This window comes from Sphaeramia orbicularis, chromosome 3 (genome assembly GCF_902148855.1).
Source record: "Sphaeramia orbicularis chromosome 3, fSphaOr1.1, whole genome shotgun sequence".
In the NCBI taxonomy this organism is placed as follows: domain Eukaryota; kingdom Metazoa; phylum Chordata; class Actinopteri; order Kurtiformes; family Apogonidae; genus Sphaeramia; species Sphaeramia orbicularis.
In genome coordinates, this window is record NC_043959.1 from 4,666,318 (window position 1) to 4,727,265 (window position 60,948).

Below are 60,948 nucleotides of genomic sequence, written 5' to 3' on the forward strand. Positions count from 1 at the left end.
AGGATATCCATGCCAGCCTTCTCTGCTAACCCCTGACCCTGAGCTGGGACTCCAAAAGTGTGTTAATGTGGTCCACTGCAGGACTATGGTCATTTGTTCAGATGACCATAGGTTCAAATCCTGGTTCCACTGACTGTGTAACCTCAGAGTGACCCCAGAGAGGGCAGGTGACATCACTATGGCATGTGTTCTCCATAATATTGCTACTATTAGAGGAGAGCAACACACTACAGATGACTGACCCTGAGGATGACCATTCTATTGACCCTGCAGATGTCCAGGATGGAAGTGTGTGAGATTTAATTAGCAGTAATTACTTTCAGATTAAGCCACTGCCACAATCATCACCAGTCAAATAAAAACAAAGAATTCACATTTTGTTCTTCTTCTTTACTCCCTAACAGTACAATTACAACAATTAGGGTCTGTAATATCGTTCCAACAATCCACAACTATTACCTGTGACAATGCACCCACCCAACTGCGTTCCACTAATTGAATTCCTGGATCGACCTTCTTAATCTGTCCATCCAAATACAACATGTCTTTTGCCCATTTTTTGCATCTTTTTAAGGAAATGCTTCCTTTGCAGCTCTTAAACTGATAACTAGGAACACATATAGCATGTAACATATAGCATTTAAAATCCACAGTTGTACATGAAGGCTTAACCTGACATTTATTTAAAATCTCCCTTTGACCTGCTGTGCTGTGGAAGTCTTGCTGTTTTCTAGCTGTGCTCTGGTTAAAAGGATATGAATGCACAAGCTGTTTATCCAATCATTTATTCCCATCACTTGTCACACTCTCATGTCAAGATCAAAATTCCATAAAAGAATGCAATGTAAATGAGTAGAGATTTAGTCTTAAAAAAAACCAAAAAACTCTCTGACCTCTGTCAGCCTCTGGATCTCTCTGAGGCAACAGACAGTGTCTCCTCACAATCGTCATCTTCCTGCGATAAAGGAGAACAATCTGCTTCAGTATATTTTAAACTACCATATGTGGTAAATCTGAGTATTGGGTACGTTACTGACAACAGTAGGGTTTTCTATGGCCTCTGCCTTCTTCCTGTTGACTGAGTGGAACTGAAATATTAATCTACTAGACAGGACATGAGGTGAGAGGATATACGTATATGTGTTGAAACAGCATTTGTTGGGGGTTTAAATAGTCACTGAATATTTACTTTGTATATTAGCCAGTGTCAAATGGGAATAAATGACGTACAAACAAAGGCCTAGAATTATATGTCATTACCTTTCTGAATGTTTTTATATTTCATATTCAGTTTCCTCCATGTGTGTTTTTCTCCAGTGGGATTGGACCTAAAAACAACTCAGATTTTATTCTATCCACCACTTTTGTTCAGTCCAGTAATGTTTTAACCTACATGCAATAGTTTTAATTAAGTCAAATAGGCTGGTAAGTCAATGGAGTGGTGCATTCCAACTAATACATTGACTCGGGCTTCAGTTTTCTCCCATGATGCTTCTCTCTCCTTAGCAGCAGCAGTACCAGTGTTGCCTTTTCTACTGATACCACTTCGTATTCCCTGTACACTTGAATTAAGACCTCTTGTTCGAGTGGAGTGAAATAACTGGCAAGCTTGTTGTCAGCGGTTGCCATGGTGAATCCAGGTATCGGGGCTCCATTGATGATGGCTTTTTATTGTGGTTTGTGTTGAGTTCGCCTAACTCTGGGTAAACGAACTCAAAGTTGATTGAACTAATTCAAAGCAGCTGTTCTGGAACCGGATACTCAGAGTTTCTAAACTCAGAGTAAGTAGACTCAGAGTTTAGAATTAGACTCAGAATATGTTGAACCCGCTTTCTGAAACAGGCCCCCAGTCTGCAAGAATACCCTGGAAAACTGGCACAAAAAACAAGAAGATTGACCAATACTCATATGCTTTAAGGAACATCCAGTGAGAAGAGACAGAAAAGGGGAATCTAATTTTTTAAAAAAATGTTGGTCTAATTTCTCTCATTTTTGGGTCTGTTACCTGAAAAAAAAAGGCATGGACATGTCCTCTCTCTCCTGTCTTAACTGTCTGTTCACACTTCCAAACTGTCCGTTGAATTGAACAGCATTGAGTACTTACACTTTAGCAGGCAAATCACACATTCACATAATGGTATAGGCTTTATATATGAAAGGTTCTTGAGCTCCTGCAAACCAGACAGATATTCACACATTGGTTCAAGGAATGTCAACATTGATGGCTTTGAGTCTCTAAACCAAAGACCTGCAAATATTATGTTTTCTCATTTTGTGTGTTCAGCAGTTCAACTCAACCTTAACAGAATAAAAGGTCAAATTGAAAACTTGCAGAAAATGTTCCTGGGATCACTGAGAAACCCAATGCAAGTTGTGCATTTATGATAGACTTTTCCATCATATATTTCATCAATACTATCATGACTTTTTTCATACACCTATTAAACCTAAAGTTATTTTTTTCCTCAAAACCCTCCTTAGTAAACAGTCTTTGAAGTTGTGTCGTTGTGCAGTTGTGCAACTTCCACTGAAAATGGAAGTCGAGCCCTTCACTAACGATGTTACCCATGACTAATGTCATGAAAAAAAGGAAGATAGAGGAGGAGAAGAATTAAAAGTGAGGCAAGTGAACAACACAACAAGGCCAGTCTATAAGCAGAGGCAGGCTGCAGAGATAATGATGTCAGGATGTCACTCCCAGAATTGCTGTGTGAAAAGAAGACCAAGCAGACCAAATGTAGATGATGTATCGAAAACAGGATCCTTGGTTTCACTCTTGGTTCAAACTGTAGCCCCTTTCCCACAGCACTTCTGTTACAAGAATATTTCACCTTTATTCTGGAACTATGTCTGTGTAAACAAAATGGTGGGATCATTTGGTCCCATCTTTAATGCAGCTTTGTAACGCTTCTGGAGATAGTAACAGAGCCATGATAAAGGTGGAATCATTATTCCAGAACACTACGTAAAAGGAACATCTCTCATTCCGCAAACAAGGTGTAATGTTTTGATGACAGCGACCCCTTTGTCTGAGAGACAGGCACACAGCTACATGACATTTTCACCCATGGCACGAAGCCGTGGGACCGGCACCCAACGCGGCTGCCACAGAATCCATGCCAGTGTCTCCATATGCGCACTACACGCTGCACTGCGTCACCGCCCCTTTGATTCTGTTCTGGAATGCAGATCCACTGTGGAAATTTTTCAATGGTAGAACAAAGGCAGGATCACCATCTCGCCTTTATTCCAGGATTTCTGTGTAAAAGTGGCTCGTGACACGTACAAACAGCCTGACTGTCCATCCAGGAGACTGAAGGTTACAGTGAAAGGTCATGAATTAACAAAACAAACTCTGAGACATTGATACATTTAGTGTCTGGACACTGACATAAATATGGAAAGTTAGAGTATAGACCATGCTGAAACTACATCATGTGAGCTTTTTAACTATCGTGAAACATATAAAGTATGATGTGCAAGTGCATGTTTGGATACACAATAAATTTAACTTCATATGCATCTACTAATTTTTACTTACTTTTCCTTGCCTTTAAAGATCCAAAGGAAAAGCATTTACTCATCTAAAATGTTTAATAGCTGTTGATATGCTAATTCTATTAATACATGTAAATAATTGACGTAAAATACAGTTTGTAATCTTTCCATGGTCATCAGATATGACCCATTTGGATGTTAAAAAAAAGTCACTTTTTCAACATTTTTCTCTGTTTTTATATAATAACCTTTGAAATTACTCTGAGTTTTCATGAACATCTACATGATCTATGAATTAAATATAGGAAACTACATGATTTACACTGAAAAATGGTAAATATAGAGGATGAAATTTTAATAAATGCTGATAAATCACTTAAGAAAGGCTAAATAGAGAGAAAAATTTATTTGAGAACTTCCACAAAAGTAACACTGTGTCTTTATGGGTTAATTTAACTTCTTCCAGTTTAACAATTAAATCTTCTACAGTTTGATATAAATGACGAATGATTTGTGTTGCTGCCTTTAACAGGCAGCCTTCAATTTCCCTTTGCTTCCAGTAGGAACTGATGACAATGGAAGCAGAGACTGAAAACTAGACAAAATGAGATGAAAGATGAAAGAGTGTGTATAGAGTATAGAGTGAAGCAGAGGAGTTAGAAGACAATTATATATGTTGCCACCTTCCATATTAGACATTGTCATTTCATCCATTGGTCATATAAAATACAGATTTTTGCTTTAATCAAATTAAATAGATTCTTCTTTGTCCAAACCATTCAAGCGGTTTTTTTCTCTTGTTGTTCAACAGGCAACACTTTGCTTAAAACTCTTTAACACTATAGCATGGATCAAATCAAATAACTGAATACAGGAATGAATGTTCCGTATCCTATCACAGCATTTAATCTGCATTAAGTGATGACACGATGCTGGACTATATAAGAACTCAGGGAGCTGTATCTATGAGAGGTTTCATTACTTCCCAAGGACACTGCAAGTAGGTCAGAGTTTATACAGTGGATAACAAGATCCATCTAATCTCTGAATACTGCTCCACAGGCTGCTGAAGGTTTGCAAGATTTCTAGCATCCTCTAACCCAGTGGTTCCCAACCCTTGGTCCCCGGACTGGTACCGGTCCATGGATCATTTGGTACTGGGCCGTAAAGAAAAAAAAAAAAAAGGTGGTTAATATTAAAGCAATTTTTTCCATTAGTCTTGCGGAGATTTAATTTTGAAAAACAACTGTTTATGCCCTCACCTTACAACATCTCATGAATCAGTAGTAACACAAGCTAAAGAAATGAGCCAAAAACAAAATTCACTGGAGAACTTTTTCGCGAAGAAACAAGGAAACGATGAGGCTGCAGAAGGGTCACAGACTGCCTGCAAAGCTGCATTTAGAAGGAAATATCAGGATTCCTGCCTAAGTTACAGGTTCATCACAACAAGTGACACAAGCACCTCCAAACTGCTCCGACACATCAATCCATGTTTGAGACAAATTCAAACCTCTGTTCATTCTGGATTAAAGTCAAAGCAGAATATGCAGATATCGCCACAAAAGCCCTGAAAGTCCTTCTTCTGTTTACAACGGAATCCTGAATAGACTGGATCTACAGAACACAGTTGGACTGTGTGTCCCCATTAGCCCCAGATGAGACCGTCTAGTTGCAGGGAAACAAGTCCAGGGTTCCGACTGATTCTGCATTAGAGTGAGTTGATATTCTACTGTAGAATCAGTGGAATTGCCTGATATACAGTGTAAGTGTTTCAGATCACATGCTCTGAGCTGACAAAGGTTTTTGTTATTGGAACCCCCGTACCCCTACCCAGTCCACGGAAAATTTTTATGCATGAAACCGGTCCGTAGTACAAAAAAGGTTGGGGACCACTGCTCTAACCCAAAAGGTTTACACTTGGTAGTCAAATGTATTTATTAGGACTAAATAGAGAGAACATAATGACAGTATTATTCTCCCTGTTAGGGTTTCTTGCATTTGTTGATTGGAAACTCCAATGGCGAGTTCAGGATGTGTCTTGGTCTCAGTTCACAAATCTTATTCTGGTCACATGTGGGTCCAGTTCACAATCATCTTCTTGGGTGACTCCACCCCAGCCAATAGGTTGGACTTCGCAATGTCATCCAACTCTATCTTCTGATTGGACCTCACCTATTGATGTGACTTGCCAACTGTAAGTCCATGCCTTGCTACTGGGATGTGCTACACAGTGTGTCATGACTGTTGTCCTAGACGTGTATCTATTGGAATGCGAGGTCAGCTCCCTGTAGCCACAACATCTCCTGCAAGCAGAACTTACCATGAATTTATCAGTAGTGACATCCATGTACATGAGTTTACTGTGAGGCGAAAGCCAGAATACAATACTAGTAACTGATGGATGGTATTCAATATAACACTATAATTATTCTTCATCCTGTTTTAAATCCAAATACAGGAGCGAACTCTTATTACTGTCATATCTCTATCTGTTTCTCTGCTCTTTTCCTCTCTCTGGCCCTTTAACTCAGACACACCTCCTCATCAGCTTCATTCCCCTCACCTGTGAGCGCAAGCTGCAGCTCGTTAGGTGAGGGGGTATATATTCACTATTCTGATCTGTGTTTCTCTGCCAGATTGTCTTCTACCCTGTGAGAAACATTCCAGTGTTGTTCCCGCCTGATTCTCTGTGTCTGATCCTGTTCGTCCCTGACCCGCTCTGCTAACCCATCGCCTGATCCCCTGCCTGACCTGTCTGCCTAGTTCTGCCTCTTCGTCCGTTCCCTGGTGCTCGACCTCCCCTTCGTCCCAGACCACGTCTCTGTCTGCCGCCTGGTATCGACCTGTTTCTGCCTCAGACCCTGTCTTCTGTCACTGCCCCTCTGGATTCTACGGTCTCTTCGGTTACTGGATTATCTGCCTGTCCCCAACGTCCCCCTTTGCCTTACCCCTGTCGGCTTTCTGAGACTGTGTTTGAGACTGTGTTTGAGACTGTGTTTGAGACTGTGAGCTGTAACACTGAACACCTGTTGCTTCTGCTAAGCTTCAGGAAAGGCTTTTCAAACTCATACCTCTGTGTCGGTCTGCATCTGGGTTCTGGTTGTACCCGTTACAGTACAATCTGGCCAGAAATGGACCCAGCAGACTGAACCTCATAGGGGGCTCGCTTGGACCGTGTGGAGCAGGGAGTAGCTGCTATCGCTGCACAGGTCCAGCACCTGGCGGCCCTCATCACTCAGCAGGCTTCTCCTGCACCCGATCCGGCTCCTCCGGCTCCATTTCCGGGTTCGTCATCTGATTCCACGCCAGAGCTCTGGGAAGGGGAGCCAGAACGTTACGCCGGGGATCCGGAGGGCTGTAATCCGTTCATCACGAACTGCTTCATCCTGTTTGCACAACAGCCATGCACGTTTGCGATGGAGGCAGCCAGGGTCGCTGTCACCATAAATCATCGCACCGGCAGAGCTCGGCCAGGGGGACAGCTGAGTGGGAAAAGAGTACCCCCGCCTGCTCTTCATTCCAGGCTTTCGCTGAGGAGCTGCGGAAGGTTTTCGGACCGGTGACTATGGGACCTGATGCTACAGGCGGACTAATGAGCATCAATCAAGGTAATTGATCTGTTTCTGATTACGCCATAGACTTCCGCACTCGTGCTAGACTCAGCACATGGAACTCTGGTGCACACTGTGACGCTTATCTGAGCGGACTAGCTCCTTATATAAAACACCAGCTGATTTCCTTTGACCTTCCCCCTTCCCTGGATGGACTAATTGAATTAACGACCTGGTTGGATCGACACATTCAGCTGTGGAGGCAGGAGTCACGTTGGAAGAGGGGAGGGCGTCGAGCCTCAGTCCGGGCTCCGGGGTTACCGCCCCCTTCCGACCCACAGACAGAGACTTTTTCTGAGGGTGGGGCGGAGCCGATGCAGGTGGGACGGACCAGTTTATCAGCAGAGGAGAGAGAATGATGGCACCGTGATAACCTGTGCCTTTGCTGTGGACAAGCTGGACACTTTGTTTCTAAGTGTCCAGTAAAAGGACACTCAGCGGACATGAGGCTCCTGCTGAGCCAATATAAGACATCTGCCCTTAATTCCAGACCGGTGTTCCATGTTCTGCTCCAGATGGCTTCAGGACCGCTCACTCTCACTGCTTTCATTGATTCAGGGGCAGATACCAATCTGATGGATGAAGGTCTCGTCAAACAGCTGGATTTGGAGCTGGAACCTCTTTCCCGTCCAGTACCAGCCAGCACATTAGATGGACATTTATTGGGAACCGTGACTCACCAGACTAAGCCCATCCACATGCTTTTGTCTGGGGATCACCATGAGACTATTCAGTTTCACATTCTGAAATCACCAGATCTCCCGCTAATCCTTGGTTATCCCTGGCTTCATCGACACAACCCCCATGTTAACTGGACTAATGGAACCATCCTGGGTTGGAGTACTTCATGTCGCCAGGTCTGTCCAGCCATAGACCTGTCTAAACTTCCGCCTGTATACCACGACTATCATGAGGTTTTCAGCAAGTCCAGAGCAACCTCTTTACCCCCACATCAACCATACGACTGCGCCATAGATCTCCTGCTTGGAACCACACCCCCCAAGGGACGTCTCTACTCTCTTTCAGCTCCAGAGAGGGAGGCCATGGAGACCTACATTAACAACGCGCTGGCTGCAGGAATCATCCGCCCGTCCTCGACACCTCCTGGAGCGGGGTTCTTCTTTATAGATAAGAAGGATGGCACATTAAGACCCTGTATCGACTACCGAGGTCTTAATGACATCACTGTGAAGAATCGGTATCCTCTTTCCCTCATCGCGTCGGCGTTTGAGCTGCTCCAAGGGGCCACCATCTTCGCTAAATTGGACCTACGCAACACCCATAATCTGGTTCAGATCTGTGAGGGCGACGAGTAGAAGACAGCCTTCAACACTCCAACGGGTCACTATGAGTACTTAGTGATGCCCTTCGGGCTGACCAACGCACTGGCCGTGTTCCAAGCCCTCATAAATGATGTCCTCCAGGACATGCTCAATAAGTACGTGTTTGTATACCTGGATGACATTCTGATTTTTTCTCACTCTGAACAGGAACATGTGCATCACGTCCAGACAGTGTTGCAGCGGCTCCTGGAAAACTCACTCTTCGTGAAGGCCGAGAAGTGTGAGTTCCACGCATCTTCTGTCTCTTTCCTGGGGTACATCGTGGGGCAGAATCACATGGAGATGGATCCTGCCAAGATCTCCGCCATCTCCTCCTGGCCTGTTCCCGACACCCGTAAGCAGCTGCAAAGGTTCCTGGGCTTTGCTAACTTCTACCGGAGGTTTATCCGGGCTACAGCACGGTGGCTGCCCCCCTCACTGCCCTCACCTCCTCTAAGGTCCCGTTTCGCGGGACACAGGAAGCAGATGAGGCCTTCCAGTTCCTGAAGGACCGCTTCAGTTCAGCCCCCATCCTTCTGGTCCCAGACCCAGAGAGACAGTTTATCGTTGAAGTTGATGCTTCTGATGTGGGGGTGGAGGCTGTTTTTTCCCAACGCTCGGCGGAGGACCAGAAAATGCATCCCTGTGCATTCTTCTCAAGACGGCTATCGCTAGCTGAGAGGAATTATGACACTGGTAACAGAGAGTTGCTAGCGGTTAAGTTAGCACTGGAGGAATGGCGGCACTGGCTTGAAGGAACCAAGGTTCCTTTCCTGGTTTGGATAGATCATAAAAACTTAGAATACATCCGTTCTGCTAAGAGACTCAATTCTTGCCAGGCCCGTTGATCGTTGTTTTTTACTCGTTTCAATTTCTCTCTCTCTCTCTTACCGGCCAGGTTCCTGGGAACATCAAGCCTGACGCCCTGTCTCGTCAGTTCCTGGCCGGGGAGGAGAGCATGACTCTGGAGGAAACCATCCTCCCAGCAGCTCATCGCATAGCTGTGCTCACCTGCGAGGTGGAGGAGCGAGTCAAAGCTGCTTTGGAGGATCAGCCGGGCCCCAGCGCTTGTCCCCCTAACCGTCTGTTTGTTCCCCAGGACCTGAGATCAGACGTGCTGCAGTGGGTCCATGGCTCCCAGCTGACCTGCCATCCGGGGATCCAATGCACCACAGAGGTGTTACAGCGGCGGTTCTGGTGGCCCTCGTTAGCAGAGGACACGGTGGGGTTCGTCAATGCCTGTCCTGTCTGTAATCAGCATAAAGCTCCTCGCCGACCGCCGGCTGGTCATCTTCACCCGCTGCCTGTGCTTCATCGACCCTGGTCACACATTTCCATGGACTTCATCACTGGGTTACCACCGTCTAAAGGCAATACCGTCATCCTGACAGTGGTAGATGGATTCAGTAAGATGGTGCACTTCATCCCTCTGCCCAAGTTACCATCTGCTAAAGAAACGGCTGAGGTGATTCTACTCCACATCTTTCACCTTCATGGGTTCCCAGTGGATGCGGTGTCGGATCGAGGCCCCCACTTCACTTCTGTTTTCTGGCAGGAATTCTGCTGCCTGATCGGAGCGTCATCCAGCCTGTCTTCTGGTTTCCATCCACAGTCTAACGGTCAGTCTGAAAGACTGAATCAGGGGATGGAGACCACGCCCCGTTGCATGGCCTCAAAACACCCTTCAACTTGGGCGAAACAGCTGATGTGGGTGGAATACGCACACAATACCCTCTCCAGTTCAGCCACTGGACTCTCTCCCTTTCAGTGTGCTTATGGGTTTCAACCACCACTGTTTCTGGAGTTGGAGGGAGAAGCTGCCTGTCCTTCCATTGAGGTTTTGATTTTGGGAGGAGACTAACACTGGGCTTAAGCCTTCACTTGATTGTTCCAAAACTCTATCAGGTCGCCCCTCTAAATTGGCAACTACCATAAATACCTTCTGTCAGTCTTGTGGGGTAATAGATCCATGGAGATTTGAATATCCCACTTCAAGGGGGTTTTCTTTTTTCTTTTCTTTACAGTCCATCTGACACATTCAAGAATATATTACTTTTTGTTAGATCAAAAATGCTTTCACTAATTAAGTCATGTAGCTATGAAAGTATAGTTATTTCAGACCATTCTCCCATGATTCTGGAGCTCTGGTTCCAAAATAAAGTGCCGTTTCAGAGTAATTGGCATTTTAACTCTTCTATCTGTCATCTGATGATTCATTTCTAGAATTTGTTTCTAACCAGGTAGACTTTTTTTCTTGAAACTAACCAATTGCCAGACACTAATATTAAAAACACTGTGGAAAACTCTCAAGGTATACAGTATATCAGGGGTCAAATAACTGAGTATACCACCCATCTTAATAGAAACAGACCGAGACGCTTTGGGGAATTAATCAAATCAGCACAAGAAGTTAATCAACAACATTCTGCTGCCCCTATAGCTGATCTCCACAAAAAAAGAATAGCATTAAAAACTGAATTTGACCGTCTTTTCACTAAGGCAGCAGGAGAGAAATTTCTAAAATCTAGACAAAATTGCTATGAACACGGAGAGCAGGCAAGCAGGTTGCTTTCTTACCAGCTGCACCAATATTCCACTGCAAACTTTATTACAGAAATAGAAAACGCAGACGGGAGGTTAAATCTGACCCCAAACACATAAATGAACAATTTAAGTTGTTTTACTCATCCGATAGCTGTGATGACCAAGATATCCTTGAAAATATTACTTCACCAACTGAACAACCTACTGAACAACCAATATCAGAGGCCAAAATTGGCCAGGCAATCAAAACAATGAAAGACAGTAAAGCCCCAGGTCCAAATGGGTACCCAGTTGAGTTTTATAAAGCATTTTCTACCAAACTGTTACCCCTATTGTCATTAGTTTACTCTGAGCCGTTTAAACAAAAGAAACTCCCCATGTCGATATCTCACATTACTCTCTCCGTGATTCACAAAAAAGGCAAAGATCCTAGAAAATGTGAGTCCTACCGGCCTATTAGTTTGCTAACGTAACAATAAAATACTTACAAAAATCCTTCATTGCGATTGGAGTCAATTGTGCCAAAATTGTACACTCAGATCTGACAAGCTGCATAAAGGGTAGGCAGTCATTCATAATATTCAGCACTTTTTTTAAAAATAATTTACTTAAATCATCCATCTCACTTGCCTGAAAATAGTAATTTCACTGGATGCGCATAAAGTCTTTGATTAAATTGAATACAGACACCTCTAAGACTTTGAACACATTTGGCTTTGGTCCAGTCTTTGTTTCATGGATTGTGACTTTGTATGCCTCACCTCAAACTAGAGCTAGGACCAATAATTTTAATTCTCAATATTTTACCCTTCAAAGAGGCATGAAACAGGGCTGTCTACTGTCACCTCTCCTCTTCAATTTAGCCATTGAACCACTCACCACTGCTCTGTGATCCAACGGGGACATACGTGGTATCACTAGAGGCGGCCTTGTCCATAAAGTTTCATGTATGTGGATGACTTCTGCTGTTATATGGGATCCAGATAGTTCAATCCCAAATGTCTGGATATCATTTCTCAATTTGGTGAATCATCTGGTTATAAGATCATCTTACTAAGAGTGTATTATGTCCAATAAATGCCTGGCTGGAAAACTCTTTTCAACTGTTTCCGATACTAAACTACAATGGGCCCTATGAAATACTTAAGAGTAAATGTCACATCTAACTATAAAGATCTTTTCCAAAATAACTTTACAACTGTCTTAGGGCAAATTAAGGAGGATCTTAGTCGTGGTGTACTCTACCTTTGTCTCTGGCTGGACATATTACTTGAGTAAGATGGTTATTCTGCCAAAAATTTTATAGTTATGCGAAACAGTTCCAATTTTCCTTCCCAAGTCATTCTTCATGGAACGAGATAGACATATTAGTATATTTATGTGGAATAAAACTGTTCCTCAGGCGCAGAAGCAGGTTCTTGAAAAGTGTAAAGAGAATGGTGGGCTAACTTCCTAACTTCCTACTGTCACATCTCTACTTGCTCTGCTCTCTCTCTCTCTCTCTCCCTCTCTCTCTTTCTTAGTCACACCTCTCATCTCTCTCTCTGACTTTTCCCCTAATTACTTCAACTCTTTTTCACCTGTGGGTCCCGGGCTGCTGCTCATTAGGCCTGGGCCTATTTAACCTCTGCCTGTACATGTGTATTTCGCCAGATCGCTCAACCCTGTCACAACTATCCAGCGTTACCTGTCTGAACCTCCGATCCAGAACCTGTTTTGTCCCGACCTGACCCACCTGCCCGGATTCCCTGAACCCCCGCTCGTCTGACTATGCCAGCCTGTCCCCTGCCCCTGGTATCGACCCGCCTTCGCCCGACCAAGCCTGTCTGTCTCTGCCCTGGATATCGACTCACCTTCTGTCTTCTGACCACAGCTCAGCCTGCTCCTCTGGTTCTGTCTGATTCCCTGGTCACGACCCCCGCCTGCCCTGATCAACCCGCCGTCTGTCCTTGTCTGTTACTAGTTCGTTTGATAATAAATCTGTTAAAAGACTGAATCAGTGGTGCTGCTTTTGGGTTCTTCATGTGCGTGTGTCACCTACACTCCTATTGGGTGGCAAACATATACAAATTGGTTATGTGGTACAGAACCTCTTTGAATGGAAGTGGCCCGAAGTGGGCTCTTATGGAACAATATTCTTGCCTTTCAACTTCTCTGTCTTCAATGCTGTGTGCTTCTCTACCATATTAGCAGTAGCTTCAGTGGGGCAAAAAAGTATTTAGTCAGCCACTGATTTTGCAAGTTCTCCTACTTAGAAACATGAGAGAGGTCTGTAATTTTCATCAGAGGTACACTTCAACTATGAGAGACAAAATGAGAAAAAAAAAATCCCGGAAATCACATTGTAGGATTTTTAAAGAATTTATTTGTCAATTATGGTGGAAAATAAGTATTTGGTCAATAACAAAAGTTCAACTCAATACTTTGTAACATAACCTTTGTTGGCAGTGACAGAGTTCAAACGTTTCCTGTAAGTCTGCACCAGGTTTGCACACACTGTAGCTGGTATTTTGGCCCATTCCTCCATATGTCATATCTGTAGCTTGAAAAGATTTGAAGCTCAGTCCATAACTCGTTAAACGTTAAACAGCCTAATCTCTGCTCTATTCTGGGTGATGGATGATGTTTGTTGACTGCTGAATATGTTTAAAGTAATTTAAAAAATATTAAGAAATTTCTTATATAATATAATATATATATATATAAATATATATATATAAATTTTTCTAAATTTTTTAAATATATTTTTATCTATCTATCTATGTATTTGATAGTGTGTGTGTGTGTATATATATATATATATATATATATATATATATATATATATATATATATATCTGCTATACGATTTTATAGCAGTTTTTTGTGCGTACACTTTTCCCACAAATGTGTCCAGAGGGTTCAAAATACATCAACATAGTATAAAAGACATGTAACAGTAAAAGATACTTGATTTCCAAAACGTAACCTACAAAGAAAAGTTTCTGTCAAATTCATGCCACAAGTTGCAACACAGCCAAATGATCACCAAAAAAAAAATGTTGAGGAAAAATATACAAAAATGTCCAAGGAGGACATAAGGGTTAAGACAGCCTGCATGGGACTAATTAAGAAATAAAGTAGTGTGTGTGTGTGGACAGTAATGAGAGATCATGTCATCTCATGCTGCTGTGTGTTAATAATTTGTGGATACAAATGAGTTAAAAGGCTACTGAGGCAATATGTGTTATTGGATAAATTCACCGTTAATAGTTTTTGTATCAGATTTATTGTCAACAGGAAAAATATAGTATGATCAGACATCTATATGAAAAAATGACCTCCTTTCTGGGCCTTTATATGTTTTATTTATCAAGAGACAAAATCTCTTGTAAAACATCAACTCACCCTGGATTAGATATCAGGTGTTTTTTTCATCTGAAGCAGCACATTGCTTGCTTGGTGTGGTAAAATATCTTCAGGTATGAAAACCACATATGAACACCCATGGTGAGCTGAACTCATTCTGCATACATATTTTGGTATGAAGCACTTAAAATTTTAATGATGCAGAGATTACTTTGCAAAACAAGTTTAATCTCTACAGAATACAGTATCCTGACATGTTAGAAGGTCACATAAAAATACTGAAGGTGGGAGGAGGAATGTGGGGTTATATTAAAAGTTCAGTGTGTCAGATCTGAACAGGCTAATATGCCTTTGGGAAGTTTGTGTTGGAGTCGATGGAAGTCAGATGTCTGTTGACATTAGCTCAGCACAGTTGTATGCACTTCCGACTATTGCATACTGTTACAACTGCAGAAGCACCAGTACGAGGAGTTTTGCAGAATATCCCATCTGAGACTTCAACAATGAAATCAGTGTAGTGCAGCAACCGAGATAGTTGAAACATGACCTGACTATCTACTAGGCACAATTTTATGTCTGTATTCAAATGTTGTGAGGTATGCTGGGTGATTTCAGCCTCTCTCTACTTTGAATTCTTCATCCCTGCCGCCATACTCAATTTTCTGAAGTGGTTATGCTGCCGTTCATGAAATTTCTACTGCTTGCAGACGATGCTAAACTGTGAAAGCTGCAGTTCACTACTGCTGTATGAATTTAACTCTTTCGGTGCCAGACAGTTAAGGGGCTAATAAGCCTTAAAAGTGCCACAGATTTTGGCCGTTTTTCAGTATTTCGCGTCGTTTTTATAATATTTGAAGAATCCTGCAGGAAACCGCTCGGTAACATCCGACCGATTGCTAATTAGATTCAAAACGCACCGGACGCAGCCGATTCATTATTGATCGTAATTTGCATAATTCATAATAATAATAATGATAATAATAATAATAATAATCTTTATTTATATAGCACTTTTCATACATTAAAAACTGTAGCACAAAGTGCTTTACATATCAGTTTGAAAATCAGTACCGCCCCCCACCCTCACCCACCCACTCACCCGCACACACACACACACACACACACACACACACATATACATGCAAACCCACAAGCTCACACATACTTAAGAAGACTGACTGAGCACGGGTAGACCAGAACAAAAATGTACAAGTAAAAGTAAAACATCAGTTTAGGAGGCGCTGTCTCAGGGAGCCATCCGCACCAGGAGGCAGCCGCCGACCCCGGCGACCATGGCACCAGCAACACAGCCCCGCATCCAACTAGTGGGAGAGGGCCAACTGGGACCCCACCCACCAGAAAGGAGCGGACCCCAGTGAGAGAAGGCGCCACAGCCCCCAGAGTCCACAGCCGCCCCCCGGCATGGAGGGCTCCCTCTGATGAAACACCGGTGAATAAGAAACATTAAAAGATTATAAAATATATTCGGTCGCCGTGACCTCAAATTCCCGTCTGCTTGGTCTCAAAAGGGGGACACAGAAAGAACGTCATCGAAATGTGAGAAAGAAATGGGGGTGGATGGTTTGTTTGTACACAAATGTGGCGTGTTCTCCAAAGCCGATCTGATCGGCCCGTGGCGCTGAAAGAGTTAATCATGCTTGACAGGCCAAACAAATACATGCTCTTCCCTTCATGCCTCATATCTTGGCTCAAATTATTACCTGCACAATGCATGATTAAATGGCAGTCTACAAATGGATAGTGGTGGCAGACAAGTTCTACTTATCATGCTATCGTACAATGGCACCACAGGTACAAGGCCGCTAGTTATATCAAAACAGAAAAAACTGAAGAAACAGGTACTTTTCAGCAAAGAGATAAAGAGATGCTTGTACATAAAAACAAGCATCTCCATCCACTGTAACTGATCAAACTCCATGGGTTTTAATGTTTAATGTTTGTTTATGCATTTGGCAGACGCTTTTTTCCAAAGTGACTTACAGGGGAAAACTCAATTAAATCACTCAATCAATCAAATTTTATTTATATAGCGCCAGATCGCAACAAAAAAGTTATCTCATGACACTTTATTTATAGAGTTGGTCAAAACCAGACTCTAAGCCAATTACAGAAACCCAACAGAATCCTCCAGGAGCAAACACTTGTGACTGGTGACAGTGGAAGGAAAAACTTCCCTTTAACAGCAGAGACCTGGAGCAGACCCAGACTCCTGGAGGATGGCCGTCTGCCTGGACCAGTTGGGGTTAAAGAGAGAGAGTAGAGAAGGGGAAAAAGAGAGAGCGATAGAGATAGAGACTGGGGGAGAGGGGGAGAAGGGGGGAGTAGGGGGAGACACATGGAGGCAGCTGAGAATAGGTGAGTGATGATGATGAGGGCAGGAGAGAGGCAGGACCACCGCAGCAGGTCCAGAGATAATCCTGGGAAATCTGTGATAAGCCTGGGAAGAACTTTATTAAAAAATTTAAAATGGAATGTCTGACAGGAGGTGCTCTCGGAAGAGCTGGGTCTTCAGGAGCTTCTGCCTCTGTTCTCATAGTACTTGGTAGAGCGTTCCGCCAACATGGAACAACCTATGAAAAGAGCCTGGATTGTCTTGTACAAGGTCTGGGGAACGCTGTCTGGCGGTCCCCAGACCGAGCGGAGTGGTCGTGGGGCAACATAGGCTTTTATCAGTGCACCTAGATAGGTAGGAGCAGACCCACTGAGAATTTTGTAGGCTAGGGTTAAGGATTTGAATTTGATGCGGGCAGCTATGGGTAGCCAGTGTAACTCAATAAGTAACGGGGGGTGACATGTGCCCCTTTTAGGCTGATTGAAGACCAGACACGCTGCTGCATTCTGGACCATCTGTAGTGGTTTGACAACACAAGCTGGGAGTCCTGTTAGAAGAGCATTGCAGTAGTCAAGGCGGGAGATAACCATAGTCTGCACCAGGAGCTGGGTGGCCTGTTGGGTTAGGTATGGCCTGATCTTTCTTCGGTTGAAAATAGTGAAACGACACTTTTACTGATGAATCAATGTTGTAGAAGATGTTGGTGTTTCCATGTTCACTATGGAACCTCTGAATGTCCCAGTGGGTCATATCTGATGACCATGAAAAGATGAGAAATTGTATGTATTGATAGAATTAGTGCATCAGCAGTTATTAAAATTATACATCAGTAGATGCTTTTGGGTCTTTATGAGTTAACTACTTTAATTATTTTAAAGTTCTATCTAAAATCCAGAATTTTTCTATTTTTAATCTTTATTCATATGTATTAATAACTTTTCTTTGTGTATAACACTTGAAGTTACTTTGTGTACGATTCATGCTATACATATAAACTTGCCTTGCCTGAATTAAGACTTCTGATATGAAATTTTCCAAAACTATGAGTTAGTTGTATAGAGATATAAAATTTTTTATCATTGTCTAAACATAAATTAAAACTGGAGTTAACTTCATAAATAACAATTCTGTCTTGCACTTGCACAGCCTTTTGGAATATAAAAGTCCCTGTTAATCAGAACAAATCATCTTTTCTTATTTAAATCCATGGACTCAGCTTCATATAAATATATTAAAATTTGACTACATTTTAAATAAGGAGGGTCCAAGTCATTTCTGTTAAACTCCTCAGAATGACATGAATACGTCTATGGATAAATAATTATCCATCAAAGTCTGGTCTAGATGCTAGATAGCATCACTTACAGGGTATCTTAAAGCACCTTTTTTTTTCTCTCTTCTTTGACCCCTGCTTCATCATCTGACTGTATTTACCTTCTACACAGCCACATATTTAGGATGAATCAACAGTAGAACAGCACACAGCTGCACTGACTCTAATTTGCCACAGTTAGAACTAATGCAGTGAAGACAGAACAGACTGGTTCTGTGTAACAGGAGACATGAGGAAACACAGGAAAGAGGGGGATGAGAGGTGTGGAGAGGCCAACACTGATCTTGATACTTGAGATCTTATGATTATCTGGGGAGCTGTTTAAGTAGGCCAGACGGAGGGCAGAGACTGCATGAGGAGCTGCTACAGGCAGATATACAGGAGTTATATAATTGCACTACTTACATACTCAGGTTATAGAACTACATGGAGAGAACATGGGGTGAAGGTGAACAGTACAGCTTCAGAGAATCCTGGTAGAAAGAAACCTCAAATATCAAACTGCAGCACCACTTTACATGAAACAAGGCTATTACGGATGAAAAAATGAAGAGCACTTTCACACCTACCTTCTTTGGTCTGGATTTTCAGACGTTTCAGTTTGATCTAAACCAGAACTATTGGTTTGAAACCTCATTTCATGAACTGTGCAGTGTAGAAATACTTTTTGGACATTTCTGTCTTTCAAGACCAGTTTTAGCAAGGTTACATTTACCAAACACCAAAGAAGAAAAACAAAGAACGGCTGAGGATATTTTAAAAATTAGCTGTTACATGTTACAGGTAAACATTTTAACATCAGACACACATTCGTCTGTAAAAAGATATTTGCAAAAATAAAGGAGCCAAATAGATACAAAAGTTTACAAAAACACAAACCTTGGTGTTGAACTTCAGTGTTGAAAGATCAGAGAGATCCTAAAACTAACAATGCAAAATAACCTCCTCTCCGATTAATTATTAAGATTCCTGTGTAATTGCATGTAAAGGATACTTAAGTCTGAGTTCCAGTCTGTGTTGAGCTGGTTGCATATTGATGTTAGCATTTCTAAATTAACGGAAGCTGGTGGACAAACTGCTGCTGCTGTTATAGAACAGCATTGAGGAACTGAAATGAGAAAAACAGATCTGAGTACTTACAAATAAATGTACACCCTTTTATCATGGATGTAGCCCGTGAGCTTTGCAGCATGAGTCTCCTGATTCCAACATAGACTTCATCCAAGAACATGACTGCATGATTTCATATGAAATCTGGAGTTTGTAGACATTTGTGAAGGGAGCATTAGTTTCTTACAGCCGTCTTATGAAGTTGGTACGGCTGCTGTTCAAATCACAAGAGCAACTTGAGGTCTGCGTGAGAAAATGATGTGATTTTGTTGCGTATGAAGACCATACAGTTGTCACGTTCTTCGTAACCTTGGGTCCTTCCTACGTCATACCTACAGCCACTTCATAAATTTCTCTGTTGTAAGGTGGCTGTACAGTACCCCTATGTGCAACTCACGGCCCTCTCAAGTTGTTGGTAAGAAGATCTTATGCTTTTTCAGAATATTTAGATCGATATATAAACAATGCCCTGTACTCTCTTAAGAGTCCCATGTCGTGATCATCGCATTCAAGATGGCAACAATGCCCACAATACTGAAACTTCTACAGCTACAGCTGCAAGACAAAGAGGAGGAAGATCAAATGGTTGTTACTGCGGTTTTGGTCCAGCAGCAGCAGAAGTGGGACATTCTAAAATGCTTAATGTAAAAAAAACAAAACAATACAAAACAAAAAAAAACTTAACGTAGCTTAATGCCTGAGAACAGTGACCAATCATCACCAAAGTTTGTGTGGACATCTCTAGTCATGCCCACTTTCACCTCTGCAAAAATCACAATGGCAACCCAATTTTATGGATGTTGTGCACGTTAAGCCTTTACCTCTCCATAGGTGCACATTATAAAGAAAAGGGTTAATGTAGCTTAATGTCCGAAAACAGCAGTCAAACATCACCAAACTGTGCATGGACATCTCTAATCATGTCCACTTTCATCTCTCCAAAAATCCAAACGAAAACCCACGAATTATGGATGCTGTCCATGTTAAGCCTTTCCCCTCCAAAGGAAAAAAAAAAAAAAAACTTAACATAGTTTAATCTTAGAGTTTTTTTCTAGCATTATAGAAGTCCATGCATAATTTGGTGATGACTGTTCACTGTTTCAGAGATTAAGCTACATTAGCTTGGTTTGCATTAAGCATTTTAGGACGTTTTCACACTGGGTATCTGAGTCCGTATCCGAGTACGTTGGACCCCAAAGTCCACTTAATTTCATCAATGTGAATGCAAACGTTCCGTGTGCAAGTACCGTACTTGAGTACCGTACTCGAGTCCAGCTGAGGAGGTGGTCCTGATCCACTGCATGGATTCCAGTACGGTATGTTGCCATGTGAAAGCAATCCCTACCCGAGACCAGCAGTGGACCCTAATCACACACTCCGACAACAGAAATGGCCTAACCACCACAAGACCATAGATGGCGCTCCTGTTGTCCCCTGAAAAAGCCTCAGATCTGCGCTGTAGTGGAGTGGCTGGCCTTATCAACTGAACTGCTCGGTGATATGTCAGAGACAATGAAGGTTGCTCTTCTTCACTTTGCCTAAAACAGGCTAACAGATACACAAGTATTCGTCTGTCTTGCCGCCACTGTAGACAAATGAACAGAACAGTTGCTTGGTTGATGACGTAAGGGTCTGTCACTTCCATGTTTGTTGGATATCGACAGAATTCCTTCAACACCGCCACCTACTGTTTCAGCCTTGTAACACCCACTCGAAGTCAGGCATGGGTCGCAGTATGTGCTTTTGAACGCAAAATCTGCAGGAAAGTTATGAGCGTATCCAGGTACAGTACAGATCTGGATACCCAGTGTGAAAACACCCTTAGAATGTCCTGAAGAAGATGCAGAGAAGACAAAGACATTGGCGGATACAGAGGCAGCACCTCTACCAACAGTACAACACTCTGTGAGCCTAAGACCTGACTCATTACTACCATCTTGTTTTTTTTTCCATACGTAACAGAATAAAGTAATAAGGTGACGTTAAAAGAATATTGATATATCATATATCATATGATATATGTCATGTCAAGTCAAATGATTAAAATATGGCCAGCATGTGTTTTATGTGTTTGGAATCATATACTATCCATGGTGCTGAATTACACACTCCTGTAGAGAATATGTGGGGGAAAAACTGACCTGCACTGTTAACCATAATAAAAATTAGGAGTTATAATAAGACATCAGATGAAGAAACTTGAAGTAGAAGGTATAAGAATAAAACAAAGATACACAAGAATAATAGAGAGAACTGAACATTAAAAATGCTAACCATTTGTCACCAAGTGCCTAACCCTAACTGTCCATCACACACATTCTCTCCGTGATCCTCAACACCCTGTGGACTCTGCATTATCTCCCTCCAGTTTTTGTGTTGTTTCTTCATTTTTATTTTTCTGTTAATAAAGCATTATTCCTTCAGCACTGTGCATGTGAGTCCAGTCATTCACTCCGTCTTTACAATTTGTATACACCCTCCTCTAAGAACGCCATGAATGCCGCACGAATGATGTACTTCTGCCTATTAAGAATATCTTACATCTACCTTAAGAACACTGTGTGAATCTCTGCTTGTACGTCCATTCATGTGAACACTGTAAAGGGCCCCTAAAGAGAACGTAATGTATTCTTGTGATCTATTTGCGATCTACTTGCAGCCACCATAGGAAAATGGAGTTCTGGAATGGCCTCCTGATCCACGAACGTCATACGTTGTTCTTAGGTTGTTCCCAAGGCATTCATTAGGGTGCCCTACGAAGCGGATTCGTAGGCCATTCATAGAAAATCTTGCACAAGATCATCCACCTGGCTACAAACTTAGGAACAGTCTACGAGCTCTCCATTCTTAGTTTGTATGAAATGGTCCATAAATTGTTTGCACGGTGTATGTAGTCATTTGTAACAGCATTTGTGACTGAGGCATGAAGACCAAATACAAATAACTAAAGAGTGTTTTGTAACCATACTGACTGATTTAATTGGACACACATACACCGCATGCAGCTATGTTCATAAGTAGTAACCTTGACCTTTGACCTTCGGCCACCAACATATTTTTAAAACTTTAATCACAAAACATTTAAAACATTAATTATTATTAATGATTGAGGTTGAAGTGATGTGCGAAATTCGAGGCATTCTGTCAAACATTCCTGAGAGATTGTATAATAAATGGGAACCAACAGATGAATGGACACAGACGTCTAAAAATAATACAAATGGAACCATTAAGGTTCTTTTAAAAGCAACATCTGATAACAGTGTTAAACGCTTCTAATGGCACTGGATTTTCCAGTGGAGGAAATATCAATACCTTTACATCCTGGAATACTAATATACGTTCAGATCATCAGTCTTGCTGTCCAGCAGTAAAGTATCCACTAATAATCAGCATGTCTCAATTGTTGTTGTTGTTTTTTTGATGACTGCTCTAATGGAACTGCTGGATTACACAACATGCACAGCCTCAGTGGTCATGAATCTATCTCTGCTTCCTTTCCAGTCTGAGTTTTTATTCATTTATGGGGGAGAATATCATATACATAAGCTACTATTATCACCACAAGACTGTTTATTAGGTCCAGACAACCTGTCCACCTGCGTTCATCTTGACAAGTAGTCAGTCAGTAATGGCAACAGGAAACTTAATGTAGAAACACCAGAAATAATAGTGAAACATCCAAAGCAGAAAGAAAGAAACTTTACATACAAATGTAAATGAAAGAATCAGCATTAAGCACAATGTGTTTATTATATAGATCTATTATTATAACTTTATGATCTCACAAAAGAAATATGTTTTACAGTTTATAAAACCTGGATCCTACAACTTAATGATGAAAAATAACCCAGCTTACTATTTCCCCTGGCAAGAACTTTAAATGAAGTTCCATCAGCACTGAGATGCTTCCACAGGCAATTTGAATTGTAGAAAGATGAGAAAATGGAAAACCAATCTTCCGCAGCGGCACCTGGAAATAACTGCAGCAGAATAACTCAGAGGCTACCAGCTGACTGGTAAAAGTTAAGACCAGAGGCGATTCAGACACACACAGTTTAACAAGGACCTTACAGTCTCTTGGTGATAATAGTGGCACGTGTATATGATATTCTCCACCATAAATGAATAAAAACATAGATTGGAAATGAGGCAGAGATAAATTCATGACCAGTGGGGGTGTGCATGTTGTGTTATCCAACAGTTCCGTTATAGCATTCATCAGGAAACAAGCAAATGACAGTGATTTAACTGATTATTACTTTACTGTTGGACAACTACAAGACTTTTTTTTTTTTTTTACTATAACCTTTATTTAACCAGGAAAAACTTGAGGTTTAAATTTTCTCGATGATGTTGAAACAAGGCTATTAGTATTCCAAAATGTAACTGTACTGATAATTTCTCCATTGGAGAATACAGTGCCATTAGAAGCTGCTAATCACTTTTATCAGGTGTTGCTTTTAAAACAATCTTAAATGGGCTGTTTGTATTATTACCTCCGCCAAGGAGGTAATGTTTTTGTCAGCGTTGGTTTATCTGTTTGAATGAACAGACCTTTTAAAAACTAGAAGCACTCAGAGAGTGCAGACCTCCACCAAGGCAGATCAATGCCTCAGATATGTATGAAAATTTCAGGAAATGTTGATACTGGCACAAGGAACAAATGATTAAATTTTGGTGGTGATTGGGGGTGGGCCAAAGGGGCCCACTGATCCATCTTGGCGGAGGTTTGCGCTCTGCGAGTGCTTTTCTAGAAAGGACAGCGCAGACCTCCGCCAAGGCAGATCAGTGGGCCCCCGTGCCCCTCCCCCCACCCCCAATCACCACCAAAATTTAATCATTTGTTCCTTGTGCCAGTATCAACATTTCCTGAAATTTTCATACAAATTCGGGGCACTGATCTGCCTTGGTGGAGGTCTGCGCTCTCCAAGTGCTTCCAGTTTTTAAAAGGTCTGTTCATTCATCTGCTGGTTCCTGTTATGTTATTCAGTATCTCAGACAGAACGTTGCAAAATTTTGCACTTTTACTTCAACTCAGTGATGAAATAAAAAGATGATGGTGGCCAAAGGTCAAGGTTACGACTTATGAACATAATTTCCCATTCAAATACAGGAAAGAGACGCATGATGGAGCAGCCTTGGATTAGGTAATCCCTCACAAACTGTGCTGGCATCCTATGTAATTACAGTGTGTTGTTGTCTCTCTGTATATCGCCAATAAAATGATTTCAAACACTCTGATTATGTGCTCTGACTTTCCATTGTCTGGATGATGTATAAAATGTGTGTAACTTGTTAAGTCAAGCAGATCAATCATTAAACCGCATAAAGGCACTCAGTGAGGCAGCCAGCACTCCTGCCTCATGTCAGAGGGCGTTCGTGAGCCCACAGGTTCTTCTTGCCACTGTGTGAGCTACAAGTCAAGAGCAGGAATTTGTTTATTTTTCCTTCTTGCCTTAATCTCAAAGTGGAAGATTACATATCCAACATAATTTGACCAAAAATTAAATTTTGACCTTAAATGAAATATGCGTCACATATGTATGTGTAAAGAATGCAGATATGAGATGTGAAACAGAACCTGTTAACAGTTGCCAATCAAATGGTGAATAAGATACTGTTACATCCAGCTTTATTTTGACAGCTTTCTGTTTGGTTCCTGCCAGTCCACCTGTGGCAGCTTGATGCAGGAACTATAAAAGCAGGCCCTTTGTTTCACTCTCTCTCTGTTCTAGGTTTACAGGCCACCAGCTTCAATAGCACAGTTAGGTGCTGGGATTGAGACATTTTATCTTCATTTTAGTTTGATTCAGTTTTCTATTCCTTCAATAAACCTTCGTTTACCAGTTAATTGTGGTGGTGTGTCCATCATTATGTTTGGCTCATGAGCCAACCGTAACAATACTCTTTTAGGCTCATATATTTGTAGATCTGACTCTGAAAGAGTCAGTATCTCACCTGCCATGAACCTCACTGCACGTCACAGCTGTGAACCATTGAGTAGAACAGTAGTCATGTGATGGTGAATATGGACAGTGATCTGTAATTATAGGGGTTAAATACATTATCATGTATTCATGCACATATTATTATACATTTATGCATGTGTGAATGTTACAAGATAGCATTTCTACTGCCTGAAAATAGAGAAGGGGAATTAGAATTCTTGTTTCTTGTCAGACCATTTTAGTTATAATACATTGAAAAGTTATAATGGAATTTTGCTATGAAACTGTGTGCACTGCAGCTTTAACTAAATTTATCACTGTGAGAAAATAACGGTTTCCATAATATGCCAAAGTTGTCCATAGACTGTGCTGCAGAGATATCTAATTGGGGCAGTTAACCAACTAGCTTCATCTCATTCCCTCTTTTAAAATTACTTAGGACCTCAAGTGGATAGTTGGTGATAATTGTTGAATTTTAACTACAGAAATAGCAAGGCAAGTGATCATATCACAACTACCTGAATCTGAAAAAAGGTAAACAACACTTGTCATTTCAGTATCTCTTTTAATATTAAATACATTCTTCTAAATAAACATGTATCCACATATAAAAGCATTTATTACTATTTACAATCTGCAATACCCTCAGAAAACATCAATTTCTGTACCTTATCAGTGATTGTCATAGCATTACTTTACATTTATTTATATATTTGCAAGGATGCCAAAAAGCTGAATAGTTGACACCTCATCAAGAAATGTCAATACAACTTTATTGCTCAGCCCATCCAAATATCACTATTTCTTACAATACAGCTGCCCATATTACTATTTTTTCAAAAGAATCACTCTTAAATGGCAACATCTATTGGATCTGGTTTAGACATGTGCACTTAACCTGCCACATCTACGAAAGTTCACAAGACACTGTTTTGGTATAAGATGATAAGTGATGTATTGACATTTGATATTCCTGAAAAACATGGTATGACCAAAGTGCACAGGCAGGTAAAAACATGACCCTGCCCTTTTCAGTCTGAAGTAAATTATTAAGTAGGATATAAAACAGCTGTGTACCATGTACCTAAACCAAAAGCCTATAACTCAGGGCTTCATGTCTAACTACAATGAGCCATTAAACCACAAATAGCGTGGTTGGTGTTCAAGAATCTTAATTTGACTCCATGACAAGAAGTGATCTATTACAAAATGGTGGGGTGTGGGGGTAACCTCACTGCTAATTTGCTTCCTCCACCTTTGATTTTCTCTTTGAGGTTTTGGCTTTGGGGTTTTCTGAATCCACAGGTTCAGGGGAGCCTGGAGGATCAGTGGGTGGGCAGGGGGCTTTCTCCACATCTGGTTCTGGCTCCAGGGGCATCGAGGGGCTTTTGGAAACTCCTAGAAATAACACAAGTTTCAAAGTTGTCGTTATTTACCCAAGTTTTTGATCCACCAACCTCCCAGGAAAGGTTGTTTTGTTATAGCATTAACATTAGTAACTGTATATAAACCAACAGTCACATTTACCCACAGTATTACTGATTCTACCCACTCTAATTCCACTTACATTGGGTGAGTTTACTTGAGTATCCCAGTCATAATCAGGTTTTTGTTTTTGCACAATAAAACATATCTTAATTTTAGAAACCTGCATTGACCCTCATTGCGAAACCCGAAAATGCTAGCTCAAGTACTCCAAAACAAACTGTGATGCTGTTTTGCATATCTGTCAAGCAAAAAAAAAGTATGCTGATGATGCTCCACCTGCTATAAACCTGTGTCCTCATCTTCAGAAACTATAATTTAAATTAAATTAATGTTTGGCTAACAGTAACAGCAATTTCAAATTAAAATGTAAATGGTTTGTGCTCCATAAATGCTATACAGTACTATACTAGCAATAGTAGCTATAATAGCTAGATTGGGATAGAAATACTAAACATATACAGGGACACCAATGATTTCAAGTAAATGCCATATCACTCACTTGAAATAGATACATGATAAAAAATGGGATGTGGGTGGACATGCAAACACAAACACAAAAGTATACCTCAGATTGGCTTTGTGAAATGACTGATTTCATTCAAATGATTTCATAGTGTAAACACTTGGTAGGTTAAATAACGTACAGTAATGTGCAAAACTCTTAGGCCACCTCTGGGTTTGTTGTTTGTGCGGGGTTGAAATGAGCTACATATTTATTTCTTACTCTGTTTTCTTCAGACACCACAAGAAAATTCACAAAATATGTGACCAACATTAAAAGACACACAAACTGAAATAAATAAGTTATAAAAGTTAAGGTCAGCATTTAGTGTGACCTCTGACCCCATGACAAGAAGCAGCACAAACAGTCCAGCGCAAACACAAACGTGTTGAATAAAACATGGTATAAAACATCAGAAAATGAATGCAGTAAATCTCATATTGTCTGAACAAAAGGTTAAAGACATGTTAAGTGCAAAAGCAGGTCACACTAAATATGACCAATTTGGTTTATAGAACCTGTTTTTTCCCTGAAACACATATATCCAGATTGGATCTTACTACAGACTGACAAATGCATATGTGTGGACATTAGAATTCTACTAAACCAACAAAAATAATGCTGGCTGAGGACTTTAATACAGTACTGTTTGTTCATCATGTACTCTATTTGTGTTTCAGATTTCTGTTAAAACTTTAACCAAGTTTGTTCGGTATTCAATTTAATATTTCATAATTACTATAATGTACATAAAACCTGCATTCATATTTGACAGTAGCAGTAAAGTGATGCAAGGGCTTATTGTATAATTACAGGCCACATTCTCTTATTCATAAACAGGTGGTTTCTGAGGGTTAGAAAGCAGACAGGTTGCCAGATCTGTGAAAATATGTGCTGTTCTAAAGTCAGTGTTATTTATTATGAGCTAAACCACCCACTGGCTCTTGTAGAGAAAAGCACCCTTGGCCATTTACATTCGAGAGTAGTAAACGTCTACGATCACTTCAGAGCAGCTTTAAATTTATTAGCTTACCTGTGTGTCATTTTTCCACACTACTGAGTTTCCTTTGTTGCCAAAAATTTATACTGGCTAGAGGTTAGCTTCTTTTTTCATACATTCCATTTTGCTTGAGCCCATATATTCAATCTGCTGCAGCAGAAGAACCCAGAGGCTCAGACTACACAGGGAAGATATATTTTAAGTTCCCATTTTAAATGAGAAACTTGGCTTTGGTTTAATGGAGATGCAATGGGTGTGAAATTTATCATACAGTGTCAAACTACATTTGTAGAGAAAAAAATATTTTGCGTTGGCTCACTTCATTTTGAGTTTGTGCTTAGAACAAAGAGAGTGATTTGGCCTCAGGCTGTACAACACTTTACAGTTAAGTTTAATTGCAGTGTAAAGGTAGCTCAGACAGTCACTAATCAAAACTGACTGTTTTTATTAATCATGTTTGGAGGGGGGGGGGCATACCTGCTGGCAGCTGGATGTTCTTGTTATAGCTTGCAGCAGAAGACATGGCCTGACCCAAAGCTTGGTTTGTGCCAAGAGGAGCACCCGGGGTTTTGGTGGCTGATGCTGAGTTGGATTTGGATTTGGAGTCCTTGGCTGGTTTAGTCCACACCACATTTTCTGTCACCTGCAGGGCAGCTCCCATCTTCTGAGCCATGTCCATCAGCTGTTGGTGACCGATAAGCAAAGCACATAATCTCTATTAGTATTATATAATCAGTCATTGGGCAGAATTTTCAAAATGGGCAACTAAAATAATAATAGAAAAATCAGTCTGATATCTGTAGTATGTAAAATAATGGAAAAATTGAAGCAGTCCACATATAGTTGTGATCTGACGTCAGTGCGGGATTATATATTGAACATTGACTACACTTCAACAACTCAGGTTCATGATAAATGTTCATCTGCTTTATAAACCAGTAACATCTGGAATACCTCAGGGATCCATGATGGACCCTGTTCTCTTTGTTGTATATATAAAGTATTTGCCAAGTGTAACATAATTGGATGTAAACCATTTTGCAAATGACACAAAAATATTTAGAACAATATCTATGGCACTGACTCAAGTGATTCGTCTGATACCAAAGCACTGAGAAATTAAGTGATCAGCTGATGGGAGATTCAAAGAGGACAATGGCCTAGGTTGCTTGGATTCCACACTCTTTTCAGAATAAATTAAAAAGACAAATGCTATGCTGGAAGTAATTATCTACCTTGTCTATTATATCTTTTCAAGATGTAAGAGGGAAACATTTCTCTTGCTGTTTAAATCCTTTGTGAGATGTTGTCTGATATTTAAAGTTTAGTGTCTTTATAAGTACAATAAATATAAAAAAAATATATGTACAGATGAGCCAAAGAGGGTCTAAAGGGGATGACATATAAGGAGAGGTGAAGAAAATTACAATTATATTACTTTCTAACCTATATATAATTTAACAGGGAACTCCTCTAAACTGTGTTCACAATATTTCTTTACACTTTGCACTATCTGTACTGTTAAAGCCTGAAACATGTTTACAGAAGATTAAGTGCAGTTTTCTTCAGTTCATTCCAAATTCTGGTCAAAAAAAGTTATTTGTGGAAGTACAAATCTGACTTGTGCTACTGTTTTGTTTATCTCTTGTTTGTTTTTGGAGCGTCTGGTGTGGAGGATTTATATCCTGTGCACGACAATATCAACATATTTCAGTAAAATGAGAGTCATGCCTATAGGACACTTATGGGCATCAATAACAAAAGAACCAATGGTACCTCTGGATCAAACTCAAAGCTGCTGCTGCTGTCTCTGAGCAGGTTGACTTTCCTCTCCATCTCCTGGTACTGCTCCAGAGCTCCCTTCTTGTCACCGTGATTATAGAGGAAGATTGCGAAGTTCAAGTTTACCAGAGGATTGGATCTATGAGAAATTTGACCAAGCAAAATAGAAATAAATCATTGAAATGGTCAATACGGCCTCAGTCTAAGGTTTGTGTCACATAACAAACTTACTGGTCGAGAGTCACAGCTTGTTCATATGATCTGGTGGCATTCTCCACATCCTCTAAGTTGGTCAAAGCCACTGTTTACAGCAAGAAAATGGCAGGTGTGAAATACTACTACTCTTTAGTATAAAAAGAGTGCATATTTGAAATGTCTAAAATTATAGAATGGCAACAGCTGGTACAAATCATAGGCTTTCTCTTAAATCTTCTGTAATTCCTTTTCTGTCTTGTTGCCTCAGTACCTGCCAACAGCATATAGAGCTCCCCCATACGTGGGTTGAGGTTGATGGCGGCACTGAGGAAGTGGAAGGCTGAAGCATACTGCTGCATAGTCAGATGTACCAGACCGAGGTTGTACAAGACCTTCCAGTCAAAAGGAGACAAGTAATGGGCCCGCTTCAGGCAGCTGATGGCCTGTGGGAAATTAAGTTACAGGACGAGCAAAAGGCGGAACGGACTGTTAGAGAAGCCCTGACTAATGTATGATATGACGAGGAACAGCTGAAAAACAACACATTCTGTAGAATGGTGGTGAATGGTGCTACTCGAAGTCATTAAATATCAGTGTGCTTAATACCATATGACTGAATCTCTCGCTGCTCAACTGATTACATTTCTTTAGTAGTGAACATAGGGGGTTATGAATTGTCTTCAGAATTTTTTTATGACTCATAAAATGTCACTTTGAATATTTAGCCTTAGTTTATTCACTGATCATTTCTTTATTTAACAATTTATTCATTCATTCATTATCTGAACCTGCTTTATCTTCATTAGGGTCAAGGGGGTAGCTCGGAGGCCTCTCCCAGCTACCGTACGGGCGAAGGCGGGGTACACCTGGACATTTCACCAGTTCATTGTAGAGCTAACATATAGAGACAAACAATCGCTCTCACATTCACAACTATGGGCAATTTAGATTAACCAATTAACCTATCAGCACATGTCTTTGGATTGTGGGAGAAAGCCGGAGTACTCGGAGAGAACCCACGCAGACACGGGGAGAACATGCAAACTCCACACAGAAAGGTCCCACCCCCTGTCAACTGGTGTTGGAATCGAACCTAGGACCTTCTTGCTGTGAGGCACGAGTGCTATCCACTGCACCACCGTGTTGCCCTACAATTTATTCAGTTTACACTTAAATCATTTATTATTCTCTGCTGGGCTACCACAAGTCCTAATCAGATTTTTTTTTTTTTTTAAATCCACAAAGAAGACAATGTTTTGCTTTTCTAGAAGATGCTATTCTTCCTCTCCTCAGAAAGTACAAACTCAACTTCTAATGTGAACAAAAAGGACTTGTATTCATTTATAAATATCTTCACCTAACCCATGACCTGCCTAGTGCTTTACACATTTTTTTAATTGAACTTCCTCTTTTTCCATAAGATACTACTGTGTCTTGTCCAAAATAATCTTTTTATTTCACCAGCCATGTCTGACTTATAAAATGTAGAAATAAAGGGGCCAGTAGCATTTACCATTATTATCAAAAACACTGGAATAATTAACAATAAACGATATCTTCGCTGTAAGCCTATGTATTAAGTACAGATTTGAAAACGCTTCTAAATGCATCATAGATTTATGAGACGAACTAAATTAAGAAGAATTAAAAAGGCTTCAACTGTTAGGAATAAACGTCCCTACAGAGTATGTATAACAGAAACTGACATTAAGGATGTTTCATTTGACCATTTAAGGACTTTCAACATTACCAATATTTTTTTACCTTTGTTGACTCCTACATTGATGAAAACCAAATACACAGAATTACTCACAGCAACATATTTCTTCTTGCAAAAAAGCACATGCCAATATTGTTCCAGAGAGGGGGGCTCTCGGCACAGCGCATGCAGCCCTCGGTACTTGTTCATGGCCACATCAAAGTCAACCGTGAGTCTGCATCATACTGCCTGCAGCCAGGATGGCCTGGAAATAAAACAATGATTAGAGACATATTAGAGGGAGATGTACACTTTGAAACAGAAACATGATGAAAGACAGGCCATACCATCTGACAGTGAATGGCCTTAAATTCTCAATGAAGTGTTTTAAAAGCGTCCAGAGGTGCTTCTTTCAGTAATCTGATAGCAAACAGTACCCATTGTACCTTATAATTGTTGGGTCAACGTCCAGTGCATTTCCAAGGGTGTTCAAATGCTTTTTGGTATTGTTCCAGCTGGCAAAAAACAACATAAATAATTATAACATTTATACTCATTTTAGATCTGTAAGTTGTATGCACATATTGTAAATGATAAGGCTGAGGCATAATATTATTAAAATTGTGCTTATTTTCTTAAGAAAATTTCAGGTTGTTCATGTATATGATGTTATTCCACATTTTTGTCCATGATTAGTTGTAAATGTAAACATTTTCATACTGTAATTTCCCTGCTTGTTCTAAAAAAAAGAGAAACATTTGGAGTTGTCATTATTTATATGTCATTATGCTATTGTTTCAGGCAAGGCAAGGCAAGGCAGATTTATTTGTACAGCACAATTCATACACAGGTCAATTTACAGGGCTTTACAAAAATGAAAAAGAGACAAGTTAAAAACACACAATTACAACTAAAACATAATCAATAAAACATAAATAATAGTCAATTAATATAAAGTAAAAGAGAAGAGTGCAGATAGAAGACTCAGCTGTTCTATGCACAGTTGAACAGAGCTGTTTTCAGCCTGGACTTAAACATAGTCAGAGTAGAGGTCTGTCTCACATCATCAGGAAGACTGTTCCAGAGTTTAGCTGCATGGAACTGAAATGCAGCCTCACCCTGTTTAGTCCTGAGTCTGGGCACCAGCAAAAGACCAGTCCCTGAGGTTCTCAGGGTCCGAGATGGTTCAAATGGGACCAACATGTTCTAGACGTACTTCGGTGCTAGACCATGGACAGACGTACAGACCAGCAGAGCTGTTTTAAAGTCTATTCTCTGTGCCACAGGAAGCCAGTGTAGCAATCTGAGCACAGGAACTATATGGTCGTACTTCCTGTTTCTTTGTCGCACGCGCACAGTACGGTCAGGGGATGCGTGCATGTTGGTTGTAACCGTAACACGTGCATCACTTTCTGTCCTACCTCTAATACTATGGGGGTACGGTGCAGTGTGTGCCCCCCGCAGAAGTGAAATGTGAAACTTTTCGCTCATTTCTCTTTTCCCTACCTCCTGAAGCTTCGCAAATGCATTACATACATGTGGCCCGAATCAGGAACCTGGAGGATGTCTTCAACTTCTGTCTCACTGACCGTGGACTAGACCAACCTCCAGGGATAATGCTCCAATACTGACCCTGCATTTGTGCGTGCATTTATTCGGGGGTGCATTGCTCCCCACAAACAGACTGGCCGGTCTGTGTTTTGATCCACCATGTCCATAAAGACATTCTAACTCATCAACGCCATGATCCGGTTCAATGACTGGCTATCCCAGCCGCTGCAGACAAACTGGCAGCCTTCAGACAGGTGTGGACAGGGCGGAAAAGGGCAATTAACTGACTATTAATAATTTAATCGAGCAAATTCTTATCGACAATTAATCGTTAGTCAATTAATTGTTTACATCCCTAGTTTAGACAGTAAACGTTTGATTCTGGCAATGTTTTTGAGATGGTAAAAGGCTGATGATGTTATTGATTTACTGTTCCAACCTGTTTGAGATCACATTCATTTGTATGTGGCTCATGAAATAAAATGAGTTTGACACCCTTGCCCTAAGAGTACATCATTCTAAGGATAAAGGTAATTAAAACCCCAAGCTGTGTTAAGGCCCTCGCCCCCCCGCGTGACCGCCGAGGCCACAGACAGTGAGAGTATCTTGGGCTTGATCCGACATTCTGCGAGATGCGCACAGTTTTATACTTCTGAAAATGAACGATTCACCGTGAGCTCCTCACAGCCACGCCCAACATTTGATCAAAAATGTAGGTGATAACTTTTGATCACACATGTGTGTAGATGATTTTTACCAAGTTTGGTCCAAATTGGACGTAAACCCTAGGAGGAAATGACGAAAGTATGAGGGGTGGGATTCTGACAAAAACCCATTCATTTCTATGGCACAGTGTTGGTGTTGTCATGGCAACACGATTTTAAATAGGGGTGTGTCCTCACTGGCGTTTTTGTTCAGTTTGGAATGAGGAATGTGTGTGTCAAATTTCTTGTCCCTGTCAAAAAATTTTTTTCACTCCCAATCAAAAACTATATGGGGCATTAGAGAGACATTTTATGATCCAACTAGGGCTGCACGATTTTGGCAAAAAAAAATCCCGATTTTTTCCTCTAAAAACTCGATTTTCGATTTCGATTTTTGGGTAAAACTACAAAAGACAACAGAAGTCAGCATGTCGTTTTCGTGAGCAGCCCACAATGCAAGGCACTGCTCTGACCTCAATTCTGTGATGGTATCACGTGATGAACCCACAGAAGTTTATTTATTCCTAATTAAATCTTTATTGAATGAAGTAGAGTATACAAACGATGTATACAAGAAAATAACATAAGTTTGCCGGGGGGAATACACTACAACACAATGTCCAAATCAGAGCAAATACTTATGTTTTTTACAGCCTTTTTGTTTCCAGATTTATCTAACCGCTTTAAATAAAGTTCAACATCTTTCAATAAATAAATATTTGGTTTTGTGTTACAGAGCTTACATTTGTGAAAGAAAAATTTAGCAAGTAAGAGGACTGAATTAATTATTAATTTTCTTTTCTTTTTTTTTTTTTGGGGGGGGGGGGGGGGGGGGGGGTATCTGGCCCACAGATGTGATATCAATGTAAGTCAGTGACAGGCATCAGTCATGCGCGCGTGGAACATGTCATATGAGTGATCCCCATGCAGTTCTATTTAAACTGGGGGATCCGTGCGTGGAACAGACCGACCCAGGACACGCTGGAGGGATTCTATCCCCAGATTTGGTGGATGTGTGTGGGCAGAGGGCTGTCTGGCCTCCTCTGCTGAGGCTGATGACCCCGAGAGCCGGACCCCTGGAGGCTATTAGCCCGTATAAATCTATACTCGAGCTGCATCGTTGTATAAGCCGCAGGGTTCAAAACGAGAAAAAAGTAGCAGCTTATAGTCTGGAAAGTACGGTACATGTCCGAGGAATAATTTAGTTCAGAATTAAAGGGGGATTAAACCAGTGACTTTATTCAGGTTTTTTTTTTTTAACTCTTTATTCTAATGTTTTAAATCACTTTTACAGTGCAGTAGCAACACAAAATAAAAAAAAGGAAACGCAATACAACAAGGGGGATGTTGTTCCTTATACATTCGACGGCTTTTCCGTACTTAATCTGATTTCAAGAATTCGTGTCCTTGAATATGATCCATTTCTCCCATCTTCGCTTAAAAGTTCCCATCTTAATCTTAAGTTGAAATGTTAATTTTTCCATGGTATATATTTCCTCTATAATGTCCAGCCATTGTTGTGGTCGAAGAGGGTCATTTTTTAACCAGTTCCTTGTGACTACCTTTTCGCAGGCAAGAATTAAAATTTAAAATAAATGTCTTCTCTTTTAATTATGCCATCAGGTATTAGACCCAGGTAGATAGTCTGGGGGTCCATTGGAATTTTATCATTTAAAATGTTCTCCATTGTCTGAACAACATGATTCCAAAACATTTGCATTTTTACACATGTCCAAAAGATATGCGAGTGGTTGGCATTCATGTGACCATATCCTCTCCAGCATTGCTGCTGTTTTCCCAATTATTTGCTTTTAATATTTGGTGTAATAAAGAACCGAATGAGGTTTTTCCAGCCAAATTCTCGCCAACCTTTAGAGCTGGTGGATGTTAGCTGCGTTTTGCACATAGAATGCCACTCACTTTCAGATAGAGTAATATTCAATTCAGATTCCTATTTCGATTTAATGTAAAATGAATTCACAGTTACATTTTTGTAGACCCTGATATAATTTAGACACAATCTTAGCGGGTGTGTGTTTTTAAGCTCCTGTGAAGACCTTAATCAGTTCGCTGCCCTCTGATAAGTTACTTTTAATCTCCCTATCAAAAAAATGTTTTACCTGTAAATATCCATACTGATCCTTATCCTCCAAATTATATTGTTTTTTTTATTTTATCAAATGATTTAAGGTTTTCCCCTCAATGAGTGTACTGTTGTTCCCTTTTCTCTCCACCTCAGAAATCTATTATCAGATTTAGCAGGGGCGAATTTATCTCACTGGGAAGGCCATACCAGGAGCTTACTATCATTTTCCAAATTATTTTTCTTAATAATCACGTTCCATATTTTCAATTGTTCTTTTATGATGACATTATCTCCCTTATATTTTGTGTGTTCTTTACCCCCTAAACAAGCCTGAGGTTGTGAAATGTCTAAATTTAAATCAATATATTTCCATTTGGCTTGATACTTGGGGGAACACCAATTTACAATATACCTCATTTGGGCTGCATAGTAATACTGTTTCAAATTAGGTAAAGCTAGACCTCCTTCTATTTTTTCCAACTGAAGTGTTTTAAGTTTTACCCTTGGTTTTGTCCCAGCCCAAATAAATCTAGATACTAATTTATCCCACGTCACAAACTGAGAGTCAGGGATTCGGACCGGAAGTGATAAAAAAGATAGAATAGTCTAGGCAATAGATTCATCTTCACCACCTCTATCCTTGAACTCAAATCTAGTGTTAATGTTGACCATTTTATTATATCTTTCTGTATTCTATTTTTTAGTACCTTGTAATTTATCTCATACAGTCTGTACAAGTCTTGAGTGATTAGTATCCCCAAGTATTTTATTATTTTTGTATCCCACTTTAATTTATATTTATGCCTGATAGTTTTGCTTGGAGTATAATTTATATCCAGTATCTGCGTTTTTAAAATGTTCAGTTTGTAACCTGACATTTTCCCAAAATTTTCCAAAACTGTCATAAGTTTAGGAAGTGTTGAGTTCGGGTTCTGGAGGAAGGCGATAACACTGTCCACAAATAATCCAATTATATGATCCTCTTTAGCCAAATTAATTCCTTTCAGTTCTTTATGTTGTCTGATTTCTTGAGCTAATGGCTCAATAAACACTGCAAAGAGTGAAGGACTCAGGCAGCACCTGTCTTGTGCCTCTATCAAGTTTAAAACTGTCTGTAAGTTGTCCATTAATCTTTATCCTAGCAGATGGGTCGCTATAGAGGGCCTGTATACACCTAATGAACTGGTCATTAAAGCCCAGTCTTTCCAATACTTTAAAAAGAAAAGGCCAGATAACCCTGTTGAAGGCCTTTTCTGCATCCAGGCTGACCAATGCTGCATGCAATGATTTTGTTTGTTGGCGTGTTTAATAATATGAAGGGTTTGCCTGATATTGTCCTATGTTTGTCTGCCTTTAATAAATCCTGTCTGGCCCTCATTAATTAGGTCACGTAAGTGAGACTGAAGTCGTTCAGCAATTATAGAAGTGAATATTTTATAATCTACATTCAGTATAGAGATCGGCCGATAAGATTCACATTGTTCTTTATTTTTTCCTTCTTTTGGGATCACTGAAATTACTGCTTCTTTCCATGAAGGTGGTAACTTAGCCTCTCTTAGTGTCCAGTTTAGGGATTCCAGCAACACTGGGGCAAGGTCCTCATTAAAGATCTTATACCACTCATTAGGGAAGCCACCACAACCTGGACTTTTATTTTTTAGTTTACTAATAGCTTTATCTAGTTCTTGTCTTGTGATTGGAGCCGTTAATTTAGCATTTTGTATATTGCCTATGGAGGGTAGATCTAGCTTTGATAGATATTGTTTGATATTATCTTCATCCACAATTTCAGATTGGGAATATAAGGACTTGTAGTAATCTCTGAATATGGTTTCAATTTCTTCTGGATCATAGACTTTTATTACTTATTGGGTCTCTAATCTTGTGTATTGAATTTTTAATTTGTTGTGACCTAACTCGTTTTGCGAAAATCTTTGTTGCTCTGGGACCTGATTCATAAAAAGTTTGTTTTGCAAATCTCAGTTTCTTTTCTAATTCACCTAAAAGAATTACATCTATTTGGCTTCTAATTTCTTTCATCTGGTCTGTGATCTGCTTATCCTCCTCCTTTTGATGAAGTTTTTCTAGGTTCCTCAAATCTTCTTGTAATTTATCATATTTTAATCTCCTCATTTTATTTAGATGTGCTGTTCTTGAGATCAGTTTCCCTCTCATTATTGCTTTGATTGTGTCCCATAGTATTGTTGGTTCTATTTGGTCATCTTTATTGTCTTTTATACATTCACTAATTTCTTTTTTAATTTCCTTTCTTCTAGTGTCATTGTTCAGTATACCAATATTCAGTCTCTATAATGTGTTTTTGGCTGTGTTGTTCAGATGTATAGTTACTTCTATTGCTTTATGGTCTGATATGTCTGCAGTGTCTATTGAGCACCCCCTCACCCTATGTCTATCTGTATTATTCATTAGGAAATAATCTATTCTAGAGTGCACCCTATGGGTAGCTGAATAGTGTGTGAAATCTTTCTCTGACGTGTGGAGGTTTCTCCAGACATCAAACATACCAAATTCTTTGATTAATCTATTTAAGTCTTTTGGCATATACGATTTATGTTTTCTCTTGCTTGTTGTATCTACAGAATAATTCAGAATTGTATTCCAGTCACCACCGCAAATTAAGATTCCCTCACTTACAGAAATCATCTTGTCAAAGAAAGATTTTAAGAACTTCCTATCACTCTCAGGAGGCACATAAACATTGACCAAAGTAACCAAAACATTATCTATTTTGCCTTTTACCATAACATATCTTCCTTCTTTATCTCCTTCTTCTTTTAAGAGTTCAAAATTAAGAGCTTTACATATCAAAATAACCACTCCTCTCTTCCTGCTGTTTTTACATGAACTGAAAAAGGAGTATGAATAGCCAAACTTTTTTAATTTATCATGTTCTTGTTTTGACATGTGTGTTTCCTGGAGAAAAATAATCTGTGATTTGTCCTTTTTCATCTTGATCATTACTTTACTCCTTTTAACTGGATTCCTCAGCCCATTCACATTCAAGGAAATAATTCTTAAATTATGCAGCCCCGTTATTCAAATTCCACTTAGTAGCAGTCGCCCCTGAAGTGAACATTAGTGAAGCTATGAGAACTATAATACACATATAAAAGAAAAAAACAAACCTCCGTAAGGGGAGGAGACTATGCTCCCCCCAACTGACCCCACTGGAAGGTCTAGGGTGAATCCTCTCATAAGGAGAGGACCCTGAAACAGAAATGGTTACTATGCCTAATAATAGAACTACTACCATCCTACAAGTCCAGCGTTTCTATTGTGGTATCTAGTCCCGCTTTTCCCAGTCCCAAGATGTCATATCATTAAGGCCAAGACAACAATCAAATAAAATTCTTAATTGTCTTAATTACCGCACCGTTTTCCGTAGTTTAGTCTCTGACCTTACTCAGCGATGTGTCTCTGGAACACCCGCAGTTTCTCTTTCACTCTCTGGGCTGCAGATGATCTGGGGCCTCATGTATAAAGACTTACGTGGATTTCATACTGAAACCTGGCGTACGCCCAAATCCAGAAAAGTCCTTATGCACAAAAAAATCCAGATGTATAAAACTGAGTGTACGCCCAAATCCATGTACATTTCCTTTATACATCCTAATCAGTGTGGAGTTGAGCGCATATGTTGGAGTACCAGACTCCTCCCTCTCCACACCCATATTTAAATATGTAAATTAGTATAGACGGGGTCTGCAGGTGGGATTCCTCCTGGGATTCCCCTCTCTGCGTGATCAGATGATGACGTCAAGGTGGACACGAAGCGGAGGCCAAAACAGGCGGAAGAAGAAAAGAGATGACTGAGACTGTTTGAGCAGAAAGTTGACGATATTTTGGGTGACTCACTGGGCTGACTCGGATCATCCCCAAGGTAAATATATATTTAGTATTTGTGTAACTCACACATTAGTTCATTCTATGGGCCATACGATAGTCTGATCACAGCCAAACAAGATAAAGGTTCATGCGTCATCATGTCAGGATATCAAAGAGGAAATCAAAGACTTTGACTCATGTTTAATCACTCAAATTATTATTTTCCAACAATGAGACAGAAGACGGTGGGACGCAGTATCATCCTCCTGTCACAGAGGCCTACTGTTGCCTCCCTGGCGTTTACCGGTCCTCTGGTCCGCCACAGCCCACTGCTGATGCCCGTCCGACTGGTGTTCTGTCGACACCTGCATGGGTCCATGCTGACCCAAGTCACCAGAGGACACTGAGAGGACAATCGGCGGTGTCTATGAGCGACTGGACTGACTAATAAATGTTCTCACAGACATGAACACTACATTAAATGCATTTATCAAGCAGTGAATTTTGTGTCGTTGTCTCTTTATATGGTTGTTGCTGAATGTCCTCCCAGGTAGGATTGGCATTGATGAGTCCAGGGTTGGTCTGGTTGGTTCTGGTTCTGGTGGTGGATGTGCTGCTGTGGCAGTAGGATGACGTGCCGGTGTGTTCATTGTTCATCTGTGTGCAGAGCCGTCGGGATGACGTAGGCAAGGTAGGCAGCTGCCTAGGGCCCCCTTGCTGCAGTGAGCCCCCGATGGCTGCATGGTCATTTATCTGTACAACTTATTAAAAACCATCCATTGTAAACAAACCACCACAGTGAGGCAGCACTAACCCTCTCCTGTACTGTTTTGTGACTGGGGCCCCCCAGACTAGAGGGATTCCCCCTATGCAGTGACAAACGCTATGAAGGTCATGTAGAAGTGACCTCTGACCTCGCACACAACAACACAGCGGTAAGTATTAAGTAAACCATTGTTTTCTCCAAATAGGCTACAACTGTGTGATATGTTTGAAACTGTGTGAACAAAAGCCCTCACATCAGTGACCAAACACAAAGACAGATGTTAGCATGAGAGGGTGAGGATTCAGTTCAAGAACTAATCATATACACACAACACAACTGTGTTCTGTTGAAGAATTTAAGGATAGAATAAACACAACTTCTCCATCGCCCTTTTCTACTGTTGTACAGCATTCCAAAACTACTTCTGAGCTAAATGATTTGGATGTGGAGGACCGAAGTACGACAGCATTAAAAGTATTTAGTCATGAAAAGCTAAAAGCTAAGCCTACTGAAGTGTTTTCACTTACTCTGGACGGTTGTCTGCCCCCTGCTGCGGTCACCGACACAACTTCATTCCAAACAAAATCGTCTGGTCCTATGAATCCCATCCAGTTTGGCCAAATAATCCATCAAGTTCAATGTACGTTTTCGGTTAGCTAGCAATTTCCGTTGGTGATCTCTCCATCCCATTAGGAGAAAAATGTCCCTTTTCCATTGCATTTGTCCGTCTCATCCATACATCCGTTCCTTGTGTTGCAGCTGGTTTGGGCACAGAAGAGGACTAGAGTAGGACTGCAGCAAAAGTTTGTATTTTCAAGCCAACATTTGTTGGAGTCCCTCACATCAGCTCTGTGCCCTCACTGCGGAACTGAGTTCTGTTCACGTTCAAGGAGGCACACGTAAACAAAACATGAGGCGTTCGGGAACAATTAGAATAATTAGGAAATTACAACACTTTTCAAAATCATCAAATATTCAGAATATTAAAATACAACATAAAAAAAAAATGAATGGCGGTGTCTGTGAACCATGTCTGTGAACCATGTAATTACAATCCTACATTTTAAACTCTGTAATTATCTATATGGCTGGCATTTATATCAATAGAACGCAACATCAGGAAGTTGTTGAACATGGAAGATTTGGTCACTGCTTTTGTGCGAGCTAAAGTCCGCAAACGTTTCTAAAACTCTTAATTTTTGATGGTTATTCTTTAACAGCAATCCTTGTTGTATCATGTTGTTAAAGACAGTGTGTGTTATTTCACTGTTTTAATACATCTCTTAACACATATACTGTGTAGTTCAAGAAAGAAGCACTTTGTTCCAAAAAGTCTTGGCATGTATAGTTCTTTGTAAGAATGATGATAATAATAATAATGATAATAATAATAATAATAATGATGATGATGATGATGATGATGATAATAATAATAATAATAATAATAATAATAATAATAACAACGATAATAATAATAATAATAATAATAATAATAATAATGTTTTACCATGTTTTTGACTTGTTAATAAAAATAAACATTATTATAACCAAATTATGTCCTTCCCATCAACAATGCCTAATTGAAGACACTGTGTCCTTTACTACACTCTAGTGGATACTCTGTGTAGCGTAATACAGAGTAATTCATGACTCATTAAATGCACCAGAAAACAGGAAATCGCATCTGGATTTTATTTTTCTTCTTCGGTGATTCAACCACCACATCTTTGTGTATTAGGGGCCTCACTTTACTAGGGCCCCCAGATATCTTGAAACAGCCCTGTCTGTGTGTCTCCGATGTGCCCATCAGTCGGAGGAATGACTTTTTTCACATTATTAACAGTTTCTCAGTGTCACCTCTAAGTGTCGCCAAAGGTTCCAAAGCACTAGAAATGTGCGTACGCCAGCTATGGACTTGGCGTGGAGGACCGCACATTTCCATGGCCATTTCACTCTTTATACATCAAATGTGAGCGTGGAAAAGGGCGTACGCCAGGCTTTTGTGCGTACGCACGCTTTATACATGAGGCCCCTGCTCTCCTGACGACCTATCACCCGCTGTTGCCCCGATAGGTTGATCAGTCGCGACTTTGTGTTCTCCCCTTCCTCCTTCTCCGGTATCTCCACGGTGTAGCCATGACTCAGCAGCTCCTGTCGTACCTCCCGTGCGTCGCTGTATGTGCAGGTCCCGGTGTCCCAATGGATCTACATACTGGTGTATGGAGTTTGAAAACGAACTCCTTTCTCCTTTAGTATTTTCTTGATTGTGTTCTATTCGCGACGCTTTTTGACAATTTCAGTCGCGTGATCATGGTCGAAGTAGAGGGCTCTATTACCTTGTGTTATTTTTCCCCTTTTCCAGGCTTCTCTTAAAACCAGCTCCTTTGTTGTAAACTCCTGGAAGCTGATAATGATCAGTCTGGGTGGATTTTCGGGTCGGGACTTCTGTGCTAGAGACCGGTGCGCCCGCTGAATTTTCAGATCCAAATCTTTCAACAGTGGTAATTCACGTTTAAGGAGATCTGTAATGAATCGGGGCACCGAGTTTCCTGAATCGGGGCACCGAGTTTCCTTCCTCTCCCTCTGCAACTCCAAAAATTTGGATGTTGTTCCTACGGGATCGTGACTCTAGGTCCGTAAATTTAAGATGCAGGGCCTCTTGTTTTTCCAGACAGGTGCTAAGCACCTCTGTCACCTCCTGCACCCAGTCCTCCATTCATCCCACTCGTGTCTCCACTTCTTCCACTCGGTCCACTAGACTCTGCACTTCCTTCGTGATGGTGTCGAGTTTACCATTAAGTTCTTGGCCCAATAAGTTGATTTCTTGTCTCAGACTGTCATTATCTCCTTTTACTTCGGTTTTAAGATCATTTATAGCACTCACAATGTCGGCCGAGTTTATGCTCGTTCCAGGGCTCTCCTGGGCAGCACATGGGTCTCTGCTGGCTAATTCTGCAGTTTTCGCTCCAGTGCTGGTTTTATGTTGAGTTTTTGGCATTTTTTCCTCATTTATTTGGCCTTTTGCTGTTCTCTTCCCACTCATCTTAATAGTTTTCTTCTTAAAATTAAATTGTCGAGTTTTTAATGAGGGGGAAAGTAGCTAATCTGGGAGAGCGTTCTCAGATATGTCTGACTACTCCATTAGCTGACCGGAAGTCCCTTGACTTTATTCGGATTTAAATTTAATCTGAACTATTCTTTTTCAACTGGAATAAGGTGTTTACATGGGCATCTTAAATAGGTTCTAATGTTTTTTCAGATTAAACCAGGAATAAAAGTTGTCATGTAAACGCACGGATAGTGACTATGGCTCAACACTGAAGCAACACAGCAGCTCCCAGAACTGTGACATTAAAGCTTCACTGTTCCACAGTGACATGAAACTATGCTGTATCATATATTTTAGTCTTTTGATGTGAACAGAGAGGAGAGAGCGGCAGAAGGAAAGTGTGTATTTTCACCTGAAGCTTTAAGTACAAGAACCAAGAATCTGCGCTGTGTTACTTTTAAGAAGATACATGAAAAATTTCAATTTATAGTGAGTTTATTATTACAGTGATTAACAGAAAAGTTCCACCAACCTGTAAAAACAGCAAACCTAGAGTAGTCAGCAGTTCAGTATTCTCTGGTGAAAACCTAAAGAGAATGAGACAACTCATATGAAAAAAAATAACGTTAACTACGCTTGCAATTACATTTAATGTCTGCACTTTATTCTTAAGAAAACATAGTTGATATTCAAGGAATCCGCAGATTAATCAATCATGGTTTGATTCAGCATAATTGTTGAGCATTAATTATGACCTGTGGGGGATGAAGAGGCTTAAAGAAAAATGACTGCGAAGCAGTACATAGGCATTAAAATAAGGCTCACAGTGGTATGTCTCATTAAAAGCAACAGCAGTACTGGGGGACTTGATTAATTCATTTACCCCCCAACAGGAGGTACTCATAATGAGCTCTATTATAGACACTGATGTCATGTCCTTATTTATGCTGTCGGTTTGTATTTAAATATTCAATACATGACTAAAACTGGAAGTGAGTAAATTTATACTGAGTGGGAAAAAGGCCTCAGGTTAAATGTGGAAACTTTGTTTGAAACTGAGGGAAGACCAGTTATTGAAATTCACTCAAATCATGAATAAAAACCTATCAAGTAAGAAACTTCTCTTAAACAGCAAGATTATATCAATCTTTTGTGGCTGAATATCATTTTGAAAAACCTATTGTGCCATTGGTGTCTTATGTTTAATTACAGTATTATCATTATTTTTTTATATCATTAATTTCATTTAAACTTTACTTACTCCACTGCTCTCTTGTACACTTCGATGGCCTTGTCAGTGTCTCCTGCCAGCAAATGAACCTTCCCAAGCATCATGAAGGTCTTGTCATGTTTGTTTAATTGGAGAGCTATGTTTAGTTGCTCTTCAGCCTGACAGAGACAGAACAGCAGCGTTCAGATCAGTGGGGCATAGCACAGTTTGTACAGGGTACAATATATTGTCGGTAAAATGATCGTACTTACATGTTTATAGTCTTTGAGGAACAAATAGCACACTCCCAGATTATGACTGATTTCCTATGATGAAAACTCACATTACACATTGGGCTTGGGTGCATGCTAAATTTAACAGGGCTGGATATCAAGAGTACTACATCTGATTCACAAATACATTTATTATTAACACTTGTGTGAAATACAATTCATACCTAGAGCGTGATGGCACTAAACACAAAGCACACCAGTCATTATGGAAAAAATAAACCCCAAAAGGAAGATACAGGATTTATTTTGCAATAATATCTATGTCACTATACATTACTGTGATCATAGAGCAATTTGCTAAAGACATTATTCAGCTAAAGGTATTGGTATAAAATGATCTGGGTGAGTTGAAAATGATTTTATAATTTAAACTAAATAAAATGATCCTTCAGATTCTATGTTTGGACCTGCAGGATAGTAACTGTCGGGAAATAGAAATAACAAACCCTAGAATTCATTGACCAATCAGAGTTGACAGTTCAACAAAACCATGTGAAAATCTGCTACAGTAACTGCAGTATTGTGTATAGTATCCATAGTATATAAAATCAACTCACATATAAATGACAAATATGTCTGTCTGGGCAGTTCAATACAATTTCTATGGCCTTCATTGTGAGAAACTCTTCATAAAACTGTTCTTAAGATGAGGATAAACTGTTGTATGTATGAGAAAGGTGAGTCCAAATTAGGGCTGCGCGATTTTGGCAAAAAAAAAAAAATCCAGATTTTTTTCCTCTAAAGACTTGATTTTTGATTTTTGGGTAAAACTACAAAAGACAACAGAAGTCAGCATGTCGTTTTCGTGAGCAGCCCACAATGCAAGCCACTGCTCTGGCCTCAAATCTGTGATGGTATCATGTGATGAACCCACAGAAGTTTATTTTTTCTTAATTAAATCTTTATTGAATGAAGTAGAGTATACAAACAATGTATACAACAAGAAAATAACATAAGTTTGCCAGGGGGAATACACTATAATACAATGTCCAAATCAGAGCAAATACTCATGTTTTTTACAGCCTTTTTGTTTCCAGATTTATCTAACAGCTTTAAATAAAGTTCAACATCTTTCAGTAAATAAATATTTGGTTTTGTGTTACAGAACTTACCTTTGTGAATGAAAAATTTAGCAAGTAAGAGGACTAAATTAATCATTTTTTTAAAAAAGAGTTGTTTTTTTTCTTTTTGGGGTATCTGGGCCCACACAAGTGATACCAATGTAAGTCAGTGACAGGCATCAGTCGTGCATGCATGGACCACGTAATATGAGTGATCCCATGCGGTTCTATTTAAACTGGGGGATCCATGCGTGGAACAGAATGACCCAGGACACACTGGAGGGATTATATCCCTGGAGCTGGTGGATGTGTGTGGGCAGAGGGCTGTCTGGGCTCCTCTGCTGAGGCTGATGACCCCAAGACCCAGACCCGGTTCGGAAGAAGACAGTACGGTACAGATCCGGGACAACGGAAGATGAATGATCCGCATGCAGTTATATTTCAGTTGCGGGATCCGTGCGTGAAGCCATGGCTTACATTGCTATAAGTACTGCGGGCTTATTAACACATTTAAAGTCCGGTCATTACACAGACTTCTGTGACAGACCGCTGTCACTGATAGGAGGAAGAGCCTACGGTAGCCCGCAAGCACATGGCCTGGAGGCACGAGAGAGATGAAATCGATTTTATGATTTCCCTTTTTTAAAAATCGTCCAAATTAAAAAATCCGATTTCGATTTGAAATTGATTATTCGTGAAGCCCTAGTCCAAATGTGGAGAGAATTTCTGAAAGAATTCTGCTTCTTGTTTCTCTAGAAGGGTGATGTCTTATGACTAGAGTGTTGTGTTCTGTTACCCAGTCCTCATTGAGCCTGGTCGCTTCATGATAGAATTCAATAGCTGCTTTGTGCTTTCCTAGGAGAAACCTAAAGAAAAAGAATAAATAACAATAAACCACAAGAGAAATTACTTCAACTTCATAGCATCTTAAAAAGTGAAAAGAAGTCATTGGGGATGTATTCATTTTTCCTGAAATGTTATCAGAGGCCACTACTAGCTTGCAGCTTGGCTGCTATCACTATATATTTCACTCGTATGTCTGTCTTTCTAGTTACAGAAAACACCATCAGTAACTCACAGTGATCTGGCCACTTGCTTGAGATTGTCCGGGCTGCCGGGATTAAGGATAGCACAACTCTGAAACAGCTCCAGGGACTGCTGGATCTTTCCCTCAAGACGCAAGATTAGTGCTGTGGCAACAAAAAAGAGATATACAAATGTGAAGGGCAAAAAGCACATTAAAGGTGCCCTGCCACACATATTTCACTACTTTTGTGGTACTGTCTGAAGTTCTACCATAGACTCTGTAACATTTTTTGTGGAAAAAATGCCTTGGTTACCAAGTTTCAAGGCATTCTAACATGGTATAGAAAGCCTGCTATAAGACTCAGCTCCATTTATACCAGTTCTCATGAATATTCAACATGCTAATTTCCTTGACTCTGATTGGCTAACAGCTAGCCAATGAGAGCCTGGCTTTTCAGCATCTTTACCCTGTGCCCAAGTAGAGAAACTGGTGTAACCTGAAAATGAAACTTAACATGCTTTGAACCAGAGATGTGGACTCAAGTCACATGACTTGAGTCATTAATTTGATGACTTTGGACTCGACAAAATGTAAAACGACTTGCAAGTCGACTTGGACTTGAACACCAATGACTTATGACTTCATTGGACTTCAGCCTTATGACTTGAAAAGACTTGATACATCACCCAAAACTTTAAGATTAAAAAGTGTGTCATTAAAAAGGTGTACTAATCAAGTCATGTCATAGCTCCCTCACTGAGCGACACAATCCACCTCTGTCTCTTGCTGCCTCGGTGTTCTTGTGTGAGCTGTCAGCAGTAGGGGTGGGAATTGAAAACCGGTTCCAACTTAGAGCCGGTTCCAATTGATCAATTCCATCGGAATTGTACGCACCACAGACAGGGTTGCCACATAGGGAAAACCAGAAAATGGGACTTACAGAGTAACATGACCGTATGCCATTGTTGTGATTTATCTGACACTCACCAGGGGTGCCACCACTGACCAGTCTGGGCAATATCACCTGCTTTTTCATCATGTTCTAAAATCGTCATTCTTTCAGAATATTTCCATTTGTTCATTAAACAGTTCAGGAAAATATGATTGTTTCACTCTCTGTTTGTGAGTGTACAATAGAGTATATGTGTGACATTGTGAATGACTTGATATGGAAACTGACCTGTCCAACTACTTTTTTTTCCCACTCAAAAAACTACGCAGGAATCGATAGGAGAATTGATAAGGAATTGGATTGGTGAATAGAATCGACAATGGCATTAACATTGCTAAAATCCTATCAAACCCCTAATCAGCACTTTGTTTTTGTACATTTTGTGCATGTTGTCAGTTCACTTATTTTATCAAACATGCTTTGATAAGTAAATGCCAATATAAAAAGCATATATGATCTGTCACCTAAATGTACTAGATTATTACTGTTAGAGACAGGAAAGACTCAAAGGACTTGAAATTCAACGTTTGGGACTCGACTTGAGACTTATCAGCCTTGACTCAGGACATGACTCGGGACTTGAGGACAAAGACTTGAGACTTACTTGTGACTTGCAAAACACTGACTTGGTCCCACCTCTGCTTTGAACGTCTGACTCCCGGCTTCTGTGCCTCTCTTTTAAGGCAGACCTTACAGAAAATTTTGACAACTTCTAACCTGTATCCACTGTTTAGTTTAGTTAATTGTTTGTCAGGGACAATGTACGAATAAATTAATCTCAAAGAGAAGAGGTGCTTTGCATCAGAGTTAGCTACAAGCTACTTTTCATCTGCTGTCCCCAGGCAGGTGTGCACACAATATAGAACATTTACACTACATGCAATAAAAAACTGACCTTAGCTCATAATTACAATAGTTAAAAAATTATGTGCGTATTTCAATTTCATAATGTTTCCTAAAAATGCAATTCATCATACTTCACTTCTAAAACAGGTTTTAAAATCATGTTTAACAAGTCAATTTGTCCTAATTCATCAACCATTAAACATACATTAAAAATATGTATCAATGAATACATATTAAAATCTATACTAAAAACATGTAGTGCATCTCATGTTGGCACAGTTGGGAATTGAGGACATGTTTTTTTTTAATTTTGTGAATTACTATTCAGATCAATTGACAACTTCAGACTGTCCAGCAGCTGGTTCCAATGTTTCATGGTTTTAAAAGAAAAGGCTGGCTGCACAAAGGCAGAACATCTTTTAGGGATTGCATAGTTTCTGTGAGCCGTGGACCGAGAACTCCAGGTCACTTGTTCTGAACAAAGTTGAATAAATTTCTTTAATGGAGGCAGAACACTATTATTAATAATTTTGAAAGGGGCTAGTAAATTCAAGTATAAAATTAGATTGTCAAAACTCGGCATTTTGTGTTTGTTTAAGACGCTACAATGATGATAGCAAAGGGCTTTTTTTCATCAAGAACTTTTAAAGCCTGATTATAGACAGACCTGAGAGGTTTGATTGTGGTCTCATTGGCCTGAGACCAGCTGGACATACTGTAGATCATGTCTGGAACAATCATGGTCTTAAAGTAAATCATGGCTGCATCAAGTGAGACACTGTTTCTAGTGTGTCTAAATATAGAGATAGTATATTTTACTGAATTACATACTTTCTTATTATGTTTTTTAAACCCAAAGGTTTAAAATGTACCCCTAGGTATTTAATTTCTGTTACAATATTTAATTTTGCTCCGTTTCCAAAAATACTGGGCATGTTTTTGAGTTTGTTGGTCTTGGTAAAATACATGCCAACTGTTTTATTCCTGTTCAGTGTCAGGCGAGAAGATTTTAGCCACTCATTTATTCCCTCCATGGCCAGAGACAATTTCAGAGCCACTTGATCAATGTCCTTCATGTGTACGTAGATGACAGTGTCGTCTCCGTACATGATGATGCCTACGTCTTTGCACACAGAGGGCAGATCATTAATGTAGATGCTGAACAACAGAGGCTCCAAAATTGACCCTTGGGGTACCCCTGTTGTGCAGGGCTTTAGAGAGGACAGATTATTGTTTATTCGCACACATTGAACACGATCTGACAGGTACAATTTTAGCCACTGCAAAGCATCAGAGGACAGATTATAATGAGAGTTTGGACAGGAGTAGAGTGGCTTACCGTGTCAAAGGCCTTTCTTAAGTCCAAAAACACAGCCCTAACTATGCCCCCTTTGTCAAGGCTTGCTTTAAAACCTCAAAGTCAATCCAAGCCAGAGAGAACCCGTAGATGAACAGACACACATGCTGTTTGATATGGTCATTGTGTGATCCATTATTCACAAAATCAAACTAGAAGCACTTGGAGAGCACAGACCTCCACCAAGGCAAATCAGTGCCCCGGAGTTGGATTAAAATTTCAGGAAATGTTGATTCTGGCACAAGGAACAAATGATTAAATTTTGGTGGCGATCAGGGGTGGTGGGGCCACGAGGGCGCACTGATCTGCCTTGGTGGAGGTCTGCGCTGTCTTTTCTAGAAAAGCACTCGGAGAGCGCAGACCTCCACCAAGGAAGATCAGTGGGCCCCCGTGCCCCTCCCCCACCACCCCCACCACCCCCGATCACCACCAAAATTTAATCATTTGTTCCTTGTGCCAGTATCAACATTTCCTGAAATTTTCACCCAGATCTGTCCATAACTTTTTGCGTTATCTTGCACACAAACAGACAGACAGACAGACAAACAAACCAACGCTGACAAAAACATAACCTCCTTGGCGAAGGTAACAACTGTGGCTCATCATCAAGTCTACTGTTGTTAGATGACTTGGGCAGTTTCCCAGACTGTATTAGGAAAGGTGAGCTTGCAGTACTTGCCAACCTGCGGTCACCACCAGCCGCCATCTTCTCGAGACTGGGCCACCTCCACTGCTCTATGGGAATGCTGGGTCCCATGAATTTGTCATGTTTACCCCCACTTTACGTCACCCCAGCTTCCTGTATACGAAAACTGTCACTCAGGGGCTGTTTACACGGCGTAGGATTCAGTCGACTCCGGGAAGATTTCATCGCGGATTAGCCTTCTGTTAACATGGAAACGGTGCCTAGAGTGCCTGAATCCGGAAACTTTTGATACCAGGGTCTAGGGTGGAATGTTATCGATACGCTCCGCATTTCAGCTCCGTGTTAACGCGAATCGGAGCGTTCCGGGGTAAAATATGACGTCACAGCATGCGCACGCAGCCAAGAACCGCCAGTTAACCCACTCCAGGCCAGTTGGTGGCGGTAATGCGCCTCCAAGCTGGTTTGCCAGCCTCTATGACACAATAAAGCTGCAGAAAAAGAAGGAACAACCACAACAACAATGGCCGGTTTCAGAACAACATACGTGCTGCTAACTGTGCTCAGCTTGTCTGTCCAGACAAAGAAGTCCTGCGTCTTTGTACGACCACTCGCCACTGTTGTTTGTAAATAGTGTTGTCTGCCCCTTCTTCTTCTTCTTCTTCTTCTCCTCATTTAAAGGCTGTCTAAACCGGAAATCGTTTGTGCGCAGGCGCGTGTTTTACCGCCACTGTTTCACTACAGCTCTACATCGCCAGCTACTGGTCTGGCATGGCCACTACAGCGTATTCAGCCGTCCTCGTGGACTCATGTTAACGCAGATCGTTATCATAGCGGCTTCGTCTTAACGCGGAATGATTTTATAACGCAAAGGAGAAATCTTTGCAGAGTGTTGCCGTGTAAACGTACCCTAAGCTGGATGAATTTGGTGGGTGTGGTCTCACCCGGGCAAGCTCATGAATAGTAATGAGCTCAGGCATTAACATGTCACACTGACCAGCTTTTCTAATTGACCTAATTTCTCCGCTTATTTCTTTTCAATGGCAATAGCAGGCAGAGGAGGTAGCAGTTCATTTTCAAATTCAATACATAACACAAACACCCGTGGACCTAACATAATTTTTAAAAAAATACAAGTAAAAACACTTTTGTGTGGCAGGGCACCTTTACAGGCACAGCACAGGGTCCACAGAGCTAATCTGAGGAGCTAAAATGATGAATTAAGGAGTGTGTGCAATGAGTACCACACAGGTACTTCATTATCATACATCATCAACATCATACATGGTTCAGGATGAGTATTAAAAGTACAACTCACCTTGTACGTATATGGCATATTCACACATTCCAGTTGTTTCCTGTAGTTGTTCTTTGATGATCATCTGTACAGACAGAATAGGAAACTATTTCCTCAAATGCTTTGGACTTTTTTTCCAAACAATATTTATTATGCCAAGGAAAGTTTACATTAATTTATTGTATTTCTCATCAGATACATCGAGGCTGATGTTGAGGAGTTTATCTTATAGTCTCTGAATAACATTTTTATTATCCGTTTGAATCTTGCACAATCCTCTTGCATAAATTGAGAAGGACAGTCATAGTTATATACATGTGTTGAAAAGTAGCAGAACACATGTATTTAAGTAGGTAAATGTATTTAGTTACAAGCTAATCCACACACATATTTGCTTTAAAAAGCACATGTGCCAAACCTACACCTAGCATCAGCACTACACATTTCACATAGGTATCATTACAACAGAATATTGGAAATGCTATTGACTCTGTCTTAGTGTTTTAACTCTGGGATTGAAATATAATCTGTATTGACGGAAGTGAATACAGTTAAAAACTATGATACAGACACTCCTGTTTGTTGCCTGATTGGGTCTCATCAAACACTACATGTCAGTCCTTCATTCATTGCGCCCCTTTCACAAGATTCTTATGGATACAGTTATTTATATACTATGTATTTCAGGCACTCTAGAATGGATGGAAGCTATTTCTAAATAACTATTAACATACATTTGGATTCAGTCCTGAGGCAGCATGAGTTCTTTACCTTGCAGGTGTCATAGTCTTTGCGGATATAGTGCTGGTGGATCAGCCAGTTTCTCCTCTCCACAATGGGAAGCTCTGGAGCTAAAAAACACAAGACGATGCAAAATTTAAAGAATTTTTAAATGTAGAGGATTTGTAATCTTATTACCATTTACTATTCACAATATGTCTAATTTATAGTTATAGCTGGTAGTTGAGTAAATAACCCTGAAAGTGTCATCTTTTTGCAGTCATTAGTAAGGCTCTGATCTGACAGTGAACACAGATGTAACTCTTCATCCTAAATCCAGAGGCTAAGTCTAAGTCAATTCACAAGGTGAATGGTAAATTTGAGCTTGTTAGCAGGTTTTTAATTATGGAGACAGAGATGGTTCAGACTCAAAAGAATTACGAAGATGTATTTTTAGACTAGATATTATTTATGGAGTCTTTTGTGCATGACAGCTGAATAAATAACGCTGAAAGCAGCCTCCCTCTGCAGTCTCTTGAAAGGCTTTGATGTGACAGTTAACATCGCTGTTAACACTTCAACCAAAACCTCCAGGATAAACTATAATCAGTTCACCAGCCACGCTATAAATGTCACCTTGTAAGCAAGTTCTTCATTTAAATTTAATTTTTTTTTTTTTTTTTTAAATACAGCTTTTCTCTGTCTCTTTTAATGTCCCTGTAAGTTGAGATATTCTTCTTGTTGCCAGGGCAACAATATCTCCAGTAAGCTAGGTGCTTGCGACAGAACAGAGGGTATAAGAACAGACTGAAAGAGCAAGGATTGAAGAATGAACAGCACAGTACAAAGCCAGCTGAGCAGAGGGTTAGGTAACCTCAAGTACTAAACCATAATGCTCGAAGTCTTCTTCCCAATGGAGCCCAACATGTCATTTCACAATGAAACAAACTTAATTTCAGTTGGTGGAAGTTTGATTCTAGTAATCCTTTCATCTTGAACCTACTACCTTATTCCAGGGCTAAAAATAGGATTCAAGGCAATGTGAAATGAAGTGCTGAGTTTTGAATGTGCCACTGACATTGGAGAATATCATTAATGAAGAGACTGTGAAAATACCGCATGAATTACACAAAAGCTGCCTTCTGTTTTTATCTGTCAACACTTCAAGAACTCCACTGTTAGCACTGCTAGAACTGGAGACACTTCCAACTGCTTCACAAAAATCCTCTCCATAGCTGAGTGAGATACTGCATGGGATTCACACGTTTGCCTTGTCAAGATTCAGAATGGCCCTATTTGTAGCGACCTAATCCGCTTTCTTCCTGCTGAGACAGCAATAATGTTCTTGTCTCTGGGTTTCAGCTGTGGCCCTGTGGTACTCCCATGTCCACATACACAAAAGCTGGGCAGATTTGGAAAGGAGGCAGTGTACATGGGTGACATGTATTCCTGTAAGTATGAAGAAGAGGGGAATGGAGCAAGGAAGAAGAGCGCAACATGAGGTCTCCTAAATATAGTTTTGTTAAAAACTTTATCCCAAACACGGAGGAATTCTCTCATTGTTCTATTTGATCTGGCTAATGCTAAGACAGATTTGCCTTCCATGTGCTTCAACCATCTGTTAAAAAGGGATAAGAGCAGAGGAGAGGCATGCTGAGATCAAAGGACACATGGGGAGAATATAATGGAAAGTATGATTAAAATTATTTTTGAAGTTTTATTACAGAAAAACTTCACACTGCAAAAAAAATCCTCCCCCATGACAAGTGAATATTCAGCTGTCAACACTTTTTGTCCAAATAATTTCTTCAACAATGAACTGGTGACATGTCCAGGATGTACCCTGCCTTCAACCATTGTTAACCCCTGCAACCTTCTTGAGGCCTAAGTGATTCAGAAAATGAATGAGTATTCTCAACAACTTTTTTTTTTTTTTAAAAGGCAGAATGAGTAAGATCACTGAGAAATCAAACCTTGATTCTAGAAAGATTAGGGGTAACAACAAATTGTAAACCAGATGCAACCTTATTTCATTCTTTAATTTGTTTAATACACAAATTTCACACGGACACAGTATTTCTTCTATCTATGTTATAAAAAAGCCAAGTGGCCTCTGTGTGTACGCATGTGTATGTGTGTCCGCTTTATAACTGAAAAACTGGAGAGAGCTAGCCTTTGCTTTTTGGAGTACTTCTGTATTTTGGGTCAAGGATCAGACAGGCGAAAACAGCTTATTGATACAACAAATACTTTTTGAGTTATTAGTTGTTTTTAAAATTACAACAGGCTTACAGGCGGCCCACAGACAAGTCCATTCACAGCCACAAACGGGGGGCTGGATCTAGACCAACGGAAACAACCGGGACACAACTCGAGAACCAGGTCCAGCTGTGATCACATCCTAACAAGGTCGGTCTGGTTCTTACTGTGGCCTGGTTCCACTCCGCCAGTCCCCGGTCAGACCCCGCCTGTTAATGTACCCCTCTGGACCCCCCTCCTGCCTTGACAGACCGTTCTGTGCAGACTCCAATTAGACGGACCGAAGTTCAGCAGATCCGGACACAGAATGAGAGCGGGTCGCAATAAACCGTCATATTCAGTCCTAAAAGTCTTATGCTGCCTTCACATGCTAACGGGAACAATAAAATTCACAAACCATCATGTTCAGTCCTGTGTAAAAGTGCTGCCTTGACAGACCGTTCTGCGCAGACACAGATCACATGGACCGCAGTTCAGCAGATCCAGACACAGGACGCCAGTGAGCAGTGTTGCCAGAATGGGTGGGTTCCCGCCCAATTGGGCTTGTTCTCAACGCATTAGACGGGGAAAAAAAAGGCATTGGGTGGGTTGATAAGATTTGGGCTGGTTTTCACAACATTTGGCGGGTTTTTAGCAAAATCGTTGGCGGTATGGGTCGAAAAGTACAGACTGCATGTATATTGCAAGCATAATTTAAAAATGTATCCCCCTTCTCTCTTACAATATATACAATATATGTGGTTGTATGCAGAATTAAAGCCAATCTGCTAATTGGTACAGTGATTTTTTTTTTTCTTCTTTTTTTTTTTTGTTAGGGGTGGGACTCTGTTGGAGCATGGGTGGGAAGCGGGGTGTTTGTATTGATTCATGTCTGTAACATAATGTCTGTATAGTCTCTGCATAAATACCAATAAAAAGACTTTGAGCAAAAAAAAAAGGAAAAAAATTAAAGCTGCAAGCAGCATTGGGCGGGACCTCGCACCGGGCAATCCGCCTCCCCCGCGATCCGCCTCCCGTGTGATCCGTCTAGGCCGCGATCCGCCTCCCGTGACTGTCGACACCTCAGCTCCACTCACACCTCTCCGTCCCCATACCAGTTCCCACCCTTTAGTGTCTGTCCTCCTTACATCTGTACAGAACACCAGCGACCCTCTGCTGAAACCACCATCACCTTTAAATGAGACTTTTATTTTGGAAACCCTACTGTGTGTATGTGCATTTGTTTTGTATGTGAGAGAAAGAATCAGTTTGAAAAATGAATTAAAATTGTATGAATAATTGAGCATAAAAGTGATGATTTAGCACATTTAAGGCTTTTATTTTGGAAAAACCCTATTGTGTGAGCATGTGAGAAAGAGTACTTTTGAATGAAGAAACATTGTACAAACAGTTGAGTGTTTGGTCATAAAAATGAAAAGAAGTTATGGAATAGACATTTTGTATTATTGGTAATTGGGGTTTTATTTTGAAAAAATGTACTCCGTGTACTTTTGAATGTGTGCAAAATTTCCAATATCCAAAATACAATGCAGTAAAACCTGTTTTAAAATGGAGAAAGACAAAAAAAAAAAAATTTTTTTTTTGGATAGTCTGGGACTTGAACCCAGGTCCTCTTGTTCCATAGGCAGCTACATGAACCACTACACTAAGCACAGACACATACAGATGTGCACCAGGAAAAGTTTTATAGGGACTTTGTCATTGTTAAAAGTGAAAGTAAACATAGTCTTCAAAAAATCGCCATTATTCCATAACCGTAGGTCGGATCTGAAAAATTCTTTCACTTTTGGATTCTGCAGACTTGTGGGAATTTAATGAGGTATAAGTTTTTATTCAAAAGTCTGAAATGACTAAGCAGTAATTGCAGAAACGTAGAGTAACTTTCAAAGGCAGATTGCCAACTTCCTGTTGGAGTTAGCTCATGAGTGTCAGTGTATGATTTGTCGGGCTCAATCAGACCAACATTTTGGCATTTGTTTCATGTTTCTGTGACATTCCTACTGGCCGCTAGGGCCGATTTTGTGTGTTTTTTAGTACATAGGTGGCGCTACAGAGTCCATTTTGGCACGCAAGGGGTTAATTTTAATATTGTATGAAAGTGTTCACCAGCCATGACATATATGGCAAATTTGGTGAGTTTTGGAGCATGTTAAGGGGGTCAAATGGCAGTCTAAAGAGGAAAAAGTATGAAAAGAAACAAATTGTTATAAATCAATAACCGTACATCCTATCTCAAAAATTTTTGGATGTGAGAGTTGTGCTGAGTCCCGTGAACGTGTAGATATGTCTCATGTGGGGAAAAACTCCAAAGTGAAAAATGAGTTCCAAACATCGCAACTTTGCGGGCTTGTCAAAAAAAAACTAAGACAGTTATGGAAAAGGTGTGAAATTGTTTTATTAAGGACGTTTCACTGTATCTTTTGGCGCTATTTAGAAGTCAATACGACAAACGGTGTCATCGGAGTTAGTTTTGAAAATTTTATTTTGAAAGGCATATTGCGAACTTCCTGTTGGAGATAGGTCATGAGTGTCAGTGGATGATTTGTAGAGCATGATCCAACAAAAATTTTGGCAGTGGTTTCATGTCTGTGCGACATTCCTACTGGCTACTAGGGCAGTTACCGTTTTTTTCACATAGGTGGCGCTAGAGAGGCCATTTTGGCACCTATGGGGTTAATTTTTTCATTTAATAAAATTTTTCACCAGGCCTGACATGTGTACCAAATTTGGTGAGTTTTTGAGCATGTTTAGGGGGTCAAAATCCAGTTCAAAGGGAAGTCGGAAAAAAAAAAAAAAAAAAAACGAACGAAAAACAATAGGGCCTTGCTTGCAGGCAAGGCCTCTCACTGTGTGAGAGGGCCTTACCTTTCGGCTAGGTCCCTAAAAAGAAAAAAGTACAGACTTAAACATGTCAATAAATTGTTGTGTCCTTGCACTCAAATCATAGTTCAGTTATTGTAAAAAGGAACAGAATCAGTCCAACTTGGTATCCTCAGTCTTTGACAGTCATTGGTTGATCAAGTATCACTGTGTTTGGCCACTGTCTGTTGGCAGCCCATACAAATGGGGTATTAGCCTGCTTACCTGGCTTTCACTGACTATATTTAGTTATACATGTTCAACATTCAACATCAAAGTTCCAAGAAAAGACAAATTATATACTGTGCATAGGTATGATCACTTTATTGTTCCATGTGCACTGTGTGCGATTAACTTAAGTGTGGTGGCCAATTCATTTTTAGCTAATCAATCAGGTGTGTGTGGGTGTTTGTGTATTGAACTGCATAAGTTTACAGTTGGCATTAGTTGTTTGGTTGCTCACATTTGATACTGGTATTGGACAACTTTTTTTGCAGTTGCTATGACTTCTTGATAGGGAAGATAATATGTGCTAGTTATTTGATTGTCTGATTGCACTCTATGGGGAGCCTGCTTGTGTTACCGTATTTACCCTTTGGCCAGTATTGGAATCGTATTGTTATCTGTCTGTCTGTCCGTCCATTCTGGCCTCGGGGTATTAATGCACAGCACGGTATGTTCTTTGTTTATTTAGCACGCCAAGTGCAGTGTGCTTATGACATGTACTTTATAACACATGTAATACTTTTACAGTTTTAACATGAGTCTCTGGAGAGGTTGAAATTTGGGCTGGTTTTTAATGAGATGGGCAGGTTTTATGTTGGATTTGGGCTGGAAACTGTCAGTCATATCAAGTCATAGCAACACTGCCAGTGAGTTGCAATAAACCATCATGTTCAGTCCTGTGTAAAAGTCTATGGTCCACGTCGATGCCAATACAAAACAAAATGAGGGCCATTATATTTCTTTCTAATCTGTGTGTTACACCAGTAAACTCAGTCAAGTCATCAAGTCATGTGAATGTGATGAAGTCCTACAGTAATGATGTAAAGCCCTTTCAAAGAAATATATAAGGTAGCTATAAATGCATTCCTTCCTGTTACTTTTGATTTCAACACAGAACAAAATGAGGGCCATAATATTTTTCATAATCTGTGTGTTATACTAGTAAGCTTCACTCACCTCCCCATTTTATCAACTCTACTGCTTCTAGACCTTGTGGATTCCCACAGGTTAACGTGCTAATTCATTTTATATACAGTACACCCAACTTGGTTACGTATGTGTAGTACTTCACTTTCATTTATCCTCTGCAATGGCAGATTTACCTTCCAGCGCCGTGCCTTCGTTTGAACATGTCAAATATTGAAAATAATGTAACAACTTATGCTGGGATTTGAAATCCCTGTCTCCCGCATGTAACACTGCAGTGTTACATATGATGTCATTGTCCAATTACACCCAAAGGACTTGGATAGTCAGCAGTGTGGATAATAATTGCAAAATAATATTTTTTGCTACTTCTGATTTCTTACTTCTACCTATAGTTCTTGTTATCTGTTTTCTTCATTATGTAATTATTTCTACTTTGCTAATATTTTCTGTTTATTTTATGCAGCTACAAGACAAATCCCCACTGTTGTGAAAAATAAACCTGGCAATACACTTTTTTCTGATTCTGATCAAATAAAACAGTCACTGTAATTGAAAATTTGGAGGAAATTATATAATTATGGCCACAAACTACCTTTTTGAAAATAGCATCATCATTTAAGGGATGATTGAGAAAAGGGCAAGGGTGACCTCTGCAGGACAATTAGTTCCACACCCATTCCATTACTATCCTTACTAGCCAAAGACTAGACTGGGATTTATGTTTATATCCCTCTGTGCAACATTTGAAACTGAAATAAAATAATGCATTTGCATGGTACTACTACTACTACTACTGCTACTACCAACACTACTACTACCACAACTAATACTACTTATAATACTACTAGTACTAGTACCACTACCACTACATTTGTCTGTACCTTTAGGTGCACGCCTTTTCTTGGCCTCAGTAGCAACAGGGAGCTGAAAGATAGCAAATTAAACAGCAACATCACACATGAGCCATACATGACATAACAAAAATATCCATAAGCCACTGAATGTAAATTATGTCTAAAGATTATGTCTATTATTAGCTCATACTTAAACTTGACGCCTACACAAACCGCTGCATCTATCTTAAATAGATTCGTGTGTCATAAATAGTTTAAATAGTAATAGTTATAGTTGTGAATAGGCTGTCAGGTTATGTTATGATAAGAATTGTTAAGGGATTTATAGACGCATGCGCAGACGCTTTATTTTTTTGACTTTTTCCATATTCGACTCACTTTTGGATATCTTTTAAGTCCATTGGCTTACGTTTTTATAGATCATTACTTCCATGTACTGCCATGTAACACATCATTATAACCATGACACAAGCAGGATTAGCGACAAACGAACAAGAGCCACTACTATTAGTCATTTCAACATCGTATAACGGTGGTAAAGGTATTTAGCGTCAAGCCTGAACTATCATTAAGGGTGGTTACTTACGCAACAGTATTGTTGCCTCTTCAATGGTAATATATAGTTGCTATCTTGCATATGAATGAATATGCCCTTGGATGAATGAGACAAGTGG

At 40.1% G+C, this 60,948-nt stretch overlaps 1 protein-coding gene across 1 annotated transcript; it reads right to left on the minus strand.

Moving 5' to 3' along the window:
• Nucleotides 1-25,618: 25,618 nt before the first annotated feature.
• bbs4 (Bardet-Biedl syndrome 4) lies at nt 25,619-60,380 on the minus strand. Its single transcript, XM_030123438.1, is given in 18 exon segments — nt 25,619-26,471; nt 28,541-28,745; nt 29,840-29,984; nt 30,077-30,146; nt 30,312-30,483; nt 31,854-31,873; nt 31,876-31,934; nt 31,936-31,964; nt 31,966-32,004; nt 32,186-32,254; nt 44,274-44,328; nt 45,003-45,130; nt 45,224-45,277; nt 47,102-47,171; nt 47,384-47,495; nt 52,449-52,512; nt 53,199-53,278; nt 60,302-60,380. Coding segments are annotated over 18 exon segments (1,611 nt in total). The 3' UTR covers nt 25,619-26,310.
• Nucleotides 60,381-60,948: the final 568 nt, after the last annotated feature.